This window comes from Rosa rugosa, chromosome 1, assembly GCF_958449725.1.
Source record: "Rosa rugosa chromosome 1, drRosRugo1.1, whole genome shotgun sequence".
Taxonomy (NCBI): domain Eukaryota; kingdom Viridiplantae; phylum Streptophyta; class Magnoliopsida; order Rosales; family Rosaceae; genus Rosa; species Rosa rugosa.
The window spans coordinates 18,798,022-18,868,432 of record NC_084820.1 but is presented as its reverse complement, the minus strand read 5'-3'; the positions used below and the strand labels follow the sequence as shown (position 1 = coordinate 18,868,432).

At 41.4% G+C, this 70,411-nt stretch overlaps 6 protein-coding genes and 2 long non-coding RNA genes across 23 annotated transcripts; 4 read left to right on the top strand and 4 right to left on the bottom strand.

Annotated features, from left to right (window-relative positions):
* The first annotated feature begins 599 nt into the window (after positions 1 to 599).
* On the top strand, positions 600 to 5,907 carry LOC133722472 (uncharacterized). Of its 16 annotated transcripts, none has more exons than XR_009852810.1 (10): positions 601 to 895; positions 1,131 to 1,207; positions 1,311 to 1,382; positions 1,958 to 2,121; positions 2,248 to 2,399; positions 2,639 to 2,748; positions 3,432 to 3,466; positions 3,929 to 3,958; positions 4,376 to 4,460; positions 5,557 to 5,907. It is a non-coding gene; the product is annotated as an uncharacterized LOC133722472 (long non-coding RNA). The 16 variants fall into 16 exon arrangements; XR_009852801.1 differs by having other exon boundaries at positions 3,929 to 3,975; XR_009852805.1 differs by having other exon boundaries at positions 3,929 to 4,004.
* A 25,107-nt stretch (positions 5,908 to 31,014) lies between these two features.
* Positions 31,015 to 35,153, top strand: LOC133722467 (uncharacterized). Its single transcript, XR_009852759.1, has 9 exons — positions 31,015 to 31,219; positions 31,356 to 31,429; positions 31,554 to 31,659; positions 31,815 to 31,884; positions 33,011 to 33,136; positions 33,251 to 33,353; positions 33,843 to 33,943; positions 34,090 to 34,142; positions 34,904 to 35,153. It is a non-coding gene; the product is annotated as an uncharacterized LOC133722467 (long non-coding RNA).
* Positions 35,154 to 35,477: 324 nt separating this feature from the next.
* LOC133722460 (auxin-binding protein ABP19b-like) lies at positions 35,478 to 36,435 on the bottom strand. The gene has a single exon (XM_062149351.1). The coding sequence runs from the start codon at positions 36,302 to 36,304 to the stop codon at positions 35,711 to 35,713; it is 594 nt and encodes a 197-aa protein (XP_062005335.1). The 5' UTR covers positions 36,305 to 36,435; the 3' UTR covers positions 35,478 to 35,710.
* A 5,679-nt stretch (positions 36,436 to 42,114) lies between these two features.
* LOC133722447 (cytochrome c oxidase subunit 6a, mitochondrial) lies at positions 42,115 to 44,387 on the top strand. The gene is made up of 4 exons (XM_062149343.1): positions 42,115 to 42,314; positions 42,751 to 42,857; positions 43,040 to 43,082; positions 44,115 to 44,387. The coding sequence occupies exons 1-4, from the start codon at positions 42,200 to 42,202 to the stop codon at positions 44,156 to 44,158; spliced, it is 309 nt and encodes a 102-aa protein (XP_062005327.1). The 5' UTR covers positions 42,115 to 42,199; the 3' UTR covers positions 44,159 to 44,387.
* Positions 44,388 to 45,053: 666 nt separating this feature from the next.
* LOC133722429 (uncharacterized) lies at positions 45,054 to 48,508 on the bottom strand. The gene is made up of 2 exons (XM_062149327.1): positions 48,239 to 48,508; positions 45,054 to 47,685 (listed from the first exon to the last, which is right to left on the bottom strand). The coding sequence occupies exon 2, from the start codon at positions 47,638 to 47,640 to the stop codon at positions 45,274 to 45,276; it is 2,367 nt and encodes a 788-aa protein (XP_062005311.1). The 5' UTR covers positions 47,641 to 47,685; positions 48,239 to 48,508; the 3' UTR covers positions 45,054 to 45,273.
* Positions 48,509 to 48,594: 86 nt separating this feature from the next.
* LOC133722438 (cysteine desulfurase, mitochondrial) lies at positions 48,595 to 50,555 on the top strand. Its single transcript, XM_062149336.1, has one exon. It carries the CDS (start codon positions 48,735 to 48,737, stop codon positions 50,100 to 50,102), a length of 1,368 nt encoding a protein of 455 aa, XP_062005320.1. The 5' UTR covers positions 48,595 to 48,734; the 3' UTR covers positions 50,103 to 50,555.
* Positions 50,556 to 51,972: 1,417 nt separating this feature from the next.
* LOC133718557 (ankyrin repeat-containing protein At5g02620-like) lies at positions 51,973 to 52,907 on the bottom strand. Its single transcript, XM_062145449.1, has 2 exons — positions 52,404 to 52,907; positions 51,973 to 52,272 (listed from the first exon to the last, which is right to left on the bottom strand). The coding sequence occupies exons 1-2, from the start codon at positions 52,905 to 52,907 to the stop codon at positions 51,973 to 51,975; spliced, it is 804 nt and encodes a 267-aa protein (XP_062001433.1).
* A 9,600-nt stretch (positions 52,908 to 62,507) lies between these two features.
* Positions 62,508 to 63,597, bottom strand: LOC133722420 (auxin-binding protein ABP19a-like). Its single transcript, XM_062149320.1, has one exon. The coding sequence runs from the start codon at positions 63,390 to 63,392 to the stop codon at positions 62,679 to 62,681; it is 714 nt and encodes a 237-aa protein (XP_062005304.1). The 5' UTR covers positions 63,393 to 63,597; the 3' UTR covers positions 62,508 to 62,678.
* Positions 63,598 to 70,411: the final 6,814 nt, after the last annotated feature.

The window sequence follows — 70,411 nt, the reverse complement described above, 5'->3', positions numbered from 1 at the left end:
GGCAGAAACAGGCCACTCAGTGTCGCTCTCTCGATCCAGTCCTAGCGGCATCGACATTTAAGCAAGCACTCCAGCCTGGATACTTCTTGTTGTAGATCAACACCAATCCCCCTGCAACATATGATGACCTCCTCGATGCCGCTACCGCCTTCGCTCAGGCCGAGTACGACACCTTTGGCAGCGATACCAATGCCAACGCGCACCTAGTCATTGCACCTCAAGCGAACAATCCCGATACCAGAAACAAAGACACCAACCGGGACAAACCTGCCCAGCCGAATGACAGGGCCCCAAGGGAGCGACAAGGTTATAGCGATACACTACAAAAAATAATTCATTTGGCTTCACTAGTTAGCGTCGGCGTCAGAATGCCGTCGCCATTGATCAAAAATTCGCTACGGCAAATGCGGCGTCGCAAAGAAAAAAATTATTTGCCACGGCATGGCGTCGCCGTCGCATAAATATGCCTTCAATTGCTACGGCATATTCTTTCCGTCGCTAAATTTCTCTACTTTTAACTACGGTAGAACATGCCGTCGTGTATTTTCATTTTATTCATTTATATTTTTTGACTTTTGGGTGGATATATGTGCCAAAATTAAACATGTCGGCAAAGCTTTTTAGGTTTTTGGGTTCAGAAACATTGTTCTTGACTTCTTGTTGCCGCTCCCTCCATCTGCTATTTCCCGTTCACTCCATCCAGTCCCGACAACGAAGTCAACCATAGCAATCCGCGAAGTCGATATCTGCTAGTTCAGCTCGACCTCCTTCCTATTTTTCTTCCTCTTTCTGCATATTCAATCCGTCTCTCAGACCTTAATACCCAGAAATCAATTAGATCTGTCCGTCTCTCGCTTTGTGGCCTGCATCTTGTCTATCTCCACTGTCAAAACAGGTCAGAAGCTCAAAGCTCACTTCTTTTCATGTTTTGGGAGCTAATCAAAACCAAGATTCGATTTGGCTTGGGTTTACTCCAGGAAATTGGTCTTTTATTTCAACAAATCAAATGGGATATTTGTTTTTCTGGGCTTTGCGCACTAACACAAATAGCGTATATTTGATTTGTTATGTAACTTTGGTTTGCATTGGAATATTTGGATATATAATCTAGATGATGCTGATATTTGCAGAGATTGTTCACTGTTGAAGAATTGGCTTTGTACAATGGGACTGATCAAAGTTTGCCAATCTTGTTAGGAATTCTCCGGTATCCTTTTGCTTTCTCTCTGTTCAGATGTGTAAATGATTACTAATTGTCTGTGAACTTAGACTTGGTGATTCCTAGAAACTAATTCGTGTTTTTTGATCAGATCGGTTTTTGACGTGACGAAAGGAAAGTCTCATTACGGTGAGGGTGGGGGTTATAATCATTTTTCTGGAAGGTGTGTTCCCTATTATACATGTGTTGAATTTTGTAAATGGCATTGCTAGACCTTCTGCAGTCTGAACTCTTCTTCTTTTTAATCAACCTCATTCATAATGTACATCATAGTTCATCTTATGGGGTAAAAATGTTTTGACAGTGCCTTATGGACTGGTTAATTTTGTGTAAATTGAAAAAGATCCCCAAGGGGACAAGATGAAGTACACAAGAAATATTCGTAGGGGAGATAGCAATGGTGTTAGGATTGTGGTTAAATAGAGTTGCATAGCTGAATTGTGGATTACAGTTCCATTTTAGTTAACAATTTCCTGGTTAAATGGTGTTAGGTGTGTGCCTGTTGTTAATTTTGGGATTCTACTCGGTTATCAAGTCAAAAAGAATGTTGTAGATAAAAAGATTGCATTGTATACTGGTATAAGTGAGAAGGATCAATCATGGAAGGTTTAAATGTGCATTTGTTGTGTGTTTGTATGATGAACGTACATTTGTAAATGATGTATCTGGTTCTTTAATATTTTGTCAATTCTGAGGAAAGTGGGTTCTTAATAATCTCATTTCTGTGTTATGATGCAGAGCCATAATGTTGTAGATTATAATGAAAAAGTGGTGGATGGATTTTACAACGTGTATGGAATTACCTCGAATTCCTTTAGACAAGGGAAGATGCCGTTGTTGGTGGAATTTCAAGCTGTATCAGTTTCAGATAATGTCGACTACGATGTCATATTAGTTAACAGGTTTGTTGATACTGAACTCCAACAACTCGAGAAAAGAGCATATGCTGCATCTCTAGAGTGGATTTCTCAACATGGTCTACTTTTAAGTGGCTTGATTCAGAAGATTGCTGATATTGTTGTTGATAGAATGGGTGGTCCAGTTGGAGATGCGGATGAGATTTTAAGAAGGTGGAAAATAAGGAGGCATGAGTTGCGGAGTTCAATGAACATGCACTATCATTCTTCCCCTCGGAAAAATTGATGTTGGACTTTCACGCCACCAGGCCCTTCTCTTTAAGGTTGTGGCAGTTTTTAAAACTCACCTTAATTGTCAATCTGAATCATTGGAAAATTATGTGCACCATTCAACTTATCTAGCATGTTGTTACTTTTTTTCCTTTCAAAAATCTGACTATAGTCCCATTGTTTTTTCCTTTTGAAAAATTGGTCATTACCTTATGCTTAAATCTTATGAAGGTTTTCTAGGCCTTTGAAGGAATTTTTGCCGTAGTTAATTCTTTTTTGCCTCTGGTTTTAGGTACTAGCTGATAAGATAAATTTTCCATGTATGTTGGTCAAAGGTAGCTACTACACGGGTACTGATGATGGAGCTGTAAACTTGATTAAAATTGATAGTGGAATTGGAAGGTAATGTCCTCTAACTCTTGATCTCTCTTTATGCATAATTTTCTGGTGAAACTGATTCGTTAAGTTTTCTGTTTTACATGTATTCTCTGCATTAATGTTCATTTGATGCCCATCTAGTTTTAAGCTGTTAGGATTTGAATTTACGATCATGTTTAAATGAGGATAATAGAATCAAAGGTACATGCAATTTGTTTTTGCCTTGCTAGTACAATTCCATTCACATGTGCATCAGATTAAGGTGGTTGATGCATGCTTTAAAATTTTCTGAAACTGTTATTGATCTAAGTGAATGTGTTTGCCATACCATGTAGTGAATATATTATTGATCTGATGAGTGCTCCTGGAACACTAATTCCTGCTGAGGTACCTAGCTACTAGTCAGCTCCCAAATTCTTTTTTTGCCATAAGGAGCTTTCAAGATCCCACAGAAATGTCTACGGAGATGCCCAAAGATCTGTGTTTACTACAAGCTGAATGAAAACAAAAAGTCTAGAATTATGAGATTGATGAGTAGTTCATTTCATATCTAACTGCCTCTAGTGACAAACTCGTACTGCATCATATCTAATTATCTTCCTTGTTAGTTCAATTTTGTTAGTTTGGAATGAAGAAAGTGATGGAATTGGACTGGTTTGAAAGACTTGCTTGCTATATTCATCTGACTATGTGATTGTGTCATGTAGATGTGGTTCATGATGTGTCTCAGCATATGGAAGAGGTGAGCCATAATATTTTTATAGGAATTGAGTTACCAGAAACAACTTGCATGGGCCTCTTTACCATTAACTTTTTTGGGACATATTGTGCTCGGAGCATTAGACCCAAATGGTAGATAATTGAATGTAATTTGAATTATGCTGATTTCATTATGCAAGATGGTCTGGTAATTTATTTGGGTTGTTTTTCTCAAATTCCTTTTAGATTAATAGGGATGGCTTAATTATTGTCGTACCTATAGCTTTGTAGTTGCTTCTACATTTGCAAGGAAAAAATTATTTTTGGAAAGAAGTTTCTGAAGAAGAATGATACTGTAGGTCATCATAATTTTTTTATTTTATTCTTACTGCCAATAAACCTTGCCTTAAGAATAACGATGACTGAGATAAGAAGAATAAAGTTTTGCCTTTTTTCTTGGATTTCTTTTTCATGCAACTGATGTGTTGTTGTTACTGGTCTCCAGCTTTTTGGTCTTTAATGCCTCCTTATCAAGGTGGAATATATGCCCCAGTTGAGCTTTCGTCTTCTTTGTCATTCTTGTCAGTTCATGTCACTATATTTGAACAACATTTATCTTGCTTATAGTACAACTAGTGTATGTACAATGCCTTTTATATTTCTCTATTGTACTTATGTAATCTCTCATGTCAGATACCTTACTTGTCAGATTATCAAACTAGCTAGTTAATTAAGTGCTTAATCTAAAGATTATCTGATTATGTATATTCCAAGGTTGAGAACATATATTTTTTCTTGTCTGGACATTATTCCGCCATGTTAAAAGAAAAACCTTAGTTATGACTCTTCAGTATATCTTGATGTTTTTGATTTTGATGAAGAGACTTAGCCAATTTGGTTTTTCCATACATATGACTTTGCCTGAATTATTTTTTATTGTTTTTGGTTATAGGTTCTTTGCATTATAATCTCGTTGTTCGATCTGTGTCATTTGTCTTCCTCTTATCATAAGCTCTATCTACTGGTTTTGATTCCAGGTAAGGCTCCTTTTTTCATTATATTGTTGTCAATGATAATATTTGGTTGTAAATGTAGTGGAAAGTGCCCTTGCCCACTGCCCTTGATCTTTGTTTGTTGCATTTTGTTTTAATTGGTATGTTGGGGTTTTGATATAAAATCTATGACAGGAATTCTATAATTCTTATTATTATTTTTATTCCTCAATGTCTTCTCCAAAGTAATGAAGCTCCCTTATCCTGCATGTGTTTTATGAATTTGCATATATATATATATATATATATATATAAATATGTGTGTGTGTGTGTGTGTGCACATTAATTAGATGTTAATCTAATATACATATTGTATCATGTGTGTTCATTAATTAAATTTTTAGTTTTGTTTATTTCTGCTTGATGTGACGTTGTTCATTTAATGTAGATATCTATTGTTAGTATAGTTGGTTTATATTTTCATACTTAGCTATTTGTGTTACTGTTTTTGCAGCTGACATAGATATTGATAAGGGAAAAAATGGACATGATTATATCGTTACTATTTTTATCTTCGACAAATTTGATTATATACATGTTTGTGTATATATATGCATGATTATGTAAATATTGAATGTGTATAAAACGATCTGTGTAGATATTGAGATTGCTAGCTTAGATAGGTTGAAGACTTATGCTGCAGTTTGGTTGTTGATTTGAGTTTATGAACAAACTGTGTTAGCTTTAGCTTTTTGATATGGCTGAGAGGATAAAAGTATGAGTCTAATATCATTTCAATTTCGCTTATTGTATGACAGTAGATGAAACTCTTGCTGGAAGTTAATTTTTTTTTCCCCAATTTTGAATAAAGAAAGGGAAGCTGTGTTTGTGTGCTTCAATGATTTTGTATTATCTGTTATGTGTTTCGTTTCATAACAAATGCATGTTATGTGAGTATGGAGTAAGCCAAAATCATCATGTTTTGTAACAAATATCATGAGGATAACATTCATGCAGCAGTTCTTAAACATTCCCAGATTTTGAAATCAAACTACGTGTAGTGACAATATCTGATTTGTGCATGTTTCATTTTTCATGTGAATCCGGTTTGATATTTGTATACTTGTGCATTATGTGATAGGTTCAAGATGCAACCAGTGGCCATGAAATTAGAAGGGAGTCCATAGGAGAAGGAGTTCATCCACATTCAACTAGTGATCAAGAAATTGAGCATGCTCCAGTACTCACCAAGCCCCTCTAGTTAATGATAAATAGTATTGTGGTCAAGGATGCTTTTGAACAATATTAAGTTTGGCAACTTTTCCTTTCAGTTATCTAGTATGGTAGGACATTATAATTATGAAAGACTGTAGTTTGATTAATTTCAGTTTGTACTTGGTAGTGGAATATAACTTGGCACTTATCTTTTGATTATATAATTTCAGTTGTGAGATAGCTATGATTGAAAGGATTATTTTGGTGCTTTATATTATTTTACGATATCTTTTGATTAAGTGTGTAAAATGGCAGAAAAAATTTTGGTTTGAAAAAATTGGGAAGTCAATTGGTTGCGACGGTTATTAGCTGTTGCTAAAGCTTCATATGAAAAATACTTGGGGTGGCGACGGCAATGATGCCGTTGCAATTTTAGAGGGAAAATCAATTTCCCGCATAATTCTAATCAAATTTGGAGGGAAAATTTCTGGAAAAATAAAAAAATATGAAAAAAAAAGTTTATTGCAAACAACGGCATCTGCCGTAGCAAATAGGTTACTTGCGACGGCGTTTTCAGTCGCTACATGCCGTCGCCTAATAAGCGACCAAATCATTGCTGCTCTCGTTGCCGTCGCTAAATCCGATTGCGATGGTGTTTTGCCGTAGCCACGGGCAATGGCGACGCCACCAACGACAACGGTGTAATTGTCGTCGCCATTGGTCTCTTGCGACGACAAAAAGACTTTCCGCGACGGCACAAAGCCATGGCAAAATAATTCTTTTTTGTAGTGATAGGAGAGACAAGCAATACGGCAAGAGACCCGAGAAGCCAAAATATAACTCCTCAAGCAGTCAACATCGCGATGCACCATACTGCGGCACCCGACACAGGGACGACCAGCGATTCGTGGCACCCCGATACGAGATTTATACCATACTCACCACTTCTTACAAGGACATCTGGAACAATCACAAAGACATCATTTCGCGCCCACCAAAGCGCAAGTCCAGCCAATCCAAACCGCGAGATAACGGTAAGTACTGCACATATCATGAGGAGTCTGGCCACCCCACCAATATCTGCTGGGCACTGAAAAACGCCATCGAGCATGCACCTCATTCAGAGCGGCCAACTCTCACAATATCTCATTCCTGCCACTGGCGCCAATGCCATCGAAGTCTACGGCCAGATATTAACAATACACGGCGGCGCCCCGTGAACACCAGAGACCCACCAAGCCCAGAAGCTCCAATGCCCTCGGGGCCAAGAGGTACTGGGACTCAGCCATGGCTGCCACACCCCCCAGGTCGAATGGAACTCGATAGCCTTTAATCGCAGCGAGGACACCATCCAAAAGCACCACAACGACCCACTCTTAATCACCATGGTCATCGACCACTATCGCTACCACAGGGTCTTGGTTGATAACGGCGCAGCGGTCAGCGTCATGTTCGGCAGCTGCTACGAAGGCCTCAACCGAGATAGAAAGAAACTCACCCCAATCATGAACCCCTAATCAGCTTCGCAGGAGAAATTACACAGCCATTAGGATCCGATAGTTTGCGGATCACACTGGGTGGCGGCAGCACTATCGCCACCATGACAGCACATTTCATCATCGTCGACTGCCCCTCCTCTTACAATGTCATCCTGGGGTGTGACGCCATATGGGGACTCCAATGCTTTGTGGCAGGACACATGCTAATGATGAAGATACCCACCCCGGGTGGCATCCTCACTGTCAGGGGCGATCAAGAGCTCGCGAGACAATGCAACTCCCTGACTATCGGAAGGGGACAAGGCAGGCGAGAGGTACTCCTAACCTCAGACCCACCCTCCCCATCCGACAAGCCCGATGACCCAAGGGAAGATCCTGAAACTTCTGATGACACTTCAGACGATCGCGACACACGAAGCAAAAGGAAGGACGATAAGCGCAAGCTCAAGCACCCGTGACCAGATGCTTTGGAAGACCTGATATCGGTCTCCATTTCCAATGCACACCTAGAAAGGAAAGTCAAGATCGGGTCTAAGATGGACCCACAGTTCCAAGCAGAACTTATCGCCTTCCTTAAGTCGTGACATGAGGTGTTTGCATGGTCATACGCCGATATGCCAGGAATCTCGCCAGAGCTGCTGACCCACAAGCTCACCATCTCGCCAGACGTTCCCCCAATTCGCCAAAAATGAAGGGCCTTCACGGAGGAGAAATATAAAGCGATCCAGGCAGAGGTCAAGAAACTCCAAGACATTGGATTTGTCCGGGAGGTCTCCTACCCCACATGGCTCTCTAATGTTGTAATGGTAAAGAAGCCCAACGGCAAATGGCGCATGTGTGTCGATTATACCAACTTGAACAAGGTTTGCCCAAAGGACAGTTTTCCCCTCCCACGAATCGACTAGCTCGTTGACTTTACCGCAGGCCACAAGCTCCTCAGCTTTATGGACGCCTTCTTCGGCTACAACCAAATCGCCATGGAACCCTCCGATCAAGAGCACACATCCTTCACCACCGATAAAGCTCTGTACTGTTACAAGGTAATGCCGTTCGGTCTAAAGAACGCCGGGGGCCACATACTAGAGACTGGTCAACGCCATGTTCGCATACCATATCGGTAAGATCATGGAAGTATATGTGGACTATATGCTCGTCAAAAGCGTCACCATTGAAGATCACAATAAAAACCTGGGTATCGTCTTCGACATCTTACTCCAATATGGCATGCGACTCAACCCAGACAAGTTCGTGTTTGGTGTACTGGGAGGAAAGTTCCTGGGTTTCGTAGTCAGCGAGAGGGGCATCGAGGCCAACCCCGAGAAGGTACAAGCAATTCTCCATATGGCACCACCAAAAACCAGGAATGAGGTTCAGTCCCTCACCTGGAAGGTTGTCGCTCTCGCCCGATTCATATCACGTTTAACAGATAAGTGCGCCCCATTCTTCAAGCTCCTCAAAGCTCACCATACCGAGGCGATCAATTGGGGACCAGAGCATGACAAGGCTTTCCAGGGCCTCCGAGATTATCTAGCATCAGTACCCACTCTCTCATAACCTATCCTAAGAGAGGTCCTGTACATCTACCTCGATGTATCGGGCACTGCGGTCAGCGCCGCCCTGGTCAGGCGAGAGGACAACAACGAGCTACCAGTCTACTACACCGGCAAGGGATTCAATGATGCCGAGTCTAGATACTCCGATATAGAGAAGTTCGCCCTCGCACTCCTTACGGCCGCCCGGCGATTACAGCAATACTTCCAAGCGCACACGATACATGTCTTGACCAACAACCCCTGAAACAAGTTCTCCAGAAACCGAAATCTTCAGGAAGACTGGTAAAATGGTCCATCGAACTCGGCGAGTTCGACATTCATTACACACCACGTACTGCCATCAAGGGGCAAGCCGCTGCCGAGTTCATACCCCTCGAAGATGCCTCGCCCTCGGATAAGACTGTCTCGGAACCCCACACCACGCCCCCATGGACCCTCCACGTGGACAGATCCTCCAACCGTAAACTCAGTAGTGCTGGGGTGGTCCTGACTGACCCAGAGGGGAACACATACGAGTATGCGCTACGATTCAAGTTCAAAGCCTCAAACAACGCAGCCGAGTGCGAGGCCCTGATCGCTGGCATTCAGCTGGCCAAAGAGTTAGGCGTCACGAAACTGGTAATCATTAGCGATTCCCAACTCGTCGTCATCGAGATCGGTGGCGATTTCCAGGCCAAAGAGCCGCATCTATCCCACTACCAATCTCTCGCCAAGACTTTGCTCCAGCGATGTCTCCCTAACTATACACCGATATGGGCAACCTCAAATTGGAAACCCTGAACAAACCAAGCATCGATAAGCCATTCTCGAAAATATTCTTAACTGAGAGCGAGCGCCCGCCTTCATGGATGGACCCATTTATCGACTACCTCTCTAAGGGTATCGAGCCCCAGGACAAGATTATCGCCACCAGGCTCCGTCGAAGAGCAAAGTTGTACACGGTACGAGAAGGCAAACTATACAGGAAGGGCAGGTCCTTTCCCCTGCTAAAATGCATCTCCCTCGAAGAAGGACAACGCGTCCTACTCTCGTTGCATAGCGGAATCTGCTGCAATCATGCAGGTGCAAGGAACCTGGCATTCAAGGCTTTGCGTACAGGGTACTATTGGCCTACCATTGAACAAGATGCGAAGCGTATTGCTAGTGCCTGCCTTAAATGCCACCAGTTCGCCAACTCCCCTCTCGCACCATCAGTACCACTCTCGATCATCATCGCCCCTTGGGCATACTGCCAGTGGGGCCTCGACTTCATCCACAAGTTCCCAACAGCACTAGGACAGCTCAAATTTGCCATCGTTGTAGTGGACTACAACACTAAGTAGGTTGAGGCCGAGGCTTTAGCCACGATCACGATCGCAAAAGTCATTAACTTTCTGTGGAAGAACATATACTGCCGATTCGGAATCCCCGAGACCATCATCACCGATAACGGTGCCCAATTCGACAATGATACTCTCAGGGACTTCGTTGGCCAGTATGGCACGTAGATCCGATATGCCTCCCCCGCACACCCGCAGAAAAATGGCCAAGTCGAGGCCGTCAATAAAATAATCAAGAAGAACTTGAAGAAGAGGCTCGATGATGCCAAGGGCCTGTGGGCAGAAAAGCTCCCCGAGGTGCTATGGGCGATAAGGACAACCTCGACAGAGGCAAATGGCGAGTCCCCTTTCTGCTTATCCTTCGGCACCGAGGCCGTGATCCCTGTTGAGCAGGAGGTGCGTAGCGAGAGAGTCACTTGCTTCGACCCGCTCACCAACTCGGAGGGGTTGAACCTGGACGCGGACCTCCTGGAAGAGCGACGGGAGCGGGCCCACCTCAGGAATATCAACAACAAGCAGCGTATCGCTCGCTACTACAACGCCAGGGTCCTACCTCGCCTCCTCTCCATCGGGGACTGGGTGATGAAAGAAAAGATGCCGACCCCAACAGGGCTCAAGGCCACCTGGGAAGGGCCGTACGAAATCGTTGAGGCCGTCGGACCCGCCATCTTCTACTTGAGGGGAACAGATGTCGTCACCCTCCCACACCCATGGAACGCCCAACATCTCCAATACTACCCCAAGTAGGGCAAGGGTTCCAGGCTCGCTTCCACAGCACTATCGCAACCCCCCCCCCCTAATGCTTGTAAGCGTCAATATTTCTCATTTACCTTTCCTTGTCACATATTTTGCAGCTGCCTCCGCACAGTATTATATGCTATGGTATTACATAAATCTCGAATGCTCTCGTAATGAACATAACGTTCCTCATCACCATACCCACCTATCAACAGAATGTTCACGTTATCGCCTTTCGACCTATAATCGGTCACATTTTTCTCAATAATTATCGCCATAGGCCTCACGATGGCCACCGTAAGACAACAGGCAAGGGCACGCTGTACAGCAATCCCAACTTATTGCCTACGCGATACGCCAACGAATGAATGTTAATACGATATCGCCCAAGGCCGGTCTCGCTGACACAGCAAAGTGCTGTCCCTCGCGAACCCTTGCGTTACCAGGCGCGATACAACGAATGCATGAACGAATGAATATTATGCGATACGCCAACGTCTTTGAATGAATTGGTAACTTATTGCCTACGCGATACGCCAACGAATGAATGTTAATACGATATCGCCCACGGCCGGTCTCGCTGACATAGCAAAGTGCTGTCCCTCGCGAACCCTAGCATTGCCAGGCACGGTACAACGAATGAATGAACGAATTAATATTACGCGATACGCCAACGTCTTTGAATGAATTGGTAACTTATTGCCTACGCGATACGCCAACGAATGAATGTTAATACGATATAGCCCACGACCCGTCTCGCTGACACAACAAAGTGCTGTCCCTCGAGAACCCTTGCGTTTCCAGGCACGATACAATGAATGAATGCACGAATGAATGTTACGCGATACGCCAACGTCTTTGAATGAATGTTAATACGATATCGCCCACGGCCGGTCTCGCTGACACAGCAGAGTGCTGTCCCTCGCGAACCCTTGCGTTGCCAGGCACGATACAATGAATGTTACGCGATACGCTAACATCTTTGAATGAATGTTAATACGATATTGCCCACGGCCGGTCTCGCTGACACAGCAAAGTGCTGTCCCTCGCGAACCCTTGTGTTGCCAGACACGATACAATGAATGAATGCACGAATGAATGTTACGCGATACGCCAACGTCTTTGAATGAATGTTAATACAATACCATTATTGCCTATGCGATACTCCAATGAAGGAATGTTAATGTGATATCGCCCACGGCCGGTCTCGCGAACCCTTGTGTTGCCAAGCGAATGAATGCTATTACGATACCAACTTATTGCCTGCGCGATACGCCAACGAACGAATGTTAATGCGATATCGCCCACGGCCGGTCTCCCTCACACAGCAAAGTGCTGTCCCTCGCGATAGAGCAATGAAATGCGATACATACTCAAAAATGAAATATTCATTACAAAAGGCTTTGCGGCCAATAACGATTCATCAATTGTTACTTCAAGCAAATGCGATACACAACAACATAGTACATATTCAAGCAAATGCAATACATACGCAGCTATCCTCGTGTGTCCTCCCGAGTATGGCATAGGCTGGCTCCGATCAAGTCTGATTCTCTGGAATATGAAGAGCTCCGGAAGAAGATCACTGAGTTGGAGGATTGATAGGCTGGCCGGGCAAAGGTGCGAAAGACTGGGGACAGTTGCACCGCACCACTCTCCGCCATATTGCCACCCGATCTCCAACGTTGTAGCCCGCCGCCCCCTCCAGTGATCTTGGTCCTTGGGTTTCTCATTCGGATGGCTTTTCAGTTTCGCAGGGGCACAGATTGCTCAATCCCCAAGCGGGTGATGAAGCCGAGTCCTTGTGAGATTAGGCTATAAAGCCCATAACCCAAGATGAGATTAAGCTATAAAGCCCAGAAATCTGGAAATGCATATTGCCTCAAGAGAAGAGAAGATTTCAGAAGCAAGAGCACAATGAAAAACAAAGAAAACGCCATGTTGAAAATATGATCCACCCTTCTCCTTACCTGCCTATTTATAGGGGACGCCATCACCACCAACCAACTCCAGACGACCAATTGTCGCGTCGCCTTAATGACCTGCATTAATAACAAGGCAACCAATCGACAAAGTAATAAATATATTCAATGCACAGGGGACTATCGCCCAATACTAATCAATTCCCCATAAACTCCACATATTCCAATACCAAGTGGGCATCTCTAAAGTCGGACCATTCAATCAATTGTCCCAACAAAATCTAACACATTTACAAGAAAAGAAAAAACCTATCACTAGCAAAAACGAAGAAGCACAAAAGCTAGGTCTCGCCCTCGGCAGTACGTGTCTGCTCCTCTACCCGATCTTGTCCCTCCACTCCATCTCGCTCGCCAACATTCTCGCCTTGCACCTGGCCCCCGATATCCTCGAGGGCCTCCTGCTAGCCAACAACACCCTCCACCTCGGCCTCACCAGCTTGTCCCGCTGCAGGCTCCGGTACAGTCTGCTCTCGGATCACGATCCCAGAACTCTGGCCACCACTTGCCGCGCTGGCTTGCGATCTCGCTGCTTTCTTGGCCTGCATATCACATACCATCTTCTCCTGGTCAATCCACCCAGCAGTGATACCATCTCGAATCGAGTGCAGGACCCCATCCGAGAAGGCTCTGTTCATTTTCTCTTGAAAGTGCTCCGTCCGGAGATAGAGATCCACCGCCTTATCCACACCATCTCACCTATCCTTGGCGAGCTTGTCCCGATGCGTCTCGGCAGCAGCACGCAGGCGGATGCACTCTTCCGCGAAGTCACTCGATCGTGCCCACTGCTCGGCTAATTCCTTCCTCAGTCGCTCCATCTCTGCTTCCCTCTCGCCTGCCTCCAGCTCCACATCCCGTAAACGGTCCACCTCCCTCTGCAGATTCCCCACTTGCCCCTCCAAATCCACCACGCGATCCGGATAGGGCGCCAAACTCTCCAAGGCAGCAGCACGAAGCTCCAACTCGGCATCACGTTCTCGGACCTGCCTTTCCAAATCCTGCAGACGCTCCTCGGCTTTGGCCACCCGGGCCCTGACTTGCTCCACCAACCTCAAGCCATCCTCTGCCCGTTGCAGCTTCCTAGTCAAATCGAGGTTCGCCTCCCTCAGTGGAGCGATAGCATCCTCGGCCTCTTGACGACGAGCCTCCTCTATAGCGAGCGCCCGTTCCAGCTCCATCCTCCGCGCGATCCCTTTATCGGTTACCCGCCTCACATCCTCGCGCTCCACCTGACCTCGATCCACCGCACTCTGAAGCTCACGTGCCCGCTCCCTCTCGGCTTCTACCTCCCCTTGCAGCCGAGCTATCTCCCGATTGAAATGGGCTACCAACTCGCCCGAGGCGTGGTAATTCAGGTTCACAGCCTGTATCACACAACATTATCAACACGTCTACGTGAAAACAAAGAGAGAAACAAACCCATAACGATACATACCCTCATCAACCTCTCCTGAGCTTCCCAATACCCTAGCCGCGGGTCTTCAACGCTCACATGACCGCGATTGCGATGACAGTTTCGCAAGTCTGCGACCATGTGAAGGATGGCGCCATCGGTAATTCCAATCTCGCTCAGGGTGCGCGCGAGACCCCCGACAACCTCATCGCGAGAACCCCGTGAACACCCACTTGCAGATCTTGAGCGCGACACATTCTCAACCTGAGACCTCTTACTACCACGAGTGTGGATAACAACACCAACGGGGGGACTCTCGAGACGAAGCTGCGAGGCCGTCCTCTTCCTCGATCCGGCCCCATCCGTACTAGCACACGTGTTCGACACTCGGACTCCATCCCCCTCGCCATCTTGGGTCCCTATCTCGGTAACTTGAGCGACCCCGATTACACCCTCTCCAGACTCGGGTGGTACCTCAGACACCTCGACTGTCAGCCCTATCTCGCCAACGGCTTGGCTGGTCACCTTCACCTTCCCACTATCCACGGTAATGACTTCCCACAAGACGGGATCACCAATTTCATCCCCAAAACCTGTTTCTAACTGTTCCAGAACGGCATCCTGCACCAAGCGAGCACGAGCACTGGTATCGCTCTGACGCCGCTCCACCTCCTCCAGCAAATCCTCAACTGAAATCTCCACCTCCACCGTGGGGTCCGTGACCCGAGCCACGTCACCGCGACCCTCCCCTCCTGTCAGGACTGCCTCGTCACTCCCCGAGTCTCGGGGGACTAACTCTCGCCAGCATGCACTTGGGAAAGCTCACCCACCTCGCCAACCTCCATGAGCTGTTCTTGACCATCTCGAGCCGGCTCCCGAGCATCGAGTATCTCATGCCCCTCGGCTACAGCCTCCTCCTCGGCCCGTTGATTGAGATACTCCAGTACGGCATCGGGAAACCTCAGATACATCTCATCGGGCAGCGACATGCTTACCCGATGATCGGTCACACGCACCTTATCGGGAAGGTCAACGTCAACTCGCCTCGCCATCTGCGATTCTCGCAACAATCCCTGAATGATAGTGTCAGGATCAACATCGGCATATGGGGCATCGCTCTTGCTCGGAGCTTCGGCCAACATATTAGCTGCGGAATAAACAAGCAAGGTCAGTAGAGATACCATACAACATATACAACACACAAGACAAAAGAAGAACCCCTCACCCGGAAACATCCCCAACTCAAATCTCTCGTATATCGGGAGCCTACACAGAAGATAGAACCCCCTCGCCCCCTTGGGAAACGCACCCATCACCCTCGCCACACGCTTCCGCTCTAGTGTGGTCAAATTCACCTGCTGCCTCACTAGGATGCACAAAAACGATATTAGTATACACCAAAGGCAAGAAAACCCACCAAAAAGACAATCACGATACTCACAGATGGGTTGAAACCGACTCAGAGCCCGGTGCACCATATCCGGATTCTGCCACCGACCGCCTACTAAGCACGGCCTTCCCTGCCAACGCGAATAAATATTCGACGGCAGGTCCTCGATGATAGTACGGCCACGGGCCCTAAAATTCACACAGCCGCTATTGCCGGCTTTGGTCGAGTACTGCATCTTGAACATGGAATTGAACTCGCCGATACTGGGACACAACAACTTGCTTAACTTCCATAGCAGAAATATCCCCATTATTTGCCTCAGCGCATTGGGAGACAGCTGCCCTACCGCTACATTCAGGCAAGACAGCAGATACTGTAATTCCTCGGGTAACGGGAACGTCAACCCGCACCTAAGTTGATACTCGTAAAAGCATGCCCACCCCAACTGGGGGTAACTAAAAGTTTCACCCTCCCTCAACGGGCGCAACAAGATGTTGTCCGAAATCGCCCACGTGGCCCTCAACTCGGCGATCTGCTCCTCCGTCATACTCGGACCCGGCTGATCAAAGGGTGTTTCGCCAATGAGCAATCGCCCACGGGGCATAAGCGGAATCTCCAATACCTCGACCTCTTCCACATCGGGAACATCGAGCACCACGGGTCGCTCAACCCTAGCCGGAGCTCCACGAGACGAACGCTCGCCACTTCCTCGGGACCTCCCCGCGACACTCCCACGCGAGGAACCTTCTCGCCCACCACCTCCTCGGGTATCACCCTCGCCGACCCCCTGAGAGCCACCCGCAACGCCTCCACGGGGGCCACCCCCACCGCGACTACGAGAGGCACCCTCTCCCCCTCCACGAGAAGCGTCGGCACCACCACAGGAAGCTCCTTCGCCTCCACGTGAGGAACCTTCCAGCCCACCACGACTGCGATTCTCACGCGCCATACTCCGAACAATTCAGATCCCTAGCCAATCGTCTTCTTTTGATATCGCCTTCCTCAAAACTCCCCCACAAAATTCAAATAGTTGAAACCCTATCCGGAGCAACCAAACGAGACTCAGTTCGACCCAGGGCTCAACCCTTCCAAAATCTCACCGGACCTAACGCAACCTAAAACCCGCCGGTGAATCAATTTCCCGGAGCACGACCCCTCACAAGATACACGCACACCAATACCCTCAGATAACGCAAGAAAGGTCAAGAGACGGCAAACATGTTCGATCCTCCAGTCGAAATACAGAAACAAGACGACCCCTCCACCTCCAGTTAAAAGCTCTCCACATAACTGCGACTCCAATCTCACACAGTCTTCCCCTCAAGCTCCAACACGAACGCAGAAACAGTAACCATCTCCGCCTCTCTCCTCTGTCCTTATATAAGGACCTCGAGAACACCGGGACCGTTGGACGTGCACGGACGACAACCGCAGATCTCACCACGTGTCTGACATCCCTGAGCATTACAGAGGTCGTGCGCCGTCGCCTCGGCCACCCACCAAAACAAATCAGCACGAAAACAAATCAGCACACCACACGTGTCACCGAGGCATAACCTATGCACTAAAGGACGCATGCACCCCCACCACCGATTCGTGATAGCAACACCACGGGAAATGCCAACACAACTCACTCACCCCAGCCAAGACTCCTCTTAAGTGGGGACTTGGGGGACTGGGGGGGTAAGGATTGTACGGAAGCCACGTGGTATAAACTCGCCTTGAACTTCCGATACTTTTACCAGCGAAAAACTCCCCACCTAAGAGAACTCTTGATCGAGGACTTGGGGGACTTGTTGGTATACGCATACCTCCTAGGCACAAGTATCGGAAGCACAAGACTTGTATCGCCTATATACCTGTATCGCCTAGACGCCAGCTTGGGATTTCGATACCTTTCGGGGTGATATCTGGATCCCAAGCGTCCCACACCGAAAGAAACTGAGCCAAACTCCCACAAACTGGCTACATTAGGGTCATCTCCCACAACCTAAAGAGGTAACTGTTTACTATCGCTTTCCATTATCATTATCTAATCCGATACTGACTTAGGCATCGAAGCGTTGAAGGCCGGCACACCCGGTCTTCCCTCTGACCTTCGTCTATTTTGCAGATAAGAGAGACTGATAGCGATAGTAGCAGACCGATACAACCCGTGTTCAGTTGGACCAGATGATTATACGCATTTATATGCGTGTAATTATATCTAAAACACTATAAATAAGCAAATCCTCATGTCAATTAATATGTAATTAATCCATTTTTATTTACTGTGTAGAAAATAAGCGGAATTGCGGAAACGAGAGAAAATTGTGCGAAATTGGAGCAAATTGGAGTTTCCGACAAAAGGACGAAATTGTCAATACGGGTCAACTGTGGTCAATGCCATCAAGGGAATAAAATCTAATTGCCTCCGATAGTATTTGCGGAAATGCAATGAGAAGGGAGAAGAAAGAAAAAAAGAAGAAGGAAGAATGAAGAAAAGAAGAAAAGAAGAGAAAAAGGAAAAAAAGAATAAACAAATAAATAAGCCTTTGCTGACGTCATGATGACGTCAGCATCAGCATATTTCCCTCCCCTCCCCCACGTGCACTCTTCACCATTCTCTTTCCTTTTGTTTTTATTTTCTCTCCTTTTTCCTTTTCCTCCTATCACTTCTTGCCATGTGGCCTTGTCCCTATTCACTTCCTTTTTGCTGCCACACCACCGAGACCACATATATATATCCCTCATCTGCATCATCCCTAGGGGAGCAACAGTCGCCGCACACCAATATCAGAGGCAGCCCCTTTGGGCTGCTCTCTCTCCTCCTTCTCCTCCATTTTTCCTCTTTTCTTTAGTTTTATTTTAGAGATTTCAAGGATTTACTCACCCAAAGCTTCAAAGATTCATCAAAGGCATCTCCTCTACAAGATTCAAGATTTGGGTAATTGTAGGAGTTGTAATTCAAGACTAGTCATGCTAGCTTTTTAGCTAGTTGTGATTATTCTTGTTTTCTCCTACACTTCTCTTCTCTTTTGTATTTGAATTTTGTAATTTTGATGTCTATAATTATGGGTTGTGAGTAATTTTCTTGTTGGGTTTTAGGGTTGTGTCCCTAACCCAAATTTTGTGTAAAAGATGTTTAATTTAATGTAATGATGCAATTTTCATATGATGGATGCTTATATATATTTTTGTTGGGTTAAAATGCATGTCTAGGAGCCTAGTCAACTCTAGGGTGTGTATTTTGAGCATGTCTAGGATGGAGTTAGAGGCTTGACCCCCTCTAATTCCTAAGCTAGAAACCTTCAATTTCGTATTCGAGGGGTTATAAGCATGGTGATTTACACCCGTTGCGTGATTGCGCGGGCGGGTCGCTTAGTAGTCTAATTCCTCAATCTCTACGCCTCTTGATGTGAATTAGTGACCCTTGAACCGGCTCTAATTCATGCCAAGTGAGTCCCTACGGCCCTTGAACCGGAGTAGGAATACCATGAAAGGGAATTTCGGTCCTTGAGCCTTGAACCGCCTTGGATACGACTACCGCCAAAGTAAAAAATTTGCATCTATATTAGATTAGCTTCTGACACATGAAATTGGGTGAAGGAACCTCCCTAACACCCGACATTCCCATTTATTTGGTTACACTTTTATTAATTTCTTGCATTTTTATTAATTGCTTTACATTTCATTACATTTTGTTAATCTAAAATCAACTCTCAAAATATTGAACTCCAACTCATTGTAAATATTCATCACTAGGCTCTTAGTTTTGATTAGGCTTTGGTGAAAATCAAAGCCGAGCATTGCTAAGGTTTAGTGCCTTAGATTAATATTTTTATTTATTTTCTTTTTCTTTTCGTTGTTTGCTAAGTGTCTTTATTTCCGATTACCCAAGGATTGTGGGTTAGCCACTAATCCCCGTGGTACGATAAACTTTGGGTATAATATTTCCCTATCTTGACAATGATACGTACGCTTGCGTAAATGTGTATCCAAGTCACCAGACAGCTCTCGACACCACTGAAACACCCTAGGTGAAGCTGAAAGTATCAATTGCTTAACTTAAGCAATCAGGCCGCGAGTTCTCCACTCGTCTGCTTGAGTTCCTCCCCTAGGTGTTTTCCTCAATTTCAACTTTTCAAGCAGATCTGAGACTATTTTAAGACTATGTAGAATAGGCTCTTGTTCAGGCTCATTTTATATGAGCATCTAGCTTTCCAAAATGGCCAAGCTTGTGTGTTATAGAGTGAATGCAAGGCGGGGGTGACTAGAAGAAAGAGTTTTTTCTTTCGAGACATAATAATGTAGGCAGCCTCAACAGTGTACAAATTTACTAGAACGAAACTTGGTGATCATTTACTCCCTCAATCATCTTTATTGAGTCTTTTTTGCAACCCTTGTTTGTCATTGTTATCTAGGTATGATCAAGAACTCAATTCCTACGTTCTGACTCTCATGAGTCATGAGCATGAGAATCTCGAAAGAATTTTTAATAGATTTTGTCTTTTTGAGAAGATGCAAGTTTCCAGCACTATAGGCATCTTTTTGTAGTTCCTTTAAGAATGAGGAACATGAATTGTCAAAACACTAAAATAAAGATGATTCATGAGGCAGATCATCTCCTAGTTTCTTCTCAAAGGCCTATCTAGCTTCATCAAGAAGGCCAGTGAACTTGTCTACTGTTCAGACTGATGTCATCATCATCTCCACGGAGGTAGTGCCTGTTCTTTTCACAGCACGTGTGTGCCCTTGACCCCTTGTGATGAATAGATTTGAACTATTATTGGAAGCCAGATGCTGATACTTTGAAATTGAGGCAAGAGGCTGGCTTGCATTGATATTAACTATAGGACTTTCACTACTTTGATAGTTTGATCTACTTGAACTGTTTGGATGTTGAGAATATATAAAAAAGAGGACTGAAGCAGATGAAAATGGATTTGTGAGTTGAAGGGGGCAATGCTGAAAATGAAGGCCAGGTACTTGCACAAGAATAGAAATGAGGAGCTTATTCATCCACAGTTGAGAACTCTTCCAGAATCTTCATTTGTCTGTAGACATAGCTGGGTGTATGTATATCTTAATATCACTTATATAGTTTTGATTTCATAGATTTCACTATCCTTGTCTAATATTTTATCTAATGATCTAATAATACTTTCACAACCTATTATAGAACTAACTGTTGAAAAGGAAATACTAGAATCCATCAAACAATATGTATCCTCAGGTATCTTAACTCTTTAGCTATGTCTTTCCTTTCTTAAATTTCCAACCTCACTTGGATAGACTCAAAACATTAGTCTTTGACTGACCAAGTTATAATGAAAGGAACATTATTAATAGAGAGTCGAGTTTCTTACTGAACTCAACACATGCTACAGTTAAAACTTACACTTCATATGCTATACAAGGCTTGCTCATCATGAGATATTGAAGATTGTTTGTAAACAAAAACAAGAACACAATTTTGCTTGGTTAGCCCCATGAAGCTGTTGAGAATATATAGATCTCACATGGGAAAAATGGGACATTGCTTATGGGTTTATAAGGGTTTGGGCCACTCCATTCATTGCCAATTGGTTTTAGATGTGAACATCAAATTACTTTAGTAGTTTATGCCACATGTGCATGCCTCACGGTCACACGGGCTCCACATCACCCAAAGTTATTTATGTGTGTGGTTTGAAAATTCGCCACACGTGGGGGGGCGTATTGAGAATATATAGATTTTACATGGGAAAAATGGGACCTCAGATTACTCGTATAGATTTTAGCCGGAGGTCTTGGTGCTCCTGGAATTTTGGTATGAAAAGTGCCATGGTATTTGCTCAGAGTGCGGACTGTTTGGTCATGGAGGTGGCATTTGTGATAAGGGTTTGGTGCCTTCGGCGTTGCCGCATTCGAATCCAGAACCGGTGGACAGTTTGCTAGGGTTGGGCCCCGCGGCAGTGGGGACGGAGTTGGCTGGGGAGTTGGCGGTGCAGCTTGGGTCGGTCCGTTGGGTTCGACGCTAGAGGCAAGATTGATGTAGGTGGGCATGGCGGCAGTTCTAGGGAAGGAGACCCCGATCTTTTCGATGGGAAACCCTAAGTTTAAATTATGGTTGACCGGGCTAAGGGGCAGTGGGCCTGTTAAGGCTGTTGAGCCCATTTATGTTATTGAGAAGACTGCTAGGCCCATTTCTGCTGTTGGGCTTTATTTTGAAGGCTGGAACCAAGCCAGTGCTTTGGGTGTGCGTAAGATTCACGAGGATGATCGGGTCGAGCATGGGAAGTGTCTTTGCTTGGAGCCCGTGCCTTTGCAGGAAACTTTTGAGGTGGGTTTGGTGGAGTTTCCTGTTACTACTAGTGGGAAGGTGCCGCAGAAAAAGTGTCGTCCTTGTGGTCACCGGAACAAACCTAAGTAGGTGGTTGTGAGCCATGTTGCTAAAAGCTAGAGGAGGTCACCCTACCCCATGATGATTAGGAGAGCATCCTATTTATTTTATTGCTTTGAATAAGTGAGTGATGCTCGACTCTTGCCCCATGTTGTCTTTGATTATAGCTCTGTGCTAGTTTATGAGTGGCGATGTACACCAGAAGGTCTTTAGGCATCAAAGCTTGTCGATTCGGTGGTTCTGATTAGGGTCTGATTAGGGTCAAAGCTTTGTGTTGTTTCTTTAGTTTTCTTTTGTTTTTGTTTTTATTTTTGTCTTTTAGGACTTTCTGCTTTGAGCAGCTTTGATTTGGGCATTGATTTGTATTATGAGGAATTTCTGAATTCCTCTAACTTGACAGAGTGAGGTCGTTGATATTATTAATGGAATCTGATTTCGTTTTCCTAAAAAAAAAAATATGCTAATGCACTACATAGATATATGGTGGAACACACTTGAGTTTCAAACCCAAAGCTTAACAAATAAAAACTTGATAGAGGATAAAATGGTAACTCAACACCCGCCACATGTCAGCTTGTGCACAACTTGTCTTTATGATTAAAATAATATACATATAAGCATGAATAGAAATATTTTGGACTTTTGTGTGTAATGAAATTTTATAAACGACATTTGTGTATTTTTTTTTTTTCTCTTTATCATGTTATTTAGATTACATATATTAGTAAAGTAATTTTTTTTAACAAATATATTTTCTATTCTCTTTAGAGAAAAAATAATATCATTTTTTTTTGTTTAGTAGAAACATCAATAAATGTTGGTGACGAAAAATTTCGAATAGGAGTTTGACTCACTAATGAATGTGGACTGGAGCGGGAGCTGACCACGAAAAATCTAGAAGCTTCCTCGGAGAGTTGACTCGGAAGTTTGACTGTCGGCTCTGAGAGGAGGGGATACCTGCAGAAAACCCTTCGATGCCTAAGTTAGTACGTTTATTAGTCGAGTGGAATAGAAAGAGTCGGAGTGGGATAGTTTACCTATACATCGGGCCGCCTTTATATAGCCGATTACTTACTTGGGGGACAAGTCGCTATTATTCCCGCCTTTATAGCTGCAATTACTTACATACTTATGATGATGATTAATGCTGCATTAACGGCGGTTAATCATGACATATTTACGACGGTCATTCATCGCGCGTTCATAGTCGTAATCATTGCGCGTCGTTATTATCGTAGTTAAAGCCGTAATAATTGCCACTTTTATGACCGACATTTATCGCCATACTAACTGCAGAGTTAATTGCCTTAATTGCAGGTCTAATGGTAGTTGACCACTCCCACAATGCCCCCAAATTTTTTCCTTGGGAATTCATCCCAAGAGAAAATTTCCAAAGCTCAAGTTTCCCCTATGGGCTCCATATCTTTAAATTTTTCTTTGGGTACCCTTCTTTGAATTTCATTTTGGCCTTCATCACATTGAAAGCGTAGATATGCTCCTATAAGAAGATACTCATTCCTTGTTCAAAGTCTGCATCTCATATAGTCGATGACGCCAACACGCCCAAACCTGGACTCAAATCTGCCTTTGTCTTATAGCCAGTTCAATGTCGGGTCTTCACGTCTCAGACTCGTCTGCTCATGGTGTCTTTCTCAATGACCCTGACACCCTTCACGATGACGGCAACATCGGCCCCGACGTCGGTGATGTCTTTCCTGATGACGGCGATGTCGGCCCCGATGTCTGTGACACTTTCCTCAATGACCGCAATGTTGACTTTGATGTCGGTGACACCTTTCACTATGACTGCAACGCTGGCCCCGCCCCAATGACCATCTCAAACGGTTGGCACGATCGCTCCCTCGAGGGCCCGCCTCCTCGAGCGTTTACTAACATGCCTTTTTAAATTATCAATCGTTCGAGTATTATCATCGTATGTACTAACCTTGAGTGCTTGGCTCTATTGCTCCCTCGAGAGCCTGCCTCTTTAAAAGTTCACTTTTTGTCTCTTCGAGCATTCGCCTCCTCTAGAGTTTTTCCTAGAGAGAAACTCACCTCCATGAGCCCTTGCTTCCTTGAGAGTTTTTCTCTTTGAGAAAAACTTGCCTCCTTGAGAGTTCTTCTGTTTGAGAATTCTTTTACATGACATATAATTCACTTCCTTACATGCCCCCTTGTTTTTCTTCTCTGCGCATGCAGTCGCCCAGGAAGAAAAACAAAACAAAAGCTCAATGTATTGGATAATTTGAAACCAAACCTGAGTTACCAGCCGGCGATCTCTTATGGGATTAGCCCCATACCCTAAGGGGTTTGCATCCACTATCAATCTCACAAACTACGTTTCTCAATCTCCACGTCCCACGAGAATAAGATCTGTCACTTCGTCCCACCCCCGCACACAGCGAGGGTGAGGTCCATCATCCCACCCCTGCTTGCAGCGAGGGTGCGGTATACCAGTTCACCCCCGCCGCGGGCGAGGATGAAGTCCAGGAGGTCGCACAAGTCAAGCGAACAATATTTTAGTCACTCTGGCCACTGGCCTCAATTGCATTTCGAGATCAATTGTGAACGAAAATCACACGAGTAACTGCTAATTACTGATCTGTGTTACCTGGGTTGGTGCCCACTTGCTAATTTGAATGGAGACATACCGACGTCTCTTTAGATTTCAGCTGCGAGGCCTCGAGGACCGGCTCGGCTACATTCATCAATCACTTTCTTCAGCGCGTGCTTTCTTGGACTGGGCTGTATTGGTTCCTCCAGTTATTCATCCAATCAGTGTGTCGCTTGCCCCCTCGATGAAAGGTCCACCGAAGCCTTCGTTAGTAGCATCGAAGGCGCCCGCGTTTGTTACTCTGTTGGTTTGGCAAGCGCCGTTGCTGACCTCTCCGCTGCATCAGCCTTTACATCTCCTTGTCTAGAGGCAAGTACGGATCTTGGATTAGGTTTGGGGCAAGTTAGTATGGGGGCTGGGTTTCGTCACTGCCAGTCCTCAGTGACAGAAATGAGATTCCTTAAGGTACAGCTCCCGCCATCAATTTTTAGGGAAAAGTGCTTCTCACAGATGGCGCCACTTGTTAGTGACGAAAAATTATGAAGAGGAGTTTGACTCACCAATAAATGCGGACTGGAGTGGGAGCTGACCAAGAACAATCTAGAAACTTCCTTGGAGTGTTGACTCGGAAGTTTGACAGTCGGCTCGGAGATGAGGGGATTACATGTAGAAAACTTTCTGATGCCTAAGTCAGTACGTTTCTTAATCGAGTGGAATAGAAAGAGTTGGAGTGGGATGGTTTACCTGTACGTTAGGCTGCCTTTATATAGGCAATGACTTACTTGGGGGGTAAGCAACCATTATTCCCGCCTTTATGGCTGCAGTTACTTACATACTTATGAGTTATGACGATGATTAATGTTGCATTAATGGCGGTTAATCATGACATATTTACGACGATTATTCATCGCGCGTTCATAGTTGTAATCATTGCGTGCAGTTATTAACGTAGTTAAAGTCATAATCATTGCGCGTAGTTATTATCGTAGTTAAAGTCGTAATAATCGCCGCTTTTATGATCGACATTTATCTCCATACTAACTGCGGAGTTAATTGCCTTAATTGTAGGTCTAGTGGTAGTTGACCATTCCCACAATAAACAACTGATAGTATTAGAAATGAGAATGTACAGTAACTCAGGACATTCCACTTACAAACCAAGCACTAATATCACTAAACTAAATGAAATTAGAGATAAGGAAAAAAATCATGAATAGTACCTGAAGTAAGGTCCACTACGAATTTCAGTACAGCAAGTTCGAAAACATAAATTTTGGTACATCAGATATGAAGCCCGACCAATATACGTACACAATGTCAATGACTCTGTCAGTCCGCATGCCATTACGCACATAGTGAAGGGCAAAAATGGTTTTTCATTAGTCAACAGGTTTCCTCTCTCCCACACACACACACACACTCTCTCTCTCTCTCTCTCTCTCTCTCTCTCTCTCTCTCTCTCTCTCTCTCTCTCTCTCTCTCTCTCTCTATATATATATATATATATATATATATATATATATATATATATTGTGATCCAGCCCCTTTCTCTCCCTCCATGGCCGTGAGCCCGTGAGCACCTCATCTCTTCCAAAACAAAAAACCACTACACTTCCACTCAATTTCTACACAGCTTCTTCAATGCTACACATTTGGCCTCTGCACTGCCTTTCCAACCTCCGATTACAGCCCCAATTCCCAATCCGATCCTCCATCACCGTTGAATTTTTCACCAGAGCTCGACCTCGACAACCAAGGGAGCCATGGGGACCTTGTTTCTGGTCTACGACCTGAAATCCGCACCCGTTTTTGTCGTCCCTCCTCGGGTCCTTCAATTGCGATGAGTATTTGGGCTGGGCCATCTTTTATTGCCCCGGCGACAATCTCAAATATGCTCTTCCTTGATAATCCTAAACATCTCACCTCAATATTGTATGTTAAGTATAGACAAGTTTATGCAATCTCACCTCAATCTCTTTCTGTATTAAGAGAGAGGTAAGAGGTAATGTAGATATAGATAGCGCCTTTCGGAATGAAAACGATAATGGTGGAGTTGGAGTGATTGTAAGGGATGAGGCAGGTGTGTTTAGAAGAGCTTGGTCAAGGTTTCATCCCAATTTTTGTTCGCCTCTTCAGAGCGAGTACAGGGCTTGCAGGACTGGTTTAGAGAGAGAGAGAGAGAGTTGGGTGCCCAGAATAACAGAAGAGAAAGAGCTGGGTGCTCATAGTAAAAAATTTGAAGAGACAGTTTTACCCCTTGAAATACAACAGCTGTCACGAAACTAACGGCGTCTTTGACGTCGTGTATGTATACTGGGTCGGTTTTGAAAATTCATGTACCAAAGTTTATGTTTTGAAAATTGTTGTACTGAAATTCGTAGGGGTCCATAGCTCAGGACCACTTACCAAATTGTTCCCTAGAGATAAAAGTCACAAAACTATCACTTTAGGTCCAATCTTACTACCCAAAATAATTATTAATTGAGAACTCAAATTTATTTATTTATTTATTTTTTTTTTTTGGGAAATGGGGATGGTGCGGTTGCCTTCAAGCCTTGATTAATGAAATTGCAGAATATAAGGGGGGACGTAGAGCCTGAACCCCATATTACAATAAGCATAAAGAGAACATCCTGAAATAATATCAGGACTCTCCACAAAATTTATGTATTTTAACAAGCACCAATTATCAAAGAGTGCACGAATAATTACTCAATTTGCTTTGACATAGCGGTGACATATCGGAAAATTAACTCTATAATGAAGAAGCATCATTACAAATAGCATAGCTTTCCCACTATGTTGCCGCACTGAAATAAATCTGGCGATACTCAATTTCATCATGCCACTAGGAGGTTTCGTATATTTGATCAAGCAAATAGCTCACAGCCTCGCTAGACCAGACAATGCACACTGAGTGTGCATACCGGGACAAAACCCACATCGCCCTACCGAAATATGATATTGCCAGCATAAAGCCACGTCTTATTAAATGTAAAAAAACAATAAATAAAAAAAGAACAATAATTAATAATATGGGCCCAGAGCCGAAGCCTGGGCCCAAGTACCATCATGCCCACGCTAAAGCCCAAAGATGCAGGATGCGGGATGCCACCATCTCGCCGCCACCCCTCGCATTCCGACCACCGACACCATCGCCACCTCTACTAGCTTGTCACCGAGAGATCGCAATCCATCTAAGTTCCCCATTTCTCCGGCTAGAGGAAACATGGCGCCCAAGATCGATCACAAATCGCCGAACCCAAATTGGAGATCCTAGCGCTGCCGCCACCCAGTCGTCATCTCCAGGTGATCGCCGATCTCGCACACACCAACTCGGATCGACCTCGACTTTTTGCGCTCCACTCTCAGGCAACATCGACCTCGCATCGAACTGCTGCAATCCATCACCATCAGATCCTCCACTCGGTCGAGACAGTGTCGCCAACCCCCCATAGCCCGCACTCCGACTAGGCCACTCTCCAATAGACACTAAGGCCCCGTTTGGGATTGCTTTGCTTTTAAAAAAATCAGCTTTTGTTCAAAATTTTAGATTTTATTGTGTTTGGTAAATAAATAAAAAGCAACTTTAATTGAAAGTTATAGGTCACTGGCAGCAAATTTTAGAAGCAGCCCAGAGGTTGCTTTTAGAAGCTACTGTGGATCAAAACACACTCTGCAGTTGTTTTATGTACTGACAGCACTTTTAAAAATATTATTTACCAAACACGAAACTGTTTTAATTCACAGCTGATTATTCTCACAACACAGCAGCATCAATTTTTTTTTTAAAAGTCACAGCAATCCCAAACTAGCCCTAAGTCCCCTCGGGCCCATTCGAAGACTACGCCGCGACGGAGTATCTCTCTCAACACGGTCTAGGTTTTCTCCTCCGTTATTTTTGGAGCTCTCTCAGTAATGTTTATTTGCTCAGTAAAGGAAATTATGCTTAATCAGCCTTCAATCTAAATCTGATTGTGGAAAAAATTATTTTAGTTTCTAACGTTGGATCTAGATCGACAAAAGAATTTTCTTGATTAGCTCCATTTAGATTAACTCCATCAATAGAAATTACTTGACAAATGACTCGCAAATCAGTCATGCCAAAGCTCGAAAACAAATATCTAACTGGACTAGCTGTGACATCTTCCAAATGTTTTAGATAAGTTTCTCATTACTTTTTTTTTTGCATACATTACAGATCGTTAAATACGCGTATTTGACTAAAAATTTCTCCACATATCAATTTGGCCAGTCATATCAATTGGAGTGCAGTACTATATTGCTGATATATTCCTTTATATACATATTTATTTTGGAATCTAAACCTCATACATGTGCAATAATCTCAGTCAAATGATATTTTGGGTATATGCCCATAGAAGACGTAATGTTTTCATATTTTTCTTCTTAATAAGTTAAATGTATGTGTTGTTATCGAAAAAAAAGAAGTTAATTCTATATGTGCATGTTAAGTAGCAAAGAAAGTCTACTTACCAAAAAAAAAAAGTAGCAACGAAAGTCAGCAGACAACAAGTCAACGTTTCTTCATGATCCAAGTTTTTCTCATCAGCTAGAGCAACACGTCACAATTCTGGAAATGAGTTGTGCAGTTTGTTATTTGTGTTGCTTAATTAGCTGTTCATTACATATATAATGCCTCACTCAGTTTTTAAATTTCTTCTTAAGCTTGTATAAGAGATTTTTTTTTCTCTTTCTCAAAACCCAGATTAGCTTATTAATTGCCTTACATGGATTTTCTTGTGTAGCTTTCTACATCAATCTTCAACACAGTTCTTACTGTTCTTCATAGTTTCTTATGTATGTATACCCAGATATATGATATATTTATTCATAGTTTTGATATCACTAGTATGCATCACCCTATAGGCCTATAAAGTCACAATGGTTCTCCTAATGATTTCCCAATTCTCATGACAGTAACTGATACCCTCAGCTTGGAGGAAGACTAAATGGGTGGGTTACTACTTAAAGAGTAAAAGAATGAGCTTCTAGCTCAGTCTTCAGCCTCCTAAGCTAGCTAGCTGAGAACTCTCACAAATCACATGGAAACAAAGAGTTGTTAATACGGAGACTGATGACTGAGCAGCTACCTTGTTACTCATCATCAAGCTTTTAGTTTAATTTCCTTTTGTTATAACACTACAACAAAAGTCCTCATTTCCGACGAAAATTTTCGACAGCACAGAATTGCCCTCGCAAAAAAACTCCTTTTTCGACCACCAAAAATGGTCGTCGGAAATGTTGTGTCAAAATATATTTTATTTCCTAGGGACAATATGCTGTAGGAAAAGAGTTCCAATTTCGTCGGAAAAACAAAAAAATTGGGGGGACCTTTTGGCGCAGTATTATTTTCGACAAGATTTTGTGTCGTCGGTAATGATAGACCTATTTCCGAGAGGCAATTGACTTTGTCGGAAATGATTTCTTAATTTTGAGGGCAGCAAAGTACCCTCGGTAATGAACAAAATATTTCCGACGGCTAGTGACCCTTGGAAATATTTCTCTAAATTGTATTATTTTTATAAAAATATTATGTCAAAGAGGAGAATTGAACATAGGATCTCTAACTGTCAAAATTAATTTTACCATTTTTCCACAGGTTAATTGATGAGTATATTATTAGTTTATTAGAATTGATGCATATAAACAAAACAATTTTATTATTTATTGGTTATAATTAAGTTCACTTTCTGTTAGCAGAGAAATGTTTGCCAAACAAACAGAAAAGTTCTATCAAATTATTAGCTAGATGGACTAGTCAGTTTATTTCATTTATTATACATATATAAGATGCAACTAAATGAAGCAGTAAGAAACACAATAAAAACACAGAATAAAGCAGAAACATTATGTGGTTACAATATATTATTCATCCTGTTGGGTTTACTATGCATCAATTAGTACCACCAAGAAGACCCTTAAGTTTCTTAATCTCAGCACTCACTAGTACAAAATCGAAAATAGACAACGTTACCTAGATAACGGTTTAATAAAAAACGTTGTGGTTTTTTTTTTTACAACGGTATAGTTGAAACCGTTATCTGTAGATATTAAAAAAGTGTTGGTCCCTTGGTTAGAAGTTTTCTCATTTAACTTATACAACGGTATTGTCGAAACCATTATCTATAGATATTAAAAGTGTTGGTCCCTTGGTTAGAAATTTTCTCATTTAACTTGTACAACGTTGTGATAGAAACCGTTATCTATAGATAGTAACAAAGCGTTGGTCCATTGGTTAGAAATTTATAAATTTAATTTATACAACGGTACAGTTAAAACCGTTATCAATCTACATATATCAAAAGTGTTGCTTGTCCTTTTTTAAATTTTGTTTATTTAAAAGATTTTATTTTAATTCATCAAAGCTAGGAAGTGAGAAACAACATTCCAAGCTTGTCCTGTTGCGTTTAATTTGCTTAATTATAAGCCGGGCCTTTTGATCCACCAAAAAAGAAAAAATAAGGCATAAGCAAGCAAATCGTTAATAACTTTAAAATTTTAAGAATCCCGCTCGGTCAATTTTAGCTAAATTCTAATTTCCCACCAAATATTGACATCCTTTTCTGAAAAGATAAAAACTAATGCCAACAGAGGGCAAAAGAGTAACGTCTGGATCAGTTTCAGCTTTCTCCTAATATCAAAAACTGATTTGCAGTTTCCTCTCCCACGTTTTCTAATCCGTGCAAAAGAGTTCTCCTCTTTCCTATGGAATCACCGCTCACGATCATATACTTCAATTGAAAAAGAAGTTCACCGGCCAACAGAATACTTAAAAGGTATGGTTTTGATTTTGATGAGGGTTCCACTTTTTTCCCCTTCTTGGCTCAGTTTTCCAATACATGGGCTCAATCACGCTCACTTTTAGTAAGATTTCTATCGAATTTTTCTTTTGTTCAATTGGCTGTTGTGCAGAATTTTTTGGCTTGCTGTTTTAATGGGTGATGCTGCTTCGTATGCAGAGAAGAATTTGTCTTTTAACACAGAAGGTAATCACCAACAAGAAGGCATTGCATGCTTTTTTCCGCTTTGTCAAACATCGAAGTTGAGAAAATTTGTGAATGAAAATGATGTACTCTCATTTTGTATTTTTTTTCTTTTTCTTTTTGAAAGCAAAACCAGAGAGCAATTCAATTTCATTGGTTCCCCAGACTAAATTTCAAAGCTCAAAGGTCAAGGGAAGTGCATGATCAAGACATAGGAGAAGTCGGTTAGAGAGGTAGGATGACAATGCAGAGATCGGTGAATTTGTTGTTTCCTATACTAGAACTTTGTACTGTAGTCCAATTAGTTGTTTGCTGCATTTAGTTTCTATTGTTTGGTTTGGGATTTTGGATAACACCCATTATTGAGTAGTCTGTGGTGATTTTATAGGGGGCTAGATTTGCAGAAGCTGTACAGAAGTTGGGAAGATAATCTGGGCGTTGGTTTTATTGCATTGAAGGTAATAGTGTTTCTTTTTCTCCCCGTTGCCACTAATTTGGTTCTTTAACATCAGCTACTATTCTTTTGTCCCATGCTGAAGCTGATATTGCTTGGTTTTGATTACACAAGTGGTGACTTAAAAGATTGGTTTTAAATTTTGAAAAGCAGTGGCAAGGCATTTTGTGCGGGTGGAGATATAGTGTCTCCCTATCATTTTGCACAATTTGATTGAACTCTTTCCTCCGCAATGCCACCAGAACATTCATCCTTCCTCTCTTTTCTTTACTTTTTGCTTTGTCCTTTGGTAACTTCTGCAATTATCATTTGATCTCATTTGTTTAATATAGAGCCACCGCCAAATGATCAAAGTGAGGGAAGAGAACAAAGCTTAATTAAACTTGAGCACCTGGACAAATTTGGTTTCAATATATGCTTTGATAATTGCACACTTTATTGACAAAGACCAAACTTTTATGTTTGAATTAGAATGCCACTGCCAACACTTTCTTTGGTCTTTCAATGTCGGCACCTCTTCACAGCTTTTATCTTGGGCTAAATACTAGTTAGTACCCTGTGGTTTAGGTCCAAAATCAATTCAGTCCCTGGACTTCTAATTTCATCAAAAACACCCCTGCACTTTCAATTTTGATCTAATAGGTCCAATTCGTTAATATTATGTTATGGATTCAAGTTATGGTTGGATTATTTGTTGAAAAACTATTTATTTTTAATAGTATGACTCACTCCTAAATTGACTATGCAGACCACCTCGACACCACATCATAAAACATAGGCCATATATGAGCCACATTAACAAGTTAAATAACTCAATTGTCGGAAAACTAACAAATTGGACCTATTAGATCAAAATTGAAAGTGCAGGGGTGTTTTTGATGAAATTGGAAGTTCATGGACTGAATTGATTTTGGACTTAAACCACATGGTAGTAATTTGTATTTAGCCCTTTTATCTTTGTTGTCTTTTGTTGGCCACACTTTGATACCAATTCAAGCACATATTAATTAAGTTTCCTTCAATCTACAACACTAGCTCTGCATTCACTTTTTTTAATCTCTGTTCATTCTTATGTCCTTTAATTGTTAGGTACCCGTTCATTCTTATATTCATGATATAGCCTGTAACAGGTAAAAGTGCATGTATATACAGCAGGGACTGACACCAAACCTTCACAAATAGCTAGGCAAGGTTTAGAGGAGGCCAAAAAGAAGAACATAGATCTAGTAATAATGGATACTGCTGGAAGGCTTCAGGTAATTATTCGAAATATATAATTATCAGGCAGTTCCGAGATGATGCAATGAGAACGTTCACTCCTGCGCCATCTTATTTGGGCTGGAGGTTTTATGTTTTCAATTTTTTAACAGATAGACAAAGTACTGATGGATGAGTTGAAAGAAGTAAAGCGGGAAATGAACCCCACAGAAGCTTTACTCATTGTGGATGCAATGACTGGCCAGGAAGCTGCAGGTATTCACACTTAACAGTTAATCTTTTGTGGATTTAACATTTATAGTTTAATCACTTCCAGTTACGCATATTATATTTATTTTTTGTTGGTTCTTAGTTTCTGCTGAATTAGACACGAAAGAAAAATTATCATGTCTTATTATGTTATAATAGGTTGTTTATTTGGGATCCCTCTTTATTGATTTATAGAAGAAAATGTGATTGATTATCTGCAATTGTCATGAACACATAAAAGTCTTAAATAGGGAATTGGTTGCTCTATCTAATGTTTGAGATAAAGAAGCAAATTCATATGCACCCGATTGAATTATGAGTTTCCTGGCCATACTCATCATATTGTTACCAATTCGCATGCGATTTGATAATATCCATGTGTCCAAAGATGCAACAAATTCCAATTATGTTTCAAAACTGTAAATTTACCATGCTACTAACAATGCATGTATATATTCCTAGAAGTAGGCTGACTTATCTTCTTTGTGTTTACAGCCCTGGTCACAACATTCAATGTAGAGATTGGGATTACTGGCGCTATTTTAACAAAGCTGGATGGAGATTCTAGAGATGGAGCAACTTTGAGTGTTAAAGAGGTTTACTTGTTGGCTTACTTTTCGTTCATAGTATCATTCTGCACCTTCTGCTCCATTTACGTCTTCATCCCATGATTTTTTTGTGCTTTGCCAACTCCTACTGCTGCAACTTTAGGATTTTAATTTTGATAAACCCTTTTGTGCAGGTGTCAAGCAAGGACAGCAGCTGCAGTCAAAGTTCCAGAGTTTCAATTTGAGGGTGAGTCTCTGTCTATTTAGACTCTGTTTATTTTTTCAATCTGAGACTGATTAGCTCATGTATGTTCAACTTATGTTTTGACATCTTGATTCTGAGAGTACTTGTGTATGACCTAGAGGTCATGTGATGGGCCTCTTACCAGCTAGGCTCGGAAATTAAGTCTCTGTGCTTCTATTAATTGACAATAATACCCTATATATGGTTTGACAGCCTTGTCTATATTCTTAATTAAATTTAGTGTAAAACAAAACGATTGAAGCGCTTCTTTTTGCTTTAACCATCTTATTGGAAATGTATGAACTTTAAAAGGTCTGTGCGATCATTTTCTCTTAAATATTAGCTTCTGGAGATGCTTGCTTCATTTTTGTTGTAGCCCTGCTATTCAATACCAGGACTATTGATGAAGTGTGTATAGCTACAGGTAGAGAACAAATTAATTGTTGTTTTTAGAGTATGCAAATAACAGCTACTAGGTAGCTGGAAATTCTTAGGTAATACTTTTCTGATTTAGCTATAGGACTATCGAATGTCACAATACTTTTTTGATTTAGCTATATGACTATCGAATGTCATAATACTTTTCTGATTTAGCTCTGGGTAGCTACTGGGTATCAGGACTATTGATGAAGTGTGTATAGCTACAGGACTATCAAATGTCACAATACTTTTTCTGATATAGCAGACTGATGACTAATTGCATATGGTTTTATGCTATTGGTTTATAATTTTTTTATCTTTTTAAATTTTTTTTTTTTTTGCAGTGAGAAGGAATTATAGAGACCACATTCCTTCAAGAAGAAGTCAATGAACTCCATGATGGGAAGAATTCGTTAGCGATAAGTATCTTTAGAGTTTTACAATGTGGATCTTCATCAATTCTATGGTTTAACTCTGTACCTAGTGAAACTTCTTTGTAGCAAAATTTACCTTTTCCATTGCAAGTAGACTTTGACTTTTGCAATGTGGATCTTCAGTTCTATACTCTATTAATATATTGCAATTTCATTTCAATTTCTTGAATTGATGCACTAGATCATGGTTGAAAAAAATCGCCGTCTCTCTAGCTAACAGACAATGGATTTATTCTAGAAAGTGTTGTAATTTACTATCTTCATCATCACCGACAACGTTATCAATTTAGAAACCGATGTAACAGTTTCTCAACACCAACGCTTTTGACGAGAAACTGTTGTGTAATGAAGTTGGAAAATATTTTTCAACTAAAAATCGATGTATACAATCCTCGAAGCCAACATTTTTTTGGTAACAACAGTTGTGTATGAAAGTTGTTGAAGGCCAAAAGTGATGTGTAAATTATATTACCACATCGGTATGTAAGCGAAAACCGTTATTGAATAATTACATACACAACGGTGCATTTAGTGCTAACGGTATGTGCTGAGTATATCTACAACGATTTCTGACTAAAAGCTGTTGTACTTTATTATGTTCAACATCGGTGAAGTACCGTTGTAGAGTGAAGCGTAAAAAGACAACACTCACCTAGACAACGAAAATATATTTTTTCAGACAACGGTGCGGAACCGTTATCTATTTTCAATTTTGTACTAGTGACTGTCAAGGAGAGTAGTCTGTGCTATCAATTCAGTACGTAAATCGTTTTGAAACAGTGCAGTCTCCAGACGCTGCACACCTGGGTCGTCACTGCTGAAGCTAGCAAATACAAGGGCTCGAGTATCACCTGCATTTACTTGGAAGTGAAGCAAACCTCGAGGTAAAACCATAATATCACCTTTCTTCAGATTTTTTACATAAGCTTTGTTATCCGAGGCGATGAACCCAGCTATAACTTTGCCTTCCGCAACAAGTATGACCTCTGAAGCTCCGTGGTGAGTGTGCATCGGAACAACTCCACCAACCTCCATATCCGCACGAGCCAGCGAAATACCAAGGCCATTTAGACCAGGAAATTGGGCAACAAATGCAGCTTTAAGTCGGACTTTGTTTAATTTTAAGTTGTTACCAGGAACTCCTAGACCAGAGTACACGAAATCGTCCACCTTAACATCTGAGGGGTTTTTGCAAGAGTATCCTGCAGGGCTTGGAGGAGCTGTGTAGTCTGCAACACAGAAATCTTGGACAGCAGCATAGGAAGAGGAGAGAATGAGAAAAAATATGAAGCAGATAGAGGAAATCATCATGATATGTTTGGAGATTATCGTCCACCAAAAAAGTAGGATTTTATCTTACAAAGCAATACTTGGCAAAAGAGTAGATCACATATATAACAAACAAGAAGCATTGAATCAAGATTAGGTACCAAACCAGCTATTTAATTCAGCACCACTCCTTTATGCAAGATTTCTTACCAAAAAGATTATATTTAGTAAAAATCTATTGGTCAAATATTATCATGAGCTCGCGTTGGCTGCATTAGTGGATTTAGTCAATGTACCAACTCTGTAGGGAATACGTACATTAAGTCTCTATTATTGCACTAAAGATATTTTATTTATTAAGATTAATCCATCGCATTTTTGTATTTGATCAAAGACCCGACAACATAGAAATAAAATAAAATTATATATACAGTAAAGGGTGGAAAAATAAGTTATGATTCAAATAAGCTTTTTTTTTTTTTGGCGGTTAATAGAGTATTATTGAATCAAAAACACAACCAAAGGTACATAAGCAAGGAAGTAAATAACAAAACCCAACAACAAACAAACCCCATGACAATCAGCCCACTAGCAAGCCCAGCAGAAGGGGAGAGCGATCTTGTCGTCGTCGCCGACAAGCGATCCACCGTGTGACTCAGAAACGTCACGGGAGTTGCAGCGAGGGACTTAGAAGCCAGCCAAATCTTTCCAACACATGAATACCAAACCAGATCCCAACAGAACTCTACAATCCAAATCCCAAAACCATAGAAAACATCAACAAAACCCATCAGCAGATCGCCAGGCAAGCAATTGCCAAACCCAATGACAATCAGCCCACTAGCAAGCCCAGCAGAAGGGGAGAGCGATCTTGTCGTCGTCGCCGACAAGCGATCCACCGTGTGACTCAGAAACGTCACGGGAGTTGCAGCGAGGGACTTAGAAGCCAGCCAAATCTTTCCAACACATGAATACCAAACCAGATCCCAACAGAACTCTACAATCCAAATCCCAAAACCATAGAAAACATCAACAAAACCCATCAGCAGATCGCCAGGCAAGCAATTGCCAAACCCAATGACAATCAGCCCACTAGCAAGCCCAGCAGAAGGGGAGAGCGATCTTGTCGTCGTCGCCGACAAGCGATCCACCGTGTGACTCGGAAACGTCACGGGAGTTGCAGCGAGGGACTTAGAAGCCAGCCAAATCTTTCCAACACATGAATACCAAACCAGATCCCAACAGAACTCTACAATCCAAATCCCAAAACCATAGAAAACATCAACAAAACCCATCAGCAGATCGCCAGGCAAGCAATTGCCAAACCCAATGACAATCAGCCCACTAGCAAGCCCAGCAGAAGGGGAGAGCGATCTTGTCGTCGTCGCCGACAAGCGATCCACCGTGTGACTCAGAAACGTCACGGGAGTTGCAGCGAGGGACTTAGAAGCCAGCCAAATCTTTCCAACACATGAATTAATACCAAACCAGATCCCAACAGAACTCTACAATCCAAATCCCAAAACCATAGAAAACATCAACAAAACCCATCAGCAGATCGCCAGGCAAGCAATTGCCAAACCCAATGACAATCAGCCCACTAGCAAGCCCAGCAGAAGGGGAGAGCGATCTTGTCGTCGTCGCCGACAAGCGATCCACCGTGTGACTCAGAAACGTCACGGGAGTTGCAGCGAGGGACTTAGAAGCCAGCCAAATCTTTCCAACACATGAATACCAAACCAGATCCCAACAGAACTCTACAATCCAAATCCCAAAACCATAGAAAACATCAACAAAACCCATTAGCGGATCGCCAGGCAAGCAATTGCCAGGCATGAGGGTAACCAAAAGAAATAGAAAAGAGAAAGAGGAATAGAGATAAGCAGCAGCGGATTCGCCGACGTGCCTATGTAAGACATCCGATACAACGCTGTATTCAGAGAATCGAATCGGCGAACATTGGTTTAAAACACTGATGGGTATGAAGCATGTGCACCTGAAACGTGAAGAATCTAGGATTTGAAAAGCAGACGGAGAGGAAGAAGAGTGGGGGGACATGAGAGGGATAAGAATCGAAGAGAATGAAGAAGGAAAAGGGGATAGATGGGATGGGTAATCTGGGCTCTAAAGATGAATAAGATTTGGGTTATGGGGGAATTGGGGAAACGAAGGAAACTGAAAGCTGACGATAAGCAAAACTGCCACCGCCGAGGCAGAGAGCTACCACGAAGGGTAGGGGAAAAACAAGGAAAATTGGAGACTCCCCCAACTCTAAAGCCGAAGATCCAGATCAGAAGAATAGATCTGGTAAGAGAAGGGGAAGAAGGAGAAAAAACTGTCTGGTGGGTTTCTTAGAGAGAAGGGAGACTTTCTCAATAAGTTTGGGGATTCAATCTCTCATGTATGTATGTCAGAAGTACTGTGAGGAAAGCAAGTAGCAATGACAGTTGTTAAGACACTACGGACGAACAATTTTGTGATGAGAAACGACAATTTTTAACTTCATGATGTGAGTGAGAGTGACTTTCACAATATCAATTATTCCAAATATAGAAAATTACATGTAAGTGTTATTTTGAAACTCCTAACATTTTTTGTTCTCATAAAGGCCACTTTAGAGCCCAAAAACGTCAGCTTTTTTTATGCTATACCTATTTTGCCCTTATCTCTCTCTCACTCTCTCCCCCCCCTTCTCTCTCTCTCTCTCTCTATACTCCGTCGTGCCGGACAACGACGACCTTCTTCACGGTCCCCGTCGACTCGCTGGACCCGCTCGGCGGTGTTCGTCACGATGCTCGTTAACTCGGTGGAACTGAATCACGTTGGCCGACTGGAATTGGATCTCCTCTCCTCTCCTCTTCCTTTCATCTGCATCGTGAAGGTTTGGGAGATGACGACGACGGAGAGCTCGATCAATTCGGTTAATCGGATACAGAGGCCTGTACTGTGCTTGGAAACTACGGTAGTGGGAGATCGGAGCTAGGAATAAGATCGCTCTCACAGAGCCTGAGGTGAAGAAGAAGAGGCGAGGTTGTAAGATCCAAGAGGTCCGAGAGTGTGAGGATCATGTTTGAGCAAGAGAGAGCTTGGATTGAACCCATGGAGATTCAAAGGAAGAAACAATCGAAGAAGAAGAAGAAGAGGAACGCATAATTAAGGCTCTGGAAGATTCAAAGTGCTTGCTTTGTTTAGTTTGTTGCCTGTTGCGTTGTTATTTGCAGCTTTTAAATTATTCACTATAGATATACATATGATTGTGCACATGTTCATGGTAGGCTTAACTTTAATTTAGAAGCACAAATATACTGTTCTTTGATGCTTAATTACTGTTTCGTCAAAACTCTATTATGTTTGAGATAAGCATTAATTGCTTGGTAGGATTAAGAGAGAATCCTATTCATTGGGAATATCAATTGCTTCTTATTTTGGAATACTTTGAGAGAAGCATATTATCAGGAGGATGGTTTTTCATGTTTCCTTGTGATATTTGTGGCAGATCGAAAATGCAAATGATAATGGTGATGATGACTGGGGCTATGTAGAAGAGGGACCTGCTGAAATCGTCATCTAGTAGGAAACTGAAATAATTGTCAAGAAGAAAAGAGTCTAGGTTCCAAAGATCAAGGAGGTGTGTTACATCAATTGGAACTTTGATTAAATACACAGTACTTTACGGCTACGTTAGTATATTTTTAAGCTGATGTCAGTAACTCTCTATAACTGTTATAGTAGCTTTTCAACACAGTGATAGTAGTTGAGCATTGCAAGCCTTCGACATTGTAAATTTATAGTTGTTTTAATCTTTCATAGTAGTTTTTGTGTTGGTTGGTAATAGCTTTCTCAGTCGGTGATAGTAGCTTTGTTAATCTCTGGTAATAGGCTTTTCAATCGTGCGAATAGATTTTGTTTTGCATGATAGTAGTTTTTGGTGCTGGTGTGAGTATCTTTTAGTGATGGTTAAAGTAGTTTTTAGTGTTGCTGAGAGTAGCTTTTTTGATATTGGTGAAAGTATTTTTGTTGCTGGTGACAGTAGCTTTTGTTTCTGGTGACAGTAGCTTTCTGATGTTGGTGACAGTAGTTTTTGTTGTTGGTAGGAGTAGCTTTTGGTATTGGTTAGTGTAGTTTTTGTTTTGCTTGAGTAGCTTTTGGTGATGGTGAGAGTAGCTTTTGTTACCGGTGATAGTGACAGTAGCCATTTGTTGCTGGTGAGAGTATCTTTTTGTGTCAGTGGCAGTAGCTTTTGATTTTTGGGAGCGTATCTTTTTATTGGTGACAGTAACTTTTGTGACCTCGCCGGAGGTTGCCGGAAATTTCATAAGAGTAGCTTTTGTTGCTAGCCTCATGTCCTTTCCGACTGTCGTCGATTCATGTGCGGAGCTAGCGCGGTTCGAGCTCATAATTAGTTCTCTTCTTCTCAGCCGTCCACCTTTTCCTTTGCATCTCTCCCCTTCCTTCCCTTGCAGACCTTGAGCTTGGCTCCAACATCGGTTGCTTCGACAATCGTGCCTTCGGCTCTGGTCAAGACTTTGGAGACTAATTTCGCTCATTTCATGACGCTCAACTTCATCAGGCCTAATGTTCTGACCTCAAACCCTAAGGCTATGTTTGTTTCCCAGAATCTGGGCATTGGGAAAGGAAAGTGTTTCATTTCCTGCGTTTGGGACAGCCAAGGAAGGGAAATTGGTTCCTAAAAGAAAGGTAAAAGTGGAGGAAATTGGTTCCTCCCCCCCCCCCCCCCCCCTCAGGATTCACTTTCCCAATGGAAAGGAAAATGATTCCTTTCCTTTCCACCAACCAAACAGGGCCTAAGTGCACTGACATCGAGTTCAGCGTCTCATCTAGCTCATTGTTCATGTTGTTGGCCATATCACCATTTCACAAAGAAGAACGTGCAACAACCTCTGTTGGACTTCGCCGCCGACGAGAACGCATCGTAGCTCTTGAACACTAGTGCCTCAGAGAGGTTGCTCGGCGGCGACGGGGAGAGAGAGAGAGAGAGAGAGAGAGAGATCAAAACTTTTCTAGGCATACTAGGCCATTGCATGAACCCACAAGTTGAACATACTCGGGGATATCTGGCAGAAAGCTTCTGCAGCTTCAATGAGACATTTGGGTGAGGCCTTGTATTGACCAAAAAGTAGGTGCTTCGAGGGACGAAATTCGTTAACCTGAACCAGTGGATGAAAAGGCAAGAAGGTGTCCTTGAAAATAGGTATTTGGAGAACTGAGGGTCTGAAAACCAACAATGCCAAGTTTTGCATACACACCTACACATCCAGAGTGTTCTAATAGACATTTTGCAAAAGATCTCCACCATTACGTGTTCTAATACTATTACCTCTCCAACCTCAAATCCGTAAAACAAACGAGACCTTAGAGCATCTCCAACAGACTAGCTAAATTCAATTTTTAGCTATATATAACTATTTTTAGAGCAAAAATCAACTCCAACAGACTAGCTATACCCAAGTTAAATTTAGCTTTAGCTAAAATGGCCAGCTATATTTAGCTAGAGAATCTTACATAGCTAAAGCAAAAGTTATATTTCTCTCTCCTCTTTTATCCACATGTCAGTTTATGATTCGACAAAATTTAGTATATTATTTACAAATAGCTACTACTGCTGGAGCAACATTGTTAAATCAATAGCTATATTTCACATCTTTAGCTAAATTTAACTAAAAAGTAATTCCTACTGTTGGAGATGCTCTTAGTCCTTGTGAATTAACTTGAGTTATTTCTCCGAGAGTTTGTATTTTTAAGGCATTTGTTATGGGCTTCCAACTTCCAACTCTAATTGCCCAAGGCCATGTTGTAACAAGCTGGCCCATTGCTCCCTCTTCTGAAAACAAAAGGGGATTCAGAATCGCATTTCCACGCTTTGCTTTCCGTCTGGAAATTATAGAATACTGAACGCGAGCTGCTCAGAGAGAGAAAATGGCGATGGCGATGCTCCGATCTGGTGCGCTCCGAACCGCCCTGCGCGGTGGCTCTCGGTCTTCTGCGCCGCCCAAGCGCTCCTTCTCCTCCTCCGCCGGTCACGACGATGCTTGTAATCTCCAATCTCTCTCTCTCTCTCTCTCTCCCTTTCTCCAATAGTCACAGCTCCACGCGCACATATACATGCTTATTCGAATTTCATATTGGGCTAGTTTTGATTTTTATTCGAATTGTGAAATTTTGTGAATCTGAGAGTTCAATTAACATGATTAGGGTTTTCTGTTTGATAATATTTTGTTCGATATGGATAGTGTGGAAATGTTCGATAATTATATGAAAATTTGGGGATCCTATCAACGCATTGATTGAATTGAAAGCTCCTTTTTCTGTTTAGCTTGAATTTGAGTTGCATATTGATATTGACAAAGACATATGAAACTTTGAGGTGCATTAGGGTTTGTAGAAAATATATATATATATATATCAAAGGGCTGCCGAATTGTTTTGTTTTTGCAATTTTGTTTGATCTGATTGTTTAACTTTGTCAGATGAGACGGCCAAGTGGGAGAAGATAACATATTTAGGCATTATTTCATGCACTGGACTAGCCGTTTACATTCTGTCGAAGGGCCATCATCACTACGAAACACCTCCTGTGAGCTCTCTTCTCGAGCTTTGTGAATAATTCTTTGTATTTTTACAGTGTTATGCCATGCTGTCTATGTTTAGATTGTTGTATTCTAATTTATTGTCGCAATTTAGATTCTTTGGTATGCTTTACACCTTCACCTTTAGGTTTTGGTAATAATTCACATCCTGTATTGTGTATGTTTGCAGCCGTACCCTTATATGCGCATTCGCAACAAGGAGTTCCCATGGGGTATGCTTCTGAACATTATCATTTCCCTGTATTTATAATTATCTTCTATTGACCAAGTGGACTCTCTCTTTGTTTTTCTTACTGTTAACATTGGTTAGATTTAAATTGTTGACTCATGTAATAAACAACATGCATAATTTCAATCTTCTCCTAAGACGGATTCTGTGTTTAAAGTAACTGGGGTTTTCAGGGGTACTTGTTTTGTTTGAAGTTTCTTTTAAACTATGTGTGACAACTATATGACATTTCCTTTAGCTATCAGTTGTTGCTTTAGGTTTTCACTAACCATTGGTCCGTTTGTCTAATGAAGAACATTAAGTCTCTATGTGGGTTAGGTTGGCATTGGAATGAAATGTCTGAACTGTTTTCCTTTCTATGAATTCTGTTTTCCTTTCTATGAATTTATGTTGTCTGAATGGAAGCCAGTGTGTGATGTGGCCCCTATTGCCGAGGTTTTCAAATAGATTCAGGGTTGGTGAATTGGTGGAATTGGCAATAAAAATAATATGATATATTCCATTTTAACCATTAGGATGACTCGGATATCACATATTTCTGTATTAATCTCAAATAGATGAACAATATATGAGCCCTATACCAAAACCAACAATAAGTTAAATTGCTCCTGTGGTCAGTAGTACTGCTTGCTAAACTGGTGCACTTTTCTCTCTACAATTTTTGTGATGTTGGTTGTGTTTCAAAATCTCAATATCCTCAGAAACAAACAGCTTATAAAAAAGGAAAAGGATTGTGAAATCTACACTCATTCTTACCTGCACTCCCACTCATATTTTGAAACTTGAATTTCCAAAGTTGCCCCTTAAATCAATAACATTAAACACTCTGCTCTCCAAATTTAATGCAGAGAAAGTAAAAAATTTATCCTTTAAGCAATGTTCATATCCTAAAAGGTTCATGAGAAAAATTTCTGTTCTACATGTTCTTTAGTTTTTCTGTTTCTTTCTATTCTTCTACCTAAGATTGTCTGAAGTGTAGTACTGATATCTAATGTGTCTTCTCTGTGGTATACAGGTCCTGATGGCCTATTTGAAGCCAAGCACGAAGACCACCATTAAGCTTTTATTGTGGCACATTTCAGTGAGATACCATTTGGAATAATTCTTGTTCTTTTTCATGTCAAAACAGAGTTAGGCTGGCTCGCTTGGAAATTTGTTGGATATCAATGCCTGCACTTATTTTGCATTATGAAATCTGGATCCAGACCTTTTGTCAAGTTGTTCGGTCTCTTGTTTGTAATCATTGGCACACAAAAATAAGATGGTTTTGATGGGTTGTCTCCTTTCAGTTGACTGATTATATCACTTGATGGGAATGTTTTGTGACTAGCTTGGGCAATTCATTTATTAATATGTTCCACATACCCTGCATTGGTCACCAAGTCATGCCCGGCACAAATTCCACCATTAACAATTTTGAAGCCAAAATCATGTACCAGACCAGAATTTTAATTATAAATTTATAAGTGGTGAAAGAGGATGAAAATCAGGCAAATTACTGTTGCTGAATGCAAAATTGCTCAACCACCGAGAACAGAAAAGGATGGAGAAGTATACATATTTGGATTTCTTTTCCTTTTGAGATCTAATGTCCACAATCAGTTTATATCACAATCAACTGGTCAAGTAATTTCTCCTTCCCTATCTCAGTATTTTGTCTTACAATGCAAGTAATTTATCCTTCCCTAACTCGGTTCGGACATTATTTTCATGTCAAGTTGAGCATACTCAAGTGTCAATTTTCTCAAGTCTCTGCTTAGGTAGGGGTCAGTCGGTTCCACTGCGCATCTGTCAAACAAAGATCTTGAGAGAGAGAGAGCACCCTTTAGGCTATGAAGCAAGACTTTGATGATGAATTGAACATCTTGAAAAGTATATGCGATGATTTAGAGCATTAGTACCAAACAGAGGAATCAAATATTGAAATGAAAGATTGAAGACAAACTTCAGAAGATAGAAGAAGAAAAACAGCATCCAAATTGTGCATTCTCAAAACGTAGAATTTACAACTCAAACAGCACCTTGAAAGTTGATTGATATTTAATCTTTAGCACTATAATCACAATGAAATATAATGAACAAAGAACATTACAGTTATCCCTAATTACCTTGGAAGAAAAAGACGAAAAACAAATTGACATACAGGCGTGTTCAATAAACAGTGACCAAATGTGTCACTCTGCAGCATCATTGTTATGGACTTCAACTTTGCTTTCTGGCAAAGTGTCCAGGTCTATACGAGCCTCTTTCTCTTCTTCAGGGATCAAAGAATTTGAAGAATCAACATTGACATTCTGTGCCTCAGTGTTGTCATTTGTGCTTGTTGAAGCTTCATTCTCCTTCTGAGCATTGCCAGATTCTTCTCCGCCTGCACCTTCATTCTCTTTTGTGTTGCTCTGAACGACATTCTCATTTGCGTTGCTGTGACCGACATTCTCATTCGCGTTGCTCTGAACAACATTCTCATTTGTGTTGCTCTGGACCACATTCTCATTTGCGTTGCTCTGAGCGACATTCTCCTTTTGATTATCCCCTGTCTCAGCATTGGTGTCTGAGAATACTGAAGTATTAACTGATTCCTTTTGGCCCGCATCTGCATTGTCATCAGTATTGCTTTGAACAACATTCTCATTCTCTTTCTGTTCTGAATCAGCATTACTATCTGTGTTTTGAGATGCCTCTTTCTCTTGTGATACAGAAGAATTGGAAGAGTCACCTGATTCTCCATGGTTTGCATCCGTATTGCCGTTGCCATTTGCATTGTCGTTTGGGTTGTTCTGAACAGCACTGTCATTTTCATTCTGGCCTGCATCAGATTTGTTATCTGTGCTTGAGGATGCATCTTTCTCTTGCTGTTCTGCAGAATTAGAAGAATCAACTTGTTGCCCTGCACCATTATCTACGTTGTCATTTGTTTTCTGCGTTAGTATACTTTCTTGTGTTCCTTCTTCCACAGTGTCACTATTTGTCTTTTGAACAATGTTCATGTCTGAAGATGCAGAACCACTCTCTTTTTCTGTAGATGTATTGGAGTTGACAATCTGATTATCTGTCACAACTGATTCAGAATTAGTAGAATTATCTGTGGATTCTCCATTAGTTGTATCTCCCTTCTGAGTTGTGGTGGAAGCTGTTGTGCCAGAGTCTTGTTGCTCACTGTTAGCAGCTACATCAGATCTCTCGGTTTGCTCTGTGACAACATTTTGCTGAGCGGAGTCATCTTTTTTGGATTCTCCATTAGTTGTATCTCCCTTCTCAGTTGTGGTGGAAGCTGTTGTGCCAGAGTCTTGTTGCCCACTGTTAGCAGCTACATCAGATCTCTCAGTGTGTTCTGTGACAACAGTTTGCTGAGCAGACTCATCTTTTTTGGTGTCCACTTGCTGCTGCTCTAATGATTCTGTGGCCAGTGTTGAACTGGATTTAGAACCATTCTCTGTTTCAGAAGGATTACCCTCAGAAACCACTTCGGTTACGGTAGCATTATTAGTATCATTCTTTTCACTGCTTTCCACTGCTTCCCTGTTTGAGACCGACTTGTTTTGGTCTTTATCCACTACAGTGCTATTTGCATTGTTCTCCTGCTGAAACTCCTGCTTTTCTTTGTCAACTGACTGCTCTGATTTATTAGTGTTTTCTGAACCACCTTGTTCATCATTGGCTGATACATTTTGAGTTTCATGAGCCACAGCACTGGAAGCATCATCAGCCTTGTAATGCTCTTCTCTTGCCCCCTCATTATGTTTTTCACCTCCATCTTGAAGCCGGTCATCAGCTAAAATCACCTGTTCAATCTTATCACCTTCCTTCTCTTCTGCCTCCTTTTCTTTATCTGTCTCATTGTGCTCTTCCCCCTCCTCCTTATTGACCTCCCCTTGACTCTCCTCCGATGTTCCTTCCTCCTTGGTCTCTTCATTCTCCTTCACCTCTTCACCTTCTTTCTCTTTGGTCACTTCAGTCTCCTTCACCTCTTCACTTTCTTTCTCTTTGACCTCTTCAGTTACCCTTTCATTGCTCTCCTCAGTCTCATTCTCTTTGACATCTTCATTCTTCGTGTTTCCATCCACATCATCCTTGATCTGTTCATCTTCATTCACAGTGCCCTCCTCATTAATAGTCTCTCTTGTCACTTCCGTTTCTTTATCTCCTTCTACTGAATCAACATGATCATCCCTTGTTTCTTCAACTTTAGGCTGATCATTTTCATTTATCTGGTCTTCTCCACTGCCTCCTCCAACATTATCGATCTCTACAGGCTTGTTTGGCTCTTCCACATTCCTGTTTTCTTCTTCTTCCTCCTCCTCCTTGTGCCTTGCATCTTCAACAACAGTTTCCTCCCGAAGAGGGTTGAGGGCCTTTCTTCCTAAATTTACAATTCCATCGCCATCTTTTATGCTTGCAGCCAACTGTGATTTCTTGACTTGAGACTGCTTGACTTGGTAAACTAGCCAGATGCAGACACCCGCCAAAAGACATATTTGCAGTGCATGCTTCACCTTGAAACCTTTAGATCTCGGGTTCCTGCGAGGAGATAGCTTGAACATCCTGAATATCTTCAAGGTTCAACCTATATATCCTCTTTATGACACCTGATAAAAGTTCAATGCTTGTAATCAGAAAAGGGAAACAAAAATACAATTTTCCCTTCAGCTCAAAGAAACACATACATTGTACATTTCTTAGTTTCATAAATCAAGAATCAGCAAACAAAATATATGTTCACTTAAGCTGATCTACATATCATAGCAGAAGAAAGAGCGTAAGAGAATTTAGCATAAACTGTGCACATCAAACTTTAGCCAAGCACCATGATTCAACTAGACCATAACCGAAACCCAACTAGCAACCCCATAAACAACATCCCATCCACCTTGTTTGACATTGTTATCACCAATGAGAATTTTCAAAATCCTTAATAAAATCCACTTGAGTTCACCCACAAACATACACTCTCCAACTAAATCAATCCAACACAAAGTCCCACTTCTAGTAATTGCAATTACAGCACTAAATAACAGTTACAGCAAGCAGAGCAAAACTCAGATCTAAACAAGCACAACACCAAATCCAATTCCAGCAACATTTGGCAAAATCTGACAATGTCAAAGGGAAGAGTGAAATATTAGTACGGAAAAGACATACCAGAAGAACCTGCAGGCCCTTAGATTCTGCCAAGCCTAAAAAGTAAACCCCTTTTTGGTTTTGGCAAGGGAAGTTACCAAAACTGAAAATATTTGGAAGTACGCGAACAATGGCGGTAGTTAAACTATAAAGACTCCACCTTTTGTACTAAACACAAGGTGGGTTTTTGAAGAGATGAAAGATTCGAAGCAATGGGTTCTGGTTAGTGTATCTTCTTCAATCTCCTCCTTCCCACACCTAAATTTTGGATCTGAAATCTGGGTGTGCAAAAAGGTGTAGAAAAGAAGTGAAAAAGATGGAGTCTTTGGTGTTATTTAAAGCAAAGCGAGACGCGTCCCAAAGGGACCAAATCTATAAAACGTTACCGTTTTGGTAACCCAGGGTTCACAACCTCCCACGTGTTCACCTTCATCTTGAACAAGTCGGTGAAAGCTCTCTATACTGAAACCCCTTTGCCGCACAGAGACGAAAACCCAAACCCCCCAAAAACCCAAACATGGCTTCGAAGCTTCTAGCTTCAGCTCTCCGCAAAGCCCTGACCCCCCATGCCCCCATTTCCAAACCCTCCTCCTTCTTCCGCGCCGCCTCCGCGGCCGCCGTCGAGCCGTACGAGGAGGCCGCCGATGGGGTTTACATGAAGGGGGTCAAAATCTCCGGCCGGCCGCTCTACCTGGACATGCAGGCCACGTCGCCGGTGGACCCCAGAGTCGTCGACGCCATGCTCCCCTACTACCTCACCCGCTACGGCAACCCCCACTCCCGGACCCACATGTACGGCTGGGAGTCCGACTCCGCCGTCGAAGCCGCCCGCGCACAAGTCGCCGACTTAATCGGCGCGTCCCCCAAGGAGATCGTCTTCACCTCCGGCGCCACGGAGTGCAACAACATCTCCGTCAAGGGCGTCATGCACTTCTACAGGGACAAGAAGCGCCACGTCATCACCACCCAGACGGAGCACAAGTGCGTCCTCGACTCCTGCCGCCATCTCCAGCAGGAGGGTTTCGACATCACCTACCTCCCGGTGAAGCCCGACGGGCTCATCGACCTGGACCAGCTCCGGGCCGCGATCCGGCCCGATACCGGACTGGTCTCAGTTATGGCAGTGAACAATGAAATCGGTGTGATTCAACCTATGGAGGAAATCGGAGAAATTTGCAAGGAGTTCAAGATTCCGTTTCACACTGATGCTGCTCAGGCGTTGGGGAAGATTCCGATTGATGTGGATAGGTGGAATGTGAGCTTGATGTCGTTGAGCGGGCACAAGGTGTATGGGCCTAAGGGAGTTGGGGCATTGTACATGAGGCGGCGGCCGAGGATTCGGGTGGAGCCTCAGATGAATGGAGGTGGGCAGGAGAGGGGGATAAGGAGCGGGACGGTTCCGACGCCGTTGGTTGTGGGGATGGGGACTGCTTGCGAGATTGCGAAGAAGGAGATGGAGTATGATCAGAAGAGGATTAGTCAGCTGCAGGAGAGGATGCTGAGTGGGATTAGGGGGCAGCTGGATGAGGTGGTGGTGAATGGCAGCACCGAGAGGAGGTATCCGGGGAATTTGAACTTGTCGTTTGCTTATGTGGAGGGGGAGAGCTTGCTGATGGGGTTGAAGGAGGTGGCGGTGTCGAGTGGGAGTGCTTGCACCAGTGCCAGTTTGGAGCCGTCGTATGTGTTGAGGGCGTTGGGGGTGGATGAGGACATGGCGCACACTTCGATAAGGTTTGGGATTGGGAGGTTTACTACTGAGGAGGAGATTGACAGGGCGGTGCAGCTTACGGTGCAGCAGGTGAAGAAGCTGAGGGAGTTGAGTCCTCTTTATGAAATGGTGAAGGAAGGGATTAATATTAAGGATATTCAGTGGTCACAACATTGAGCAGTTGTGTGTGAGGGAGTTGGTGGAGCAGTTGGTATACATATATACTGGTGAGCTGCAGCTGATCAAGTGGAGATGGAGAATTCGAGGTTCAGTTTGCTAGCCTTGTTTGTAAATGCCTTTGACACCTCTCCATAGTTACTCTTATCACTAAATTTTGCACACACAGTAGTTTTTTCTACATTTGCTCGCAGCTGTTTCATTTCCTTGGTATGGAATATGGGCAAGATAGGTGAAGATGGAGATTTAGGTCTGATGTTTTATTTTCATAATTTGGCTTTACGTATCATGTTGGATGGAATACTTTTCACTGCATAAGTTATCGTATGTGACAATGATAGTGTGGTGAATAAGTAATGTCTGAATAACGATTGGTAGTTGAATTTTTACCTTTTGTGTTCATTCATATGTATTTGGATTTGTTGGATATGTGTGGATTAACATTTTTCCTCAGATGCTAGTAAGCTACTTTCTTATACAAAATATTCTTCATATCAAAGTCGGCCTCCTTACATATTGTGGGAAGACTCAAGTAACCAATCTACTCACTGTTCTCATTACGGATCTATTTCAAATCAGAACATGCATATTTGAAGTTCTGAGCACCTTCCATTGTTCAACCAAGACATTTTTTTTAGAAATTGAAATGATTGATCCAGGTATCATTACCAAGTTTTTCTGGTCTAATACCACGACCAGATCTTTGAGGTTTTGCTCCTCCAGCCCTGATTTTCGTAGAAAAGAAAAATGGATGTTACAATTTGCAACCAATGATAGCACTGGAAAGAACCTAGAAAGTACTCTTGGGTTCTTGAATAGCTTACTATGTTCATCTCAGTATTGATGTCAGAATGCTAGATTTTGCAAACTAAAGGAGTCTCTGCATCATACATTTAAATTCCATTTTACATTTTATGTTTCTACAAACTTGAATCTTGTGGCATCTTAGGTTCTGTATACTATTAAAAATGATCATCTTGAGGTTTGTGCTGGAATGGTAGATAGTTGAGCAATTAAGAGCAGCACCGGTTGATGTTATAGTGTCCGAGTCTATGCAGGTTAGGTGATCCTTAGGCCTCTTCTTGAATCATGGTCTAAATCACCTTCTTTAATAGTATAAATATTGAAATTTGTCCTCAAATTCTATTCTCTCATTCAAACTTGGAAAACTACTTGTGCTCTTTCCTAGCAACTTGGTATCTTTATCTGCTGAAGCTTGTGAAATTGATGTGAAAAGTTCAAGGTTCATTTTGCAATCTCTGTTGCAAATGCTTTTGCCACCTCTCCGTAGTTTCTCCATTATTTGGAAGCAGTCTTTGTTTTCTAAATCTACTATATGATGGAGTTCTAACTCTGATGTTTTATGTCCTTTATTTGGGTTCTTTGTATCCTGTGGATTAGATTTTGTGTGGCATAAGTTATCCTCTGTGACATGTGATAAGTGTGGTGAAAGAGTATTCAAATAGGTAGTTGAAATGTTTCCTTGCATTATCATTCATATATTTGTGGATAACAATATTGCAGAGCACACTGGAGTGAATTCTCACCATTCTATCAAAGTATTCATATTATCTTTATAGGCTGATTTAGTACTCAGTTTGGACTTTGAAGTGGAGTGGAGAACCACGAACAACACATAAAACTATCTTCATAGTTAAGTTGCCTTTTTACTCATCCTTTCTTAATCACTCTGAATTGACTGTATGTGGCACTATTATAGTGTACAAACCTACCTTGTTGCTTGAATACCAGAGAAATATTATGATAGAGGTGATTTGGATTTTCCCTTTAACTTGAGTTCAAGCTTTCATCCTATAGATTGGTTTACGACTTTGGATGGTGAACCAATCTATAGGATGAAAGCTTGAACTCAAGTTATATCCCCCGGGGGATGGTGAACGCTATTATATCCCCCGGGAATGGTGAACGCTGCTGAAAAAGTGACAGTAGCAATAAGCATGGCAACTACTAGATTTGTGTCAAATCTTTTCGAGACATCCAACAAAGCTTCCACTGATTCATCGTTCGCATTGGTCGCGGTGGTGGATGTAGCCTTCCCATCCTCAGATGATTCCAATTTCATGAAGTCATGGCGCACATATCGCTGGAAAGTTAGCACACTGGTAGACCTGTCGAAAATGGACAAGACCCAATACGTATGAAAGGATTCCTACAACATATATGAGGTACCAAGGTTAATAGGTAAATGAAAGCAAATAAATTATCATCTCCATAAGAGAAAACTACATAAATCCATGACATTAAAATGCCTTTATATCTGTGCGTATGTATGTTCCTTACCATTTCAATATCGTCAACAAGGAAGATATCAATGGCTTTCAAGTGGTCATTATTTGTTGCAGTCTTGTCAACTTTGCGGTCCATTGCCAAGACTATCATAATTGTCTTATATTCTTGAAAGGCAGCCAGATGCAAACGAGTATTTCCCCCATTGTCTGCTTCGTTTACAAGTCCTGCTGGCTCAGGCGTCTTCAAAATGTACTTGATAACATTCAGGTTTTTACCCAAAACTGCAGCATGTACAACCGTTTGGCCTTCGTGGTTGAGCAGATCACAAGTAGCAGGCCGCAATCGAATCAACTCTTTAATTACTTTTACACAGCCTGCGTACGCTGCAACATGAAGAGCATATGTGGAATATCTGTCTAAGATGTAAGCCGCAGAACTGTCGCGTTGTATCAGCAATCCAATTGCTTCAACATTCCCACTGAATGCTGCATAGTGTAAGGGAGTCCAACCAAGTTCATCAACTTTTTTTATCATTTCAGGATTTTCGGACACCATATATGATCTCCACAGTGTCTACCATGTTTGGACAAAAAAAGTGTACGTAGTGAGAATCCATATCCCTCAATAACAATTTTGCTCATTCGATGCACACAGTTATAATTAACTAGAAATATATGAGACAAAAAAAAATTGTGTATTATTCGGCAATTTCATATTTGTCTACCGTAACTGAAAATTTTGGCATAAATACGCCTTAAATATTAAAAAAAAACACGACAAAATTCATTTTAAGAGCAACTCTAACAGCTTCCCTATAATTTCTGTATAATAGGGAAGCAAAAGTCAAAACTTTAGCATCTTTTTCTTCTCAAACTCCAACAGATTCCCTATTTTACAGCAATCTCTAAAATCTCCATATTCTTCCTTAAAATTTTAGAGATTGCTGTAAATACAGGGAATTTGGTTTTCTCTTTCCTCACTTTCTCTAAATATAGGGATAGTTGTAGGGAATCTGTTGGAGCAAAAGAGACTCATTTTTCCCTAAAGTAGAGGAAAATTAAAATATGGGGAAGCTGTTGGAGTTGCTCTAAGTCCAAAATTAATCCTCTATATTGAATGCAATCCAGGCAGTTGGATCATATACACATCTTCCTTGAGAATGCCATGAAGAAAGGCATTCTTGACATCCAATTGATGAAGGGACCAACCCCGAGACACAACAAGTGTAATCACATACAATACAAATAGTAGCAGGTTTAATTACAGGAAGTTTCATCATAATCGATACCTTACTGTTGATGGAATCCCTTGGCTACGAGACGAGCCTTGTAGCGCTCAACCGAGCCATCAGACTTCCGCTTCACCCGAAACACCCAATTACAACCCACTGTATTTTGCTGCACGCCATTCTAGTTTCTGAGATGCTTAAGAGTAAGAGGAGGGTTCAACCGTATCAACCAAGGTGAGGAGAGCCGGAGGAATAGGATATCAGACAGTGCCATCGGTGCGTGTTCGGGGCTGGACAATACCATCTCGAAGTCTAGTGACCATGGTATGAGGTGGAGGAGGAGGGTCGGCGACTGCAATTTGAGGGGATGCAATCTGGGGAGGAGCATAGGCTGGAGAAGTGGAGGCCGGTGGTGGGATGACAGGAGAAGAATCTGGTAAGGCGGAAGCAGGAGTCTGGGACGCTGTCAATGGCTGAGGAGGACGACGGCGACTGTACTGAAGAATAGGGGCAACGCGGGATATCGTCGGCGACTGAGGAGGCGAGGGGCCGACAATGGCAGATGGACAACCGGCGATGTGGGAGGTGTCGACGACTCAGGACTGGAGATCGGGGATGTCGGGGGCGAGAGCGAAGAAGCTCTAGTTCTGGAACGAGGCGAGGATGGAGCGACTGAAGAAGATGGAGTGGGTTCGACTGGGCCTGTTTTAGATGAGGATGACAATGGACTCGGCAGTTGGGCCTGCGGAGGAACTGGGCTAGATAATGAGACAAAATCCAGTGGACTAGTGTTAGAGTTTGATTGTACCTGCAATTCTTTAAAAGGAAAGTGATTTTCGTTAAACAAAATATGAAGGGAGATATAGACTCGACCAGTGGTGGGATTGAGACAACAATAGCCTTTATGATGAGGACTGTAACCAAGAAAGACACACTCGACACTTTGACTAGAGAGTTTGTTGGAGACATAGGGACCAAGATGAGGAAAACAAGAGCAGCCAAAGACACGAAGAGAAGAATACGAGGGAGGAGTACCATAAAGAAGATCCCAATCAAGAACGGGTGTGCGAAGGAGGTTAATGATATAAACAGAAGTCAAGGCAGCTTCAACCTATAAATTTTGAGGAACACCAGAGGTGAGGAGAAGAGTACGGGTCATGGTGGCGATGTTTGCGTGGCTAGGCCATTTTGTTGTGGTGTATGGGGACAGGAAAAATGTTGTTGGATACCCAAAGATTGACAAAAATGAGAAAAAGCATGATTTACATATTCAGTGCCATTGTCACTTTGAAGAAATTTTACGAAACCATTAAACATATTACGAATCATGGTAACCAAAGTTTGGAAGTGTGTAAGGACCTCATTTTTGCAATGCATTGGGTAAATCCAATTATAACGTGAGAATTCATCTGTGAAAAAAAACATAGTATTTGAACCACTAACTGACACAATAGGGGACATCCAAACATCACTGTGAATAATATGAAAAGGAGATGTAGCAGATACATTATTGGAAGGGAAAGGCAATTGATGTGATTTGCTAAGCGCACAATCACGAGAAAAATTACGAAAAGTAGATGGAGACCCAATAGTGGGCTTTAAATGAGCTAAAACTGTAGACGAAGGGTGACCCAGACGATTACGCCAGAGAGAGGAATGAATAGTGGCTAGGGCATGAGGAGCGGTGGAGACGGACGACAAAGTGAGCGGATAGAGGCCATCTTTAGAAGGGCCCTGAAACAATAGACAACCAGTACGTAAGCAACGAATTTGATAAAAGTTAGTAGACAATATTTTCTTTAGTGAAACGAGCTACAGACAGAAGATTTTTACGAATGGATGGAATACGTAAGACATTTTCTAAGAAGAAGTGAGAGTTGCCCAATGAGAAAGGAAGGTTACCAGTATGGGAAACTGGCATTGAATCGCCATTACCCATATAAACATTGTGGAGGCCACCATAAGACTGAGAGTTGTTAAGTGGCATGGCTGTCATATGATGAGCAGCACTCGTATTGGGATACCAATTTGGGTCACCAAGGGAATGGGCTCCGGCAAATGGAGTTGCTGTAGTTGGGCCAGAGAAACAGTGAGGGCAATGAGTGAGACCATGTTTATTTGTTTGACAATTGGGACACCATTGTGGGCCTGGACCAAGAAGCCCAGTGGCCCAAGGTGAGCGAGAAGCCCAATTCGCTGGAGGAAAAGGAGACAACACAACCTGCCCAGCCTGTGCGTTTTGGGAAAACGTGTTATGCCCAGTCTGCATCACGACTTGCTGCTACGTACCCCCACGGCAATATCAATGGTTGCTCTGACTACCAAATTGATGAGGCCGATGATTTTCAATGAGAGATTAGAAGCACGAGACTGTGGTTCCTGGGTTAGACCATGATTAAACAAGGCTGTAGCTGAGGCTGGATCGAAGGAGCGGGTCTGTTGTGCTTCAAAGGCAAGAATTCGAGCACGGAGGTCGGAGAAATCAGCTGAGATTATGCAAGAGTAGTACGGAGCATCAAGTAATCCGACCCAAGACCATGAAGTGTGGCAACTACCAAGTCGACATCAGATACAGGTTGGTTGATTGAGGCCAGTGAATCAGCAATGGATTTGACCTGCTGAAGATATTCATTGACGGACTGCGAACCCTTTTGATGATCAAAGAGTTGGAGCTTGAGGCTTGTGACTTTGGCAAAGGAACGTTGAGAGAAGTGGCAGGCGAGGCAGTCCCAGATCCCCTTAGATGTATCGAATCTGATGGTAAGACAAGCCACATTTTCAGTCAGTGAAATGGTGAGGATACTGACAATTTGCTGGTTAGTGGTGAACCATTTTTCATGCTTGGGGTTGGGGATGGTGGTGGCGGGTCTGCCTTCACTAGCAGTGGTTGTGGTGGTGACTGGTGAGAGAGGGTTCAGGAATGGACCCATCTACATAACCCCAAAGCTTGGCACCATGAAGGTAGGGTTTGATCTGACGGAGCCAGACCAGGTAGTTTGTTTCGATGAGTTTGGTAAATTGGGCGGTGTTTTGGGAGGGAGGGGCAGAAACAAAAGGATTAGAGGAAGGGAATCAAGAGGAAGAAACGAGAGAATAGGTAAGAAAGACACCCTAAACTACTGATACCATAGAAAATAAGGGCCCGTTCGGTATCATTTTGCTATATTGTTTTTTGTTTTACGAATTCAAAAACTTATGTAATTTGCGTTCGGTGCATTAAATTTGAAAAACAAGGAAAACAAATTTTAGGAAACAATTCAAGAACTATGAATAAATATGGGAAATGACTTTTTGACGTTTTCATTGTTTCCTGAAAACAACCTGCCCTGCAATTTAGAGAAAGTGATATATTTTTTTTTACTTTTAAGCACATAGATCCACAAACTCTTCTCATCTCTTTTGATCTTTCTCTCTTTCTTTCCCACAATTTCCACTGAGACTTATCATCTCTTCTCATGATCTCATCTACTTTATCTGCTGTTTGAACTTTTTTCTTCCCCGTCTTTTTCAATCAATTGGAACTTGCAGAATCATGCAGTAGAGAAGAATGAAGGATTTAGAAAATCCCTCTTTCACGTGTCAAATCTAATTTATACGGATGATTTAGGAAGAAAGCTTCGGTATTTTATGCTTCAATATAATTAGATTATCTCATGGGCAAGAGGAATTAACAACTAAGGTTGAGACATTTGATTGAATTATCTTTTTGAACTAAAGATTCAAGAGCTTGCAACTTCAAATGATATATTTTATAAACAAAATTGAGGGATTTGATTCTTCTTGTTCAATCTCCTTCACAATACTCTGTTTCTTTTCTCATAACAACCAATAAAGGATTCATAATCAATACAAACAAAATAGTCAATCTTTCATTATTACTGAGGAAAAACTAAACTGAGTGCTATAGATATTTTTTTTTTTAAATGATAGATATGTTTTTAATATTTAAAGTTTTAAAATACTTGTACCGAACATGTATTTACATCTTAAAAACTTATAGTTTAATTCCCCGTTTTAATTCTACAATCCAGTATTACAAAAATAGTTTCATTCTCCTTGATTTGTGCTTTTACATTCTGTATATTATATAGCAGTATGTATTGACAGTTACATGAAGCAATAAAACTACATTAACAACAATATCAAAACTGATGCACAATTATAACCATATCAAGCTGTAGATAAGCTATTCAATGGAGAAGATTGATTGTCTTTAACACAATTGCTTCACTTAAGGTTAGGCTGCGAGTTCTCCACTCTTGTCTGCTTGAGTTCCTCCCCTAGCTGTTTTCCTCAATTTCAACTTTTCAAGCAAATCTGAGTACTATTTTAAGACTATGCAGAACAGGCTCTTGTTCAGCCTCATTTTGTGTGGTCTGAGCATCTGGCTTCCCAAAATGGCCAAGCCTGTGTGTTACGAAGTGAATGCAAGGCAGGGATGACCAGAAGAAAGAGTCTTTTCTTTCAAGACATAATAATCTAGGCAGTCTCAACAGTGTACAAATTTTGCTAGAACGAAACTTGGTGATCATCTACTCCCTCAATCATCTTTATTTGAGTCTTTTTCGCAAACCTTGTTTGTCATTGTTATCTAGGTATGATCAAGAACTCAATTCCTATGTTCTGACTCTCATGAGTCATGAGCATGAGAATCTCGGAAGAGTTTTAATAGATTTTTCCTTTTCTAGAAGATGCAAGTTTCCAGCACTATAGGCATCATTTGTAGTTCGTTTAAGAATGAGGAATATGAATTGTCAAAACACTAAAATAAAGATAATTCATGAGGCAATCATCTCCTAGTTTCTTCTCAAAGGCCTATCTGGCTTCATCAAGAAGGCCAGTGAGCTTGTCTACTGTTCAGACTGATGTCATCATCATCTCCTCGAAGGCAAAGCCTTTTCTTTTCACAACTCGTATGTTCCCTTGACCCCTTGTGATGAACAGATTTGAACTATTATTGGAAGCCAAATACTGATACTTTGAAATTGAGGCAAGAGGCTGGCTTGCATTGTTATTAACTATAGCACTTTCACTACTTTGATAGTTTGATCTACTTGAACTGTTTGGATGCTGAGAATATATATAAAAAACCGGAGAGACTGAAGCGGATGAAAATGGATTTGTAAGAGTTGAAGGGGGCAATGGTGAAAACGAAAGCCAGGTACTCGCACGAGAATCGAGAGGAGGAGCTTCTTCATCCGCAGCTGAGAACTTTTCCAAAATCTTCATTTCTCTATAACTGACGTAGTTGGGTGTATGTTGATCTTTGGATTAAATACTGTTTACTCCCTATACTTATAGGGTTTCATCGTTTCAGTCCCTGACATTTGAATTTCACCTAAAAAGTCCCTGAACTCTCAATTTCCTCCTAATTGGTCCCTGCCGTCAAAATTTTCTGTTAAAGTGGCCGAAAATGTCTATTATGTCCTCACTTACTTTAAAAAAAATATATTATTTTCTCTCTCTCTTTTATTTCTTTTTTTCATTTCACTTCTTGAAGGTTTGTGGATTGGAACCATCTTGATGAGGAGATGAACAGAAGGAGGCGAGAGAGCCGGAAGAAGAAAAGGTAAAAAGAAAAAAAAAAAAAAAAAAAAAGGGAGGAAGAGAAATATATATATATATTTTTAAGTAAATGTGGGTATAATAGACTTTTTAGGGGAAGATAACGGAGTTTTTTACGGATACTTGACGGCAGGGACCAATTGGGAGGAAATTGGGAGTTCAGGGACTTTTTAGGTGAAATTCGAAGGTCAGGGACTGAAACGATGAAACCCTATAAGTATAGGGAGTAAAGCAGTATTTACCCTTGATCTTAATATCACTTGCATAGTTTTGATTTCATAGATTTCACTATCCTTGTCTAATATTTTATCTGATGATCTAATAATACTTTCACGGATCCTGTTGTAGAACTAACTACGAGAATCCATCAAACAATATGTATTCTCAGGTATCTTAACTCTTCAGCTATGTCTTTCCTTTCTTAGATTTGCAACCTCACTTGGATAGACTCAAAACATTGGACTTCGATTGACCAAGTTATAATGAAAGGAACATTATTAATAGAGTCAAGTTTCTTACTGAGCTCAACTACTGCTACAGTTAAAACTTACACTTCATATGCTATTACAAGGCATGCTCATGAGATATTGAAACTTGTTTGTAAACAAAAACTAGAACACAATTTGGCTTGGTTAGCCCCATGAAGTTTGACTCCATCAATAGAATCAGTTGCCAAATGACTTGCAAAACAATTGTAACCAGAGGTCAGAAATAGATATCTGGCTAGACTAACTGTAGCATCTTCTAAATATCTTATAGGACAAAATACTGTTTACTCCCTATACTTATAGGGTCTCAACGTTTCAGTCTCTGACGTTTCAATTTCACCTAAAAACTCCCTGAACTCTCCAATTTCACCCAATTGGTCCTTGCGGTCAACTTTCCGTCAAAAATTATGTCATCTTGCTGATGTGGCAGTTTTTTCACAATAAAATGACTATTTTACCCTCACCGACCAAAAAAATAATCTTTTTTTTTTTTGTTCTTTTTTTTTTACTCTCTTTTCTCTTTTTTTTTTATATTTGTTCTCTTTTTTTTCTATTTTTTTAATTTGTTCTCTTTTTTTTAACTCTCTTTTCTCTTTTTTTTTAAACTCTTTTTTCTTTTTTTTTAACTCTCTTTTCTCTATTTTTTTTATTTGTTCTCTTTTTTTGTTTCCTACTCTTTTTTCTCTCTGTTTTTTTTTAAACTCCCTTTTCTCTTTTTTTTTTTGTTCTCTCTCTCTCTCTTTTTATATATTTCTTTCTCTTATCTTTTTACCTCTTCTTGACTTCTTCCTCTTCCTCCTCTCTGCTCTTCGGCCTTCTCTTCCCCCTCTCTGATCGCAGCTCCAGTTTCTGGCCACGCTTGGACGCCAGAATGTTAAGAAAAAGGAGAGAAAAGAGAGTTAAAAAAAAACAGAGAGAGAGAGAGAACAAATAAAAAAAAAGAGAAAAGAGAGTTAAAAAAAAAAAAAAAAAAAAAGAGTTTAAAAAAAAAAGAGAGAGTAGGAAACCAAACAAAGAGAACAAATTAAAAAAAAAGAGAGAAAAGAGAGTTAAAAAAAAGGAGAGAAAAGAGAGTGAAAAAAATAGAGAAAAGAAAGTTAAAAAAAAAAAGAGAAAAGAGAGTTAAAAGAAAGGAGATAAAAGAGAGTTAAAAAAAAAAAAAAAGAGAGAGAACAAATAAAAAACATAGAGAAAAGAGAGTTCAAAAAAAAAAAAAAATTCTGGTCGGTGAGGGTAAAATAATCATTTTACTGTGAAAAAACTGCCACATCAGCAAGATGACGGAATTTTTGACGGAAAATTGACGGCAATGACCAATTGGGTGAAATTGGAGAGTTCAGGGAGTTGTTAGAGCATCTCCCATGGTAGGCTAAAAGCCAAATGGTTTTAGCCTACCAAAAACAGAATATTCCCTCTAATATGCTTTTTTAGCCTACCAACAAAAAACAGTGCTGTCACCGTAGGCCAAATTCTGTAGGCCAAAATCAAATATCATCACATCTAACTGCTATAATTTAATTTGATAATGACAAAAAAAACAGCTATCAATAAAACTAATCGATTTAGTTAAATGAAAATAAGTATATCATAGAAATTAATAGTTACACATTTATTTTAAAAATTCTAAACATATCAAATATTGGGCTCATATTGAAGATCTCAACAAGATATTTACAATGATGTAATTTTAATATTTAGTAACATTATAAATAACCCATGTATCCTTTCAACAAAAAAAAATAACCCATGTATATAGGAAAAATGATTTTTCTTAAATGTAAAATTCATGTTATTAATGAAACAAAAAAAAAAGTCACCAGGGCTCACCATTTGGCTTACCAAATCTGAGCCCAAATTTGGCCTAACAAATTTGAGAAGGCCAAATTTTTTTCTTGCCATTTGGGATATAGCTTACGGTGGGAGCATGTTGTAGGCCATAAATAGGATTATGGCTTACGGTGGGAGATGCCCTTAGGTGAAATTGAAACGTCAGGGACTGAAATATATGGAGTAAACAGTATTTTGTCCTATCTTATGTAAGTTTCTAATTAATTTTTCTTACCTTTTCTTGTGTACATTGTTGGATACACGCATTTTTTTGCCCAATAAGAACCATAAACAGAAAGCAAGGGGAATAAGAACCCAAGCAAAACAACTGAACAGGCCAGATCCACTCCTAAACAAAAGGAGGACCTCGTAAACCATTAAACAGTAAAATTTCAAGTAAGGGGGAAGGTGGTTGAAAAAGCCAATCAGGAGGACACTTCCCGCTACGAACCAACGAAAGCAACAAGATGAGTTGCTTTGTTGGATACGCGCATTTGACGACTCAAAATTTCTACACATATCAATTTGGCCAGTGTTATCAGTTGGAGGGCAGTACTATATTGGCATATTGCTATTATACTCCTTTATACATCTTTATTTTGGAATCTAAACCTCATACATGTGCAATAATATAAGTCAAATGATATTTTGGGTATACCAATAGAAGACGTTATGTATTCATATTTTTGTTTTTAATAAGTTAATTTCATTATATGTATGTTAAGAATCAAAGAAAGTCAGCAGACAAGAAGTCGACGTTTCTTCATGATCAAGTTTTTCTCATCAGCTAGAGCAACACGTATCACAATTCTAGAAATTAGTTGTGCAGTTTGTTATTTTCTCAGTTTTTTTATTTCTTCTTAAGCTAATATTAGAGACTCTCTCTCTCTCTCTCTGAAAACTCTAACAAATCACATGTAAACAAAGAGTTGTTAATATGGAGACTGATGACTAAGAAGCTAGCTGCTTTGTTACTCATCATCAAGCCTCTAGTTTAGTTTCCTTTTGCCATTTACTTTCTGTTAGCAGAGAAAGATTTGCTAAACAAACATAAAGAAGTTCTATCAAATTATTAGCTAGATGGACTAATCATTTTATTCCATCATTATACATAAGATGCAACTAAATGAAGCAGTAAGAATATAATAAAAATACAGAATAAAGCAGTAACATTATGTGGTTACAATATATTATCCATGCTGTTGGCTTTACTATACATCAATTAGTACCACCAAGAAGACCCTTAAGTTTCTTAATCTCAGCAGTGTCAAGGAGAGTAGTTTGTGCTATCAATTCAGTACGTAAATCATTTTGAAACAGTGCAGTCTCCAAAACCTGCACACCTGGGTTGTCACTATTGAAGCTAGCAAATATAAGGGCTGGAGTATCACCTGCGTTTACTTGGAAGTGAAGCAAACCTTGAGGTAAAACCATAATATCACCTGTCTTCAGTGTTTTTACATAAGCTTTGTTATCCGAGGCGATGAACCCAGATATAACTTTGCCTTCCGCAATAAGTATGGTCTCTGAAGCTCCGCGGTGAGAGTGCATCGGAGAAACTCCACCAACCTCCAAATCCCCACGAGCCAGCGAAATACCAAGGCCATTCAGACCAGGAAATTGAGCAACAAATGCAGTTTTGAGTCCAAATTTGTTTATATTTGAGCTGTTACCAGGAACTCCTAGGCCAGAGTACACAAAATCGTCTACCTTAACATCTGAGGGGTTTTTGCAAGAGTATCCTGCAGGGCTTGGAGGAGCTGTATAGTCTACAACACAGAAATTGCCTACATTAACATCTGAGGGGTTTTTGCAAGAGTATCCTGTAGGGCTTGGAGGAGTTGTATAGTCTGCAACACAGAAATCTTGGACAGCCGCATAGGAAGAGGAGAGAATGAGAAAAAATATGAAGAAGATAGAGGAAATCATCATGATATGTTCGGAGATTATCGTCTACCAAAAAAGTATGATTTTATTCAAGATTGCTTACAAAGCAAGATTAGGTACCAAACAAAGTATTTAATTCAGGACCACTCCTTTATGCAAGATTTCTTTCCAAAAAGATGTTACCTAAGCTGCAGCACACAAATCTTGACAAAGTGCAGCCCTGTAGCAGCTCTATATCCACCTATCTTGACAAAGCTATCCATACTACATTTATGCTTTGACAAAGATGTATTTGTACACTTCCCAACTGTAATATTGGTAGGATAGTTATGGTAACAGCTCCCCACTTCCCAACTGTAAAATTGGTAGGATTGTTGTGGTAGCAGCTCTATAAGGGGACCGTCTGGTACCGGGTTGGGAAGTGGGAAGCTGCTACCATAACTATCCTACCAATATTCCAATTGGTGTGGTTTTATCTTATATGCTATTGCATGTATGTTTGCGTAATGCTAGTGTATCAAGTATATATGGTTGTTTGGTCTTATCTTATCTTATCTTATCCTATTTTACTTTTGTGGAAATCAAGGCATTGCTTGTTCATATTATGTATATGGTTACAAAAGAGCAATTTCAATAACAAATGTATTGTCTTGAATTTATTTGGAAGGGAGAATGAGTTTGTTATAATTTAAAGCTCAACATTCTTTCCCAAGAGGCAGCCTTTAATTAGTTGTTAAATTGAATCTAGACAATTTTAAATGGTTTAAACTGGATGCTTTGATTCATGTTTCTTGTTTTGAATGTCCTGTTTTGTGTTGCATATTTGTTTGAACAAAGTGTCTGCTAGCCTCAGGTGTACGTCCAACTGGGGATTAACAACGCATGATGTGCACGCGGTGTTTGTCCCAAAAAAGTGAGCTGCAATAAAACTCCTTTTATTGCGGCTGCAGGCCAAGCACGAGGGATGTTTAGAAAACAGGAATGTCGACCTAATCCTGAATCTATTTTGGAGTTCTCCTGGGAGTATTCATCACCATTCTCCTCACCGTCAGTATAACCATTATCTGTCCATTCTTCCAAACTCATTTTCACCGTCAACAGCAGAATTTAGCCGGGATTTGACCAACTCGATCACTCTTATCTTGAATTTTCACACCGAAATCAATTCCCTATTGAATATTCCCCACCATCTACCACCCTGTCGGGCTGTTATCCTCCGCCACCGCCTCCTCCTTATTTTCCACACCATTAATTATCACCCTCAATCTCGCAATCAGCTACCTCCTCAATCTTATCATCTTCAGTAGCCCAATCAGGTATGTGTATGTTTCTGTATTGGGGATATGATGTTGAAGATTTGAGTTTTGTGTATATCTGTGGATTCTTGATGAGATTGGTTGTTAGTCTTGGTTTTGAGAACAGCATTGCATCTTAAACTAACTTTACTGTATGTTAATATTTTAACACAAATGCTTGTAGGAGTGGGCAGCTCAGATCGGCCGAATAACCAGGCTTGGAATTACCCAAGTAAGTTATCTCTATATTTCATCTCTAATTTGTTGATTCATATTGAGAAAAACATCTAGTTTCAAATTACAATTTGCAGGCACATAGTATTGTTGACCAAATTGCATTTAGTACTGCCAGGTCTTAGTTTTGGTATTCAACTATTTTATCTTTGTGTTCGAAATTGTTGCTGGGAATTGAGTAGTGTAAACATTATATTAAATGAAGGTGTTGAAGGATGTCGACATTATGTGTGCCTCTACAAACTAGGGTTTAGAGTTGTAATAGGAAAAGGTTCTAGGTATTTAATTGTATTCGGATTTTATTACCTTTTGTGTACCTTGTAACTCCCTATATAAAGGGCTCATAAATCATCAAGTAAGTTTTTAAAGATTAAAGTTCCTGCTTTCTTGTCTTTTAAATTCATTTATTTGCTGCAGGATTTTGAAATATATGAACATGGTTTTGAGTATTCATTTATCAAGTAAGTTCGTGCTGATAACGTGTTGTGGAGATTTGGAATTGTGTGTATATTATTGATAATAGGAGCCATTTATATAGGGAGTTACAAAGTACACAAAAGGTAATAGAATCCAAATACAATTGAATACCTAGAACATTTTCCTATTACAACTCTAAACCCTAGTTTGTAGAGGCACACATAATGTCGACATCCTTCAACACTCCCCCTTGTGCCGCTCAAACTTGGTGATAACGCTTTGATCGTTGCCTCACTAAAAACCTTGCCAGGTAACAAAAACCCTGTGGGACAAAAATAACCCTGGTCGAATGACAAAAAGAGCACAACACTTCCTTCACTCTTCGAGATCGAACATGTAGACATCATACTTAATTAGGTGAGCCAAGTGAGAAAGAGTTAAAACAAAATGTCATTTATTGATTTAAGGCATAACTGCCATTACATAATTCTTGGAAATAAAAGACTACTCTAAATAAAAATCTGCGGCATTTTGTCTTCATCGCCAGATTTAAAGTCTTCTTGAACTCGATGTCTTGATCACTGTGAGGCAGCTACCTTCTTAGGTACATTGCAAACTCAGGCCCATTGATCAGACGTTCCATATCAGAAATAGATACCATGAAGAGGATTCTCCCTTGATTGAGGCGCATTGGCGCAATGTGCATGGTCCCTCGGACCTGAGGCGTTGGAAGATTATGACCATGGCCAACGTTGGCTCTATGGTTTCCAACTCTTAGTCCCTCAAAATCACGGCTCCTACGGTGGCGTGATTGTCGCCTTTTGCGACTACCTTCATGAGCATTTTAATCATATGGATCATGACGTCTATGGCGACTTTCTCTAGCCATGGGACGATGCTCTGGATAGCTATCTCGAAGCCTATCAATTTCTCTTCTCACAAGCTCGTTGTCTTGCCTTTCAGCAATTTCCATAGCTTCAATAAGCTTTTTGAAAGCTTGTGATCCGTCTTGCATTTATATGAGTCCGAAATAAATCACAGGACCTCATAGCATAGACAGGGAAGGTATTGAAGGTTTTCTCAATCAATTGTTCTTATGTTATCGTCTTGCTATAGAAGCGCATCATTCCTGTGATGCGGAGAGCTTCCGAATAAAATTGTATGACTGTATCAAAGTCAGAGAAGCGAAGATCATTCCATTCTGCTTCTAAATTCGGAAGGATGGAGTCACGAACATTGCCATAACGTTCACAAAGCGCTTGCCAAAGCTTTATGGCGCTATCCTCATTCATGAACTCAAACTAGAGGTCTCTATCCATATGACGCATCATTAGGGCAAGTGCCCTGGAATTGTCAATCTCAGTTTGAGGGTCTGGAGCAGTTCCTTCAGAACAAAGCCCTTGGATTGTGTGCAATAGATGACAGAAAATAAGATAGAGCTCAACGTCCTGAGCCCACAATAGGTATCTTTTGCCTGCATAATCCAATGGAACAAAATCAAGTATGTTCGAGTTTGACATCCTGAAAAAGGGTGAAACAAGAACAAATTAGCTTCGGAGCTAAACTTTCACGAAAACTAATAATAATAAGATTTCCGAGCTATGCTACCAAGAAATCAATTTCCAAGAATTATGTAATGGCAGTTATGCCTTAAATCAATAAATGACATTTTGTTTTAACTCTTTCTCTCTTGGCTCACCTAATTAAGTATGATGTCTAGGAAAGTAATTGAGATTAGTGGTACTTAAGAGAGCCTCGCTCCACCGACATATTATCCTACTTTCCTAGTCATATTTGATTGGAGTCACCGAACGGATTGAGTAACTACAATCTGCCTAAGTTTGACTTTATTTTTGGATTAGACTTTGGTTAAGAAACTTTGATGTAATCATTGGCTATTAATAAAGTGTCGATTCTTTTACTTAATGTCTTGGACATACCTTAATTCGAACTTTATTTGAAAGATATAAGTGCCAATGGTTTTCATGTGGAAACACATTGTGAGAATGGACAAGAGTTCCTTTGCATCACCTCTAATGACTACGGACATAAACTAGTATTAGAGAAACTTATGTGTCGCTCTAGTGGGTTGTATGCAACCACTATTCAAGTCATTGAATCCAACCATGTCATGATAGATGGTTTATGGGATTCTGACACATATAGGCTTTGGCATGACCATTTGGGACACCCAGGTCGTGACATGATGATCCATGTATTAAAGACTTCACACGAACATCCATTTTTCAGAACGAAAAGAAGTAAGAACCAAGAATTGGTTTGAGGAGCTGCACATGCGCCTCATGGCGCCATGATTGTGCAAGACTGGCCTCACATGGCCAGCACCTCCTACCTCCTGCGGCCAATACATGGCATTAACGCCATGTATGGAGACTTGGCTCCTCTCTCTACTTCTCAAAGTCAATTGTGACATTCTAGCTCAACCAAAACCTTCATTGGTTGATTATAAGGCCAATCTTTCGTTCTGTCAAGCCTGTTTTTTAAGGATCACGACCATCCTATGCAAAGGACACTAAAGGAATAATTTCATTCTTACAAAGAATCCAAGGGGATTATGTACGTGGATCGATTCAACCAACTTGCAGACTGCTTAGATGTTTTATGGTGTTGGTTAATGTGCGGACACGCTGGTCACGTGTCACACTATCATCCACTCGTAATGCTGCTTATGATGAACTCCTAGCCCAGAACATATGGCTACGGGCTCACTACCCAGATCATCCCATTCACTCAATTTGACTTGATAATGCTACAGAGTTTACATCGCAAATTTTCGATGACTATTGCATATCATTGGGTATTCATATCAAGTATCATATTCTCATGTACACACCCAATTGGTCTCAAGGAAAAGCCACAATTAAAAGACTACGATGGTAGCCCGGATTTTGGTAATGCGCACCAATATTTTCGCTTGGGTTATGCAATATCGCATGCAGCTATGCTAATTCGTTTACGACTCATAGCAGCCACTCAACTTTTATTTGCGTTACAGCTAGTGACTGAGTTCGAGTCTAATATCTCGTACTTATGCATATTTGAGTGTGCGGTTCATGTGCTAATTGCGCCGCCACAGCGCATCAACATGAGTCATTGCAACGAATGCATATATATATTTGTGTTGGACATGAGTCTCCAACTATAAGTCCGCTATGTAGAACCCTTGACAGGCGATCTCTTTTTTTGCTGGATTTGCGGATTGTCACTTTGATGAGACAGTCTTCCCGTCATTAGGGAGAGATTAGAACGTCAACGTTCAACAGAAACGACAGGAATTGTCGTGGTCTGTCCCCACTATGTCTCATCTTTATCCCCTAAAAGTGACGAGATCACATATACCTGCTGCAAACATGTCTACAAGGATTGATGTCCCCACAGGAGGATATGGTGCCACCGAAGGAGATGGGTACGGCACCACGACCATGGATGGTGGTATGGTGACGCCATAAGGTGGCATAATGGCGTCATAGGCCATGGGTTCCGCTAGAGAGCGTAGGAGACCCATAGGTTCGATGGATTCTCACCCTAGGAAGAGAGCGAGTTTGGCACGTACAACTTGATCCATTGATCATTGATACTCAAAATCCGTCTCATGAGAATATTATGGATTGTGGTTATGTCCAAGAGACGTCATTGGGGGATGCCTCAATGTTAGAACCAATTCCTGAGAATATAGAGATCTCTACGAACTACACTAGTGTACATGAGGACGTGGAATTATTGAGACCAATGACATCGAACCTTACTCCGTTGAAGAATGCCAACGTAGAGAAAATTGGCCTAAATGGAAGGATGTGATTCAGGTTGAATTGGATTCACTAACGAAGAGGAAGGATTTCGGGGCTGAGATGCCAACACCTCCTAACATAAAACCTGTTGACATTAATAGGTCTTCGTTAGATAGCGTGATGAGAAAAAGAGATGATAATCTCGCCTTAAGGCGCAAGGTTTCTCACAACGCCCTGGAATCGACTACGAGAAGACATATTCTCTCGTAATGGATGTCTTCTCGTAATGGATGTCATTGCACTCCACTACCTTGTCAGTTTGGTAGTTTCCAAATAACTGAACATGCAGCTTACGAATGTGGTCACTACGTATCTCTATGGGGATCTAGATACGGAATATAATGAAGGTTCTTGTGGACTTCATTTACCCAAATCAAGTGGCTCTTGACCACGAAGCGCGTTTGCAATGAGGGTGAAACGCTCACTAAAGTGACTACTTGATTGGGAAGGGATATGATGAACTATGCCCCTTCGTTTTCATGACAAGTTCTGGATTTGCAATTGTCACGGTTTATGTTGATAAACATAATTGGAACCCTTGAGAGTTAAAGGAAACCGCTGAACACCTGAAATCCGAGTTTGAGATGAAGGACCTTGGGAGAACACGGTTTTGTCTAGATTTAGAACTTGTATACCATGTCAATAAATGCTTTGCATTTTGATAAAGTCAAAGATGCACTCCCATGGTCGTCCGTAGTCTTGACCCTAAGAGGGATACGTTTCGTCCTAGGGATGATGACGAAGACGTGTTAATTGGCAGAAGTGTCTTACCTAAGTGCAATAGGCGCATTATTGTACTTAACACAATACAAGACCGAACACCTCATTTGTTATGAACTTGTTGGCTAGATGTAGCCCTGCTCCAATTCAACGTCATTGGACTGGTATAAAGACAATCTTTCGTTACTTAAAATGTACTTCGTTACTTAAAATGTACGATAGATATGGGCTTGTTCTATCCCTGCAGAGAGAAAAGAATGATGGAAGAATGAGAACGAATTTCATTAGCCCAAGTGGCACCGTCCAAGACGCCGTGATCGGCAAAGCCACCGGCCACCCATCCTCCTCCCTTACATCAAAACGATGATGATGTTTTGATGGGTTTTGCTGATGTAGGGTATCTCTCTGACCCTCACAAAGGTCGCTCCCAAAAGGGTTATGTCTTCATGTAGACCCTTGTTGCTACTTCCTCAAATCATGCAGAGATTATCGCTCTACATGAAGTCGTGCGAGAATGCATATGGCTAAGGTCTGTAGTTAGACACATTCGAGGAACTTGTGGTTTGAAGTCTACCACAGATGAACCTAC

What these genes read in the sequence shown, in the direction of transcription:
- LOC133722460 (XM_062149351.1), bottom strand. Translation starts at nt 36,304, where the DNA reads ATGATGATTTCCTCTATCTGCTTCATATTTTTTCTCATTCTCTCCTCT.
- LOC133722447 (XM_062149343.1), top strand. Translation starts at nt 42,200, where the DNA reads ATGGCGATGGCGATGCTCCGATCTGGTGCGCTCCGAACCGCCCTGCGC. An exon ending in ATCACTACGAAACACCTCCT is followed by an intron (nt 42,858 to 43,039) that starts GTGAGCTCTCTT and finishes GTATGTTTGCAG; the next exon opens with CCGTACCCTTATATGCGCAT. An exon ending in CAACAAGGAGTTCCCATGGG is followed by an intron (nt 43,083 to 44,114) that starts GTATGCTTCTGA and finishes TGTGGTATACAG; the next exon opens with GTCCTGATGGCCTATTTGAA.
- LOC133722429 (XM_062149327.1), bottom strand. Translation starts at nt 47,640, where the DNA reads ATGTTCAAGCTATCTCCTCGCAGGAACCCGAGATCTAAAGGTTTCAAG.
- LOC133722438 (XM_062149336.1), top strand. Translation starts at nt 48,735, where the DNA reads ATGGCTTCGAAGCTTCTAGCTTCAGCTCTCCGCAAAGCCCTGACCCCC.
- LOC133718557 (XM_062145449.1), bottom strand. Translation starts at nt 52,907, where the DNA reads ATGGTGTCCGAAAATCCTGAAATGATAAAAAAAGTTGATGAACTTGGT. An exon ending in TTGTTGACGATATTGAAATG is followed by an intron (nt 52,273 to 52,403) that starts GTAAGGAACATA and finishes TATATGTTGTAG; the next exon opens with GAATCCTTTCATACGTATTG.
- LOC133722420 (XM_062149320.1), bottom strand. Translation starts at nt 63,392, where the DNA reads ATGATGATTTCCTCTATCTTCTTCATATTTTTTCTCATTCTCTCCTCT.